General features: G+C 42.8%; 3 protein-coding genes across 3 annotated transcripts; 1 reads left to right on the plus strand and 2 right to left on the minus strand.

The window, feature by feature from the left end:
- Positions 1–13944: 13944 nt before the first annotated feature.
- On the minus strand, positions 13945–17109 carry KCNRG (potassium channel regulator). The gene is made up of 2 exons (XM_058824852.1): positions 16532–17109; positions 13945–14696 (listed from the first exon to the last, which is right to left on the minus strand). Exons 1-2 carry the CDS (start codon positions 17107–17109, stop codon positions 14444–14446), a joined length of 831 nt encoding a protein of 276 aa, XP_058680835.1. The 3' UTR covers positions 13945–14443.
- Positions 17110–18712: 1603 nt separating this feature from the next.
- Positions 18713–24811, minus strand: TRIM13 (tripartite motif containing 13). Its single transcript, XM_058824851.1, has 2 exons — positions 24705–24811; positions 18713–19947 (listed from the first exon to the last, which is right to left on the minus strand). The coding sequence occupies exons 1-2, from the start codon at positions 24705–24707 to the stop codon at positions 18715–18717; spliced, it is 1236 nt and encodes a 411-aa protein (XP_058680834.1). The 5' UTR covers positions 24708–24811; the 3' UTR covers positions 18713–18714.
- A 7478-nt stretch (positions 24812–32289) lies between these two features.
- Positions 32290–42266, plus strand: SPRYD7 (SPRY domain containing 7). The gene is made up of 5 exons (XM_058825226.1): positions 32290–32424; positions 33645–33761; positions 36674–36840; positions 38464–38566; positions 41041–42266. The coding sequence occupies exons 1-5, from the start codon at positions 32319–32321 to the stop codon at positions 41136–41138; spliced, it is 591 nt and encodes a 196-aa protein (XP_058681209.1). The 5' UTR covers positions 32290–32318; the 3' UTR covers positions 41139–42266.
- The last annotated feature ends 18682 nt before the right edge of the window (positions 42267–60948 follow it).

Consider the following 60948-nt stretch of genomic DNA (forward strand, 5'->3'; position numbering starts at 1 on the left):
AACATATGAAGCCAGCACAAAAATGCTCATATAGATAGAGCTTCTTAGCATCTGGAAGCAGCTGTGATATGCTTTTCCTATTATCAAAACAATGTGAGAGTCTCCCCCTTTTCCAACAAGCAATATCTTGTTGCGACACATCAGTAAATACATTAAAGCTATATTATCCATCTATAATGGAACTTCCAGATCAAAAATATGAAATTTCCAGTAGTATGAGACAAAGATGCACAAGAACTCAAATGTTTTGGAGGTGTGAAATGTGTTAAATTACTTGTTCTTCAACCAATTTTAGGAAATGTGCATGAATGGTAGGTTGTACAGTCAGGAAAAGGATTTCACTGCAGGTTTGATAACATCGTGTAGCCAGACAGCCCCCTGTTGGTTGTATTGCTGTGGAAGTTCTAGAAAGGAATTGTGCTTGAATTCAGCTGTTCATTGCACTCAGCAAGCAATTTTTTTCAATTCCATATCACAACTAGAGAAAGTGGAGGGAGAAGAAAAATGTGTGTGCTTGTAAAAACTGCCTTTGAATCAAGTTTTATCTCTTATGTATAAGAAATGTAAAGCTCAGTTAAATAGAGTGCCTGCACACATTTTCTTAATGCCTTTATAGAAATTTATTTCTAAATTGCTGTAGTAAAAATGTAGAACAGTACTTTGTCCTTGTGATTAAACTTAAGACTAGCATGCTTTAATATCACATTCACAGCCTGACTAAGGCAAAGTATTTAAATCAATTTCTGTCAAGAATGCAGGGGTTTAAAACACAGACGTTTGTAAGCTGGCAGTGAACTAACTAGGTACAGCCTTATTTAGTGACTAAAACTCTCTTGCAGACACATCTATGAGAGCTTCTATTTAACAAGGTACAGTTTTACCAAGAGTCTTGGGCGCTTTTTAATCTCGTTTACTTTGCTTAAGATGTTTTTTGTATGTGTTTCAAGTTGCTACCAATGCAACTAGCAGCATACTTCCAGTTTGTGTTTTCTCATATATTGAGAAACTGAATAAATTCTTATTCAAAATGAAGTTAATATTTCATGCTGACAACTGCAGGACACTTATTAGGCATTTTTGGCATTTTGGCTTTTTTTTTTTTTTTTCCCCAAAGAGTTTGTAAAGAGAACCTAAAATCTCCCTTGTAATGGTCACTGTATATCCCTGTAGTGAGGGAATGCTGTAGCTACTCTATGAAATATGGTACTGGGTGACACAAGGATTCTAGAAAAAACTGTCACAGAGGTACAGGATTTTCTGCTATAAGATAAAAAATACAGAAGTTCTCTCTGCACCAGGTATGGTCAAGGTTATAATGGCTCATCTTCATTTGAGGAATTGGATTTGTGGCTGAAAATCCATAACTGCCACAGTGCTAGAGAAACTGATGTGACAATTAGTTTTCTACTACAGTACAGAAGACTAGCATGATGCCAAGAAAGCCAGAGTGCTGGAGGACTTTTTCTCACTCTTGGAGCACATTAAAAAATCAGTGATCAGATATCTTGGAACAGCTGGCAGAAACAAGAGGGTAAGGCTGCATGCTCTGATTGAAATGGGGGAATGGGAAAGAATGGGGACAGAACAAAGAACTGGTTTAAAATTGTCACGACTTGCTAAAATCCCTCAGAAGAGTTTTAAGCTCAAACAATCTCAAGGCAAGGGGACTCTTCCACAGAACAGAAAACCTGGGTTTCAGAAACCTGAGGAGATTCAAGTTCATATCTCCTGCTTCTGAAAAAATACCCAGTGGAAGTTGCCCACAGATGTTCCCCATCTTTCCTGTTAAATCAAGGATATGTGCAAAAAAGTCACAAAACTGTTTTGTTCAAAAGTTGTTGGCAGTGGTAACTATTGCTGTTAGCAGATGAAAGCAAGCTGCAGGTTGGATTTCAAAGGGCAGTGGAATTTGCTTTTATTGGACTAACTGTGCAGTTTCTTGCATGTTCCATATTCTTTTCCTAAGATGTTTCCTGAAGTAATGGTAAAGTCAGCATACAATAAATGTAAGTAGCCATTAAAGCACACTAAAGGAATACCTTTTGTATCCAGTAGATGAACATTGAGATAATGAAGTATTTGTTAATCGCATCAAAGTCTTCTATTATGCCAAATTCTGTATTTTATTGCTGAAGAGAGCAGCAGTAAAGGTGGCTTTAAACTGCCTTATTCTCCTGCATTCTCTAAAGCTGCTGAAGATGAAAAGCAGGGAGCAGCATTAAAGAACTTCATGGCTGTTCAGCAACCAGCAAGGGGACTCATCTTCCCTCCTGCAATCTACCCTCAAACTGCTTGCTTTCTGTGTTTGAAGCAGCTTTTTGAGTCTTTGGGTTTCAGAGGTTTTTTGTTTTAGTTTGGGTTTTCCTTACAGGGGAGTTTACATTCCCCCCGATAAACTAGCAGCATAGGTAAGAGCCTGTTTTAGGTTGAAGAAGATTCGCATAACTTACCCTGTTCAGAAAAATTAAACTATTCTTCCTCTTCTGAGGAGTGGTTACTCCATTCCCAAATTAGGATTGAACTTCCTCATGGCTCTTGGAGTATCTTTAATTTTTTGTTTATTTAAGTAATTCTAGTAACTTGGAACATACAGATAACTTACAGAGCTGTTACATTGTGATCCCATTATTTTATGCTTTTTCAGGCATAAATTAAGTAGTCTGAGAAAAGCGCTACCTTTTGCTATGAATGTATCTCAGTTTCCTCTAAAATTGCAGGGTTTTTTTCTCTTTGGCTGTGAGCAATTGTCCACAGCAGTGGACATTTTCAATCGTAGCTGACAGAATCCTAATTTTATCTCTAGTTTTTTTCCTGTGTACTGCAGGATTCTTTTAAAAACAGCACCTGGTCCTGGTGATTTATGATTTGAGTTTCTCAGGCTTTCAATAGGCTGTTCTTTTGAGACATCTAGGCCTGGGAAATTACTGAGAATTCCCATAAGGCACATCCTTGAGATAGGAATTTCTCTGTCACCCTTTATGTTAAACCAAATTATTTATATTCAACTTCTTTACCTGTGACATGTTCTTTCATCTGGCTGTGGATATTACATAGAAAAAACTAAAAAATATCCTCCTGAATTCTAACACCTTTAAGAATACTTGAAGTTCTTTTGTGTGTGTATGTTGTGCATTGATATGGGGGTGCTTCAGGCAGCCATCAGTACCCATGAATACCAAGAGAGCAGAACATTTTTCAGCAGTACCTGTGAAAGCAATAACTGCATTTCTTTGTGCAAGAGTAGTGTTAAACCAAGCCCTCATTCTTCAGATTGCCATTGGCTACAGAGAGCTTTTCATTAGCCGGTGACAGTAGTAATTTTATTTTTCACTAATCTTCATTAGTTTTTTCTTACTTTACTTTCTTACTTGTTTATAGTAACATTTCAATAACTGTTAAGATGTGGTATAGTTAAGAAACTGTAGCATCTCTGGTTTGTTGGGTTTGGGTTTTTTCCACTTTGGTTGGAGAAATTGCTTCAGCCTAGGAAGAATTCCATGTCTACACATACCCCATGAATGAGCATGACCTCCCTAGCATTCAGACATTTGCTGTGTAATGTTGTGGTGTCATTAAAGACTGTCTACATAAGATACACTTTACTTGAGCTGATGAGCATCACATGTATCTTCTAAGAAGGCTGAGCAAGTGAAACATCTTGCCTCAAGATGTCACAAGTGATACAGGCACCTGGCCTCTGGTTCTAGTTTGCCTGAGCAGAAACACTTGAGAAAGACCAGAGCTCTTTTGCTTTTCTAACTTCTTGTCCTAGGCTGTCAGCAAGTCTCCTAACACGGCTAGACCTTGATTAGATGGAGACAAGGAACAGAACATTTGCAAAACAGATCCTGATTTTATCCTACATAAATTCTTCTGAAGCACAGTTCAGACCTAGGAACACCAGGCAGTCCCATCATACAGAGCTGGAATTTTCATAATACAGTGGTCTACAGTACTTTGATTCCTTGGCCATAATTCTAGAGAAATTATCAGTAGCAATGTAGCACCAAAATTATAGCAAGGTTGAATCACTTTTGAATACTTGAGTTTCATCAGAGAAATCAAGCTCCTCACTATCAAATCAGGCTCAGAATCACCTCTCAAACTTTAATGGGTGTCTGGCCTTCAGTATTGATTCAAACATTCTTTACTCTGCTGGTAGTCAGAGATCATTTTTTATAAGCTTTCAGCATCCTGTAGGACCAGTTCCATATAAAATACTCCTGTGCTTAGTTTAGGAGGAATTTCTTCTCAGAAAAGGAGGTTAGATATTGGAATGGGCTGCTCAGGGCAGTGGTGCAGTCACCATCCCTGGAGTGTTTAAGAAAAATTGGATGTGGCGCTTGGTGCCATGGTCCAGTTTCAAGGTGCTGTTCAGTTGGTCATAGGTTATATTTGATCTCAGAGGTCTTTCCCAAGCTAAGTGATTCTGTGAAAACTGCCTCCAATGACAGCAAATACTGACACATAGAGCAAAAAGGTGCTGAAGTTTTATCTCTGCTGCAGAAATAGTTACTTTTTGAAAATAAGGGTCTCTAGACTATTATTAATTTATATTGCAAATGCTAATTTGAAATGGTAAGCATTGCCACAGACATCTAGAGAGGAATTTAGATATGGTGCAGTAGAAAGCCTTTATGGCAGTAGTGACATTTCCAGAGACAGACATCTTGATAAGAAGTATTTCTTTATGCATTTTCTGAAGCACAATGACCTATTCAATGCTTTGCATTCTCTTTGTATAGACAGGGTTGTACACAGTCTTCTTAGATCCCTAAGACAAGTTGCCAACTACAGGCATCACAAGACCATAGGCTTTCCAACCCTGCAGGCCTACATGCCCTCCAGCAAAGAAGCACAAGACTAAAAGAGAAAAAAAACCAAAAAAAGACAACTTCTTTGTGTGTTGCAGTTCACCTGCTTCTCTCATCCACATGGCAGTCTCTGACTGTTTGCACCAGAACATTTGGAATGTTTTTGAAGTTGTACCACTTCCTTTCAAGCACTGAAATGGTTTTATAATATGTTAAAGCCTACCAACTGTCACAGAGATTTGTGTATTCTATTTTAGTCACTCATTGACTCCTTTTGGTCACAAGGTGTTTTATGAGATTATTGGTAGCACTACTTCTTTTCCTATGGAAAAGATATTCCCTTTTTATCTCTTAAAAAGGGATGGGGAAAGGTGGTAGTGAGCCAATTCCAGTACAGTATTCAATTTAGGCTGTCCCAGATCTCAAGAAATGTAAATATGTGCAGCTGAAAGATCAGATACAGAGAAATGTTTTCAGCCAGCAGTTTATCACTACCAGGTTAGAAAGCCCTGAGAGCTCTGAGCTTTCAAAACAGTTATTTCCACACTGTTACCCACCCTGCCTGAAGGAACTGTGTCGTCTTCCTAGCAGGCGTCATTGCCTCCAGTATAAGACCTGTGTGCTTGTCACTGCCTGTTTCAGAAGAACAAAAACCCACATATGCATGCATGTCCTGAACACTGCCTAAGTGATCTAAGAACTGTCATTACATCCTTCACTCATGGCTTTTCTTGGTCCTGAGGGTAGGCAAGAAGTCAGCATAGATCCCTGCACAGAACAGAGATGATCCAAACCATAGCAGTCTGATGTTCCATTAGCCTTCTGTGACTTCACATAACATTCAGCTTTTCTATTCAATCTCAGAGCCTACCTCAGAAGCTCATTGAGAGCATGAATCATGGGTCAGGGGGTGGTGAGGCACTGGCACAGGTTGCCCAGAGAAGCTGTGGAAGCCCCATCCCTGGAATTGTTCAAGAGCAGGTTGAATGGGGCTTGAAGCAACCTGGTGTAGTGAAAGGTGTCCCTGCCCATGGCAGAGGGGTTGGAATCAGATAATCTTTAAGGTTCCTTCCAACCCAAACTCTTCTGTGATTCCAGGGGTCAGACTTTCAATAGCTTAGCACAAGACACTCTTGTAGCACAGCTTATGAGGGCAAACTATAGCCAAAAGAGGAGTTGTTCAAGTGTTCCTGTGCCTGCCTGGGCGTTTTCCAGCAGGGAGTCTCCAAAAAAAGAATCTTGCAAAAAGATGATAGTTTTCTCATCATTTTTCCAACATGTATTTGTGGAGATTTGGAGGCTGTATATGGACAGTGAAGTCTAGATTGCACTATCACACTAAAATTGTCAAATCTTATAAAATAGGAACAGAAAGCAGTTTTAGCCTAACCAATGATGGAAGAAGCTTCTGTTACATCAGGGACCATAGAGATACAATGTTTCCCTTAAATTCTTGACATGGCCATATTTAAGCTATTAATGTGTTCTGGAAATCTATGGTTTACTGAGCCATCTTCAGAAGATAATGTTTTGAACAACTGTAGGTAGCAAATGAATATCATATGGCTTAAGGATAGATTTGCAAATGGAGAAAAAGTAAACCAGTCTGTTACAGGAAATACCTTTCCAGTTTATGGAAAACTAGGAACTTACTGACAGGGTTAATGCTCACCATAGTGCAACTGGCATTGAAACAAAGGCCACCAACAGGACATATCCAGGAAGTATTCAGTAGGCTTATCACCCCCTGCACTACCAAAACAGTGATGTTATTCTGATCTTCAAAGTTTATCTATTTGATCTCCAAAAGCTTAGCATTTGTTTCTAGGTGTGAGGTATCAACATGACTAATCCATCTGATGTCTGGATCCTGCAATGTTTCACTTCACAGCACATATGCAGAAATTTTCTTCTTCAGGTATGTGAATTATTACTGGAAGACATTCTATAGATGCATTAACCTAACATATTGGAAAAAAATAAAACATCCCTATAGTTTCATGAATGTCTAAGTCTCCTGTCCATGTTATTCTGTGCCATTTCCAGGTTTGTATAGCAGGTATTACCCACCTATTTGGTCACCCCTGTGAGATCTACTTTTTCTTGTCCTGTGGCATTGACATTTCTGGCAGCTCTGTCCTCTCCTCAATACAGTAAGCTGTGTCTCTTTGGTTCCACAAAGGCCATGACTCTTTCCAGCCTAATTTTATTCCTTTACTTCCTCTCTGTAATGGGAAGGAAGTGAGTTTGCCTCCTTCTGTGGATCTCTGCCTGCCCTTACCACATAGCCCCTTCTGTCCTACCAGGACCCAGCTGAGGAGCAAGCTGAAGACATAGTAAAACTACAAAGATTAAAGGATGGAAGGATCAGCATGCATTCTGTTTATTGTTGAATACGACATTGTAAATAAACTGGTATGTCAGCAATTATTTTATTACTCAGTTTAGATATCACTGGGGAACAAAAACAAAAATCATAAACCAGCCTTTTCAGAAGGGCCTCAATGAAAGCTACAAACTGCCTTTGAAATTCAAAGAAAACTCAGTTCTTGACTCCAAAGTACCAGTAAAACCCCAGACTTGATGTTTCCAATCTATTGCCTTTTTTTTTTTCCAATGGAGAATCAGGATGGAACAATGTTGCAATGTTTAATTCTTCACAGTTTCAGCAAGCACTCAGCTGACTGCTGTAACAGTAACTTGCTTAGAAAGCAAAGCCCTAAATTAATTTTCTACAGCAGACTTGTACACATTACAGTTTCCAACCTTTAGGGCTACATTCATCATCCTTCTGACCAGAAAAAAGACACCAATTACTGAACCATTCCATTAGATTGAAAACAGAGTAGAAATGGAGTAAAGATTATTGGAAAAATTTACACATCAGATCACACTTTAGGAAGTTATTTCAGCAGAAACTACATGATGGTCTAAAAAAATGACCTTTTTTAATAGAAGTCAGATTTATTTGTATTTTATATGATGACTAGTGATTTACTTCTCGCCCACCCATTTGAGAATATTCAGGACTCCAGGCATATCTTCAGCCAGAACCAGACTATTCAAATCATTGTTGGTCCATCCATGTACTAGTTACAATAAGGCCTTCTGTGACTAATTATGGTCTGACTGCAGCAGGAGAGGCAGCTTCAAAGAATGGGAATCTTCGGGCACACTAGCAGTTCCCTTGGTTCCCAAATTCGTTATTTATGTGGATTACATTGAGCTGACAGATTTAACTGGGCTGCTGAAGATATGGTCAAAGAAGCAGAGTCACTCCCTTCCCTTTTATTGTCTTCTGAAGACATAACAGTCATATGCATCTGTCACTAGAGAGAGGAAGTTCTCCATCATTGGACTTCATTTGGGGTTTTATAGGCTGTTTCAGTAGCATTTGGGAATAGATCAATATAATATGTGGTAGGGAGTTGTATTTCTTCACGATGCACTGTAAATCTTTTATTGAAGATACTCCCACCGTTTATTGTCGAAAATCAATAAAAATAACCCTTGTAAAGTTAAAGCCTGGCAATGGTTCAGCACAAATCAGAGAGAAGGAGTAAGAGGCACTGAGCCTCCCTCCTCTTCTTGGATAATTCCCAGATTGTTTCTCAATGAATATTTAGTAACATTTTTCAGCAATCTAGGAACAAATTTTAAAAATAAGAAATTATTCAAAGTTATGAACTCTTTGTGGTGAATTCAAACAGGACTTTTGATCCGCCCTGGTGGCTTTCTGGTACTGAATTCAGCTGTGGGTCAAAACAAAATATCACCCAGGATATGTTGGATGTACCTGAGACTTACCAACTCAAGAGACTGAAAAAAGCACATCAGACTTGCTCAGGTCAGATTAAGGGAGTTATTTATGAGCATTGGAAAGCTGGAAACCAGCCAAAATAGGTAGAAATTGAGAAGAGTTCACTGGGCAGAAAAGTTTCTCCAAAGTTAATAGAAGTTACTATCATTGGGCATGATGCAGTTACTGCAGCATCATTGTTTTGCCCTATGGCTATTAATTCCTCATATACAGCATTGTAGGGAGGATCTTCTGCTACTTCCATGAAATCCAGTTTTGAAGGTAAGTGGAAAATGGTTTGGAATTATTTGGTAAAGGGGAAAACTTCCCAGTACTATGGCCAGCACAGAGAGATCAGTCTTTGTATCTAAGATCCTACCTAAATAGTATCTTAGTCTATTGTATCAATTTATAGAGCTTTATTTAAGTACCTTAATCATTTATACAATCACATGAGTGCTGACTGCAGAACCTATAAGGATGCAGTGACTGCACTTCCCAAAGAAACAAAAACACTCATGAACTGTTATTGAAATCAATACCCAAAGAACAAGAAGGTATTTCTCAACTCTGTTCTTCCTGGTATCAGCAGGATACTGAACAATTCTAGTGGTAAATAAATGACGTGTCCCTGAAAGGGATAAGTACAACACAAGAGAGACTTCTCAGTGTGTGAAGAAGGAGACAAAAAGTTACTTAAAAGCACAAAAAATGTCACCCATTACTAGAAAAGGAAGCCAACACAGTTACATGGTGCAAAAACAGGGGGATGGAAGAAGTGTGTGGTACCTCTGTTCTGTTGGGACATTCAGCCAGCATCACAAGACTGTACTGGCAAAGCCCTTGACAGTCTTGAATATAGAAACACAGGATGACACCCAATTTTAAAGGAGGGAAAAGTGATTAAGATGAGGAAGTGTAAAGCAAATTGAGGCGTTGTTTTTCTGAATCATCTGCCTTTTGCAAATCCCGCAAGCTATCACAGAATCACAGAATTTTCAAGACTGGAAGAGACCAATAAGATCATCTAGTCCAGCCGATGTTCTAACTGTTCAGCTAGATCATGGCAGCAAGTGCCACATCCAGTCTTTTTTTAAATTCTTCAAGGGATGATGCCTCTACCACCTCACTGGGTAAATGATTCCAGTTTCTGACCACTCTTTCTGTGAAGTATTTCCTTCTTACTTCTAACTTACATCTAGCTTGACGCAACTTGAGACTGTGTCCTCTTGTTCTATCCGTTGTCGCCCGGAGAAAGAGGCCGACCCCCAGCTCACTACAGCCACCCTTCAGGAAGTTGTAGAGAGTGATGAGGTCACCCCTTAGTCTCCTTTTCTCCAGGCTGAACAACCCCAGCTCCCTCAGTCGCTCTTCATATGGCTTGTGTTCCAAGCCCCTTATTAGTTTTGTTGCTCTCCTCTGGACACGCTCAAGTAACTCAACGTCCCTCTTAAAGTGAGGGGCCCAGAACTGGATACAGTACTCCAAGTGAGGCCTCACCAGTGCCGAGTACAGGGGAAGAATGACCTCTCTGCTCCTGCTGGCCACTCCATTTCTGATACTGGCCAGGATGGCATTGGCCCTCTTGGCTACCTGGGCACATTGCTGGCTCATGTTCAGCCGACTGTCAACCAGCACCCCCAGGTCCCTTTCCACCTGGGCACTATCCAGCCACTCCATCCCCAGCTTGTATCGGTACAGGGGATTATTATGGCCGAAGTGCAATACTCGGCACTTGGACTTATTGAAGTTCATCCCATTTGATTCTGTCCATTTGTCCAGCCGTTCCAAGTCTCTATCACCTCATTTTGGATGATCTCCTTCTAGCATGTAAACTGCAGTCCCTGTGAGTGGGACAGGATGATGGTGCTGCCTCACCATTCAGTTTCTTTTTCCCCTATGGCTCTCTGTTTGCCTGTTACAAAGCCACAGAGAGCTCATTGTGAGTGAGCATGGGGGCTGCCTGCCCCAGCACTGTGACAGTTCCTTTCTAGCATTTACAGGAAGTGGAACACTGCACATTTCTGCTGAATCCAGGGAAAAATAAAAAGGCAAATACAGCAGTGAAGTTTACTGAAATCAGCAAATTTTGCACCTTCACAGGAAAAAAGGAATTCTCTTGAGAAAGTTGGCAATGAAAGAAGTGGATTATGTCAGGGATAGCAAATTACTTTTATTGGAAAATAAAAGTCTAAATTACTCAAAATCCCATTCCCATTTAATCAAAAAGAGAGCTAGATCTGAGCAATCAGAGCTTCTGGTTCTGTCACATGTAAAAGTACAACCAAGTCACCTACAACACACTGCTAGTCTAGCAAAGATTGTGTTGTGAGATACCAGAGCTGAATTGCCTGCCAAGGTTTGGGTGGAAGTACTCAGTTTAGCACATAATCTGGTTTTGACGAAGCAGCTTTTAAAATCACTCAGACTCGTAGTTCCTACCAGCCAAATTCACTTGTACAGCTGTTCCCTTCTGTGTGAATAACTCTGCTGAGCACACACCACACAGTCTGCTCTCTGCTGCATCCCTGCTTGTTTGGGGCTTCAGAAGGGAAGGAGCAGTAAAAACATTGGCCACTATTTCTAAATTCCTGCCTCGGTGCCTGCAGGTTACACTGCATACCACTTCAAAGAGGGCACAGAAAATATGCCATCCTGACTCAGCAACACTTTACAGTAGGATAAATAACCTCACAAGGTGGAGGCCAGCTGAAGATCCTCCTAGTAAATCAGTGCTATTTTTATATTAATTTGTCTGCAAATAAACATAATTTCACCTGTTCCTCCATAATTACTGCTATTTAGTTGTAGCTTGAAACTATACAACACCTGTAGCTCTATCATCACTGCTTCCTTTTTCTGTATAAGGAAACCCAGAAAGGAGTTTTCCTTGAAGAACCGGCTTAAATTCAATTAATTTATTCCATCAATCTTTCATTGAAGTCATGGGTATCCTACTGGTATCAGTTCAGAAGCTTTCAACAGATTTCTATCAGGTTGTCCACACACATGCTGTCAAACTTATTTAAGGACTATCAGTTAAAAAAACTAATAAAAAAATCCCAACAAAGTGAAAGCATTGTGTAAGAGCCTAATCATATTCTCTGCAGGAACACAAAATGACAGAAGGTGATACTTCTCAGTTCAGAGCTAAGTAAGAATAAATGCTGGAAGAACTCTGGGAGGACAAGCTTGTTGATGGTCATGTGCTTTGCTTCCAAAAGAAGCACACAGCCACAGCACACTGTTACCCAAGGGTAAAGCACATATGGTTCTTTACATGACAGCAACTTGCACTGGTATATTTTCCAGAGCCAAATACTGCATTCATAGAATGATGCTGTGCTAAATAAAAATTAACCCATGTGTTCAGCCCATCATAAAGTGTTACTAAAATGGTTGTATCAAATATTCATTTTGCCAAAGACATGGAACATAGATGATTGCATAGGTAAAAACTTTGGGGCTCTTTAAAAATTGAAGTATTTGTCTTTTCTTTCACTTCATAAAAAAAAAAATTAGAATCCAAACTTCAATTTTCAAAGAGGCTGCTGCAGCATGGAAAACAAAGTCCCTACTTTTGTGGTAGATGAAACAGTGTAATTGTTACTGTGAGGTGTTCTGAAACTTGTCTCAGCTTACATCACTGCTATTGGTGATCATCTAGGGCATAATGTCTAAATACAGCCTCAAGTCTATTTTTTAAACTTTCCTTGTAAGAATTTGCTTTTTTTTTGTCTCGTGCTTCACATTGGCTAGTCCCTCCACCTACAATATCCACAACCAGTAACTCACCCAATAATCAACATTATTGTTTCCAAACAAGGAGTGTTGTCTGCAGCGCAGCAACTTGTGGGGACAGGCACCCCACACAGCCTGTCTGTTCTGTCACCCAACAGTGGTCTGACCTCAAAGCCCACCATGATAGGTTTTCTGGCACAGACCTTCACAGAAGGGCTCCACAGAATCATAAAACAGACCAGGCTGGAAGGGAACTCAAAAGATCATCTGGTGCAGTCTTTCATGTGACACAGAGCCTTCATGAAATCATTTAGCATACTCTTCAAAATTTCTAACAAGGGAGACTCCACCACATCTGTGGGGAGGTTGTTCAGTGAATGATGGTTCTCACTGTAAGAAATATCTTACTTCAAGGCAAATATGAATGCATTGACATTACTGACCAAAAGAAACCCATTTGAAGTGGAAGCATTCACTCTTACATTCATTACATAACCTGTAAGCAGCTTGGGAGATGTAGTCCCATAATCATATTATTCTCAACTCTAACAGCTCTAGAACAAGCAAAGAAGACCTCATTGAGCTTCTGAACTTAGGTCAAGCTGAAATGCCCCAGAGCAGTAGCCAAAGAAAAGAGGTGTCCAATAGTGGCACTTCTTTCCAGTCTGGAAAGATCCATTTCACTGAAACTCCTTAAGGCAAGAAAGAGATGGCTGAGTCCCACCCCCATTATCAAGGGCTGCAAATAAAGTAATGCATTCACATTTTAAAACTAATGAAAAGCCAGATCTGACTGGTTAGCCAAGAAAGCCCAAAGTGGTTCTCCTGGGCTATTCTAAGCCTTGGGAAGATGGTGCCATCTCAAGCTGCAACAACGGAAATAGAGGTGGATAGCAGGAAAAAGTTTTTCATGGAGACTCATAACGTTCTGGAATGGTCTACCTGGGGAGATGGTGGAATCACCATCCCTGGATGTGTTTAAAAACAGACTGGATGTGACACTCGATGCCATGGTTTAGTTGAGGTGTTGGGGCATGGGTTGGACTCAATGATCTTTAAGGTCTCTTACAACCTAGTCTTTCTGTGAATTCTGTGTTCTACCAGCAACAAAACTGAGATGCAACTAATGAATCCCTGAAGTTATTGCTATCTTCTTTCTCTGCCTTGATGGAAGGACAAAAGATTCTTAATTTATAAAGCTTCATTAACTTACCTCTCTCAGTACCTGAGCTAATTTTGGCATCTTTACAAATCTTTGCACAGGACTAACAAGGCTCTTAAAGCCACCTCTGCTAAGCCTTCCAACAGTGCTGTACTTAACAAGTGCTAAAAAATTCTTTGCACTGCTTTGTTTGAAACTGTACAAATTCTTTCATCTGAAGGGCTGTTCATCACATTTTCATCCTTTTTATGGTGAAAGCACTAAAAATTAACTGACCCTCTGTTCACAAAGATCTTTATCATTTAATTCTCAGAACCAAAGGGCATCTTAATGCCACCAGAGTGGGAGGAGAGGACAAGACAGTCACACATTCTTTCACAGACTTCAGTGATGGCTTTCACAAAGCCACACAGCAGCACAGCTCGGGATGTTCCCCTCCCACTGCCCTCAACCTACTGCAAGAGAGTCAGTGAGTGGAAGCACTAATCAATCACTGGGGTTTGCATTCCTCCCCCAGCCACTTCTCCTGACTGTTGGGATGACAGTTGCATCATCTTCATGTGTTACCCTGTTTTTAAAATCTACTTGCAGATTAGCACAGAACATAAAAACAGTTTTCTGGAAGGGATGGCTGATGCTTTGTGAGTCTTCATGTAAATTTTAGCCACAGAGAAAAAACAAAAACAACTCTTGGAATTGCTGAAATCTGGTCCACAAACCCAGTACCGAATCTGGGCTTCTTTTACTTAAAGAAGGTACAGCGGTAAAAGGCAAGAAAACAATTTTTCCCCCTAAATACTTGAAAGAACATGTGTTTGTTACTTCCCTCAATAGCTGCAGTTTCAAACATGCCAAAACAACAAAAATAAAAGGTCACTAGTGCTGACACATCCCTCTTCTACATTCAGAAGATGGAAGGAAAAGCCCTTATTTCCCTTTCTGTACTTGGCTTCTCCTTGCCTGTGCTACCCCAGAGCTCCCTGGGGTTTGGTTCACCATGATGGCAAGGCCTGCTGCCCTCTTCGTCCTTTCAAAAGTGTAGCATTCAGCCTTCTCTTCACTGGGGACTGTCCTGGTGCTTATGAGGCGAAATCCATCTTTGAGCAAAGTGTCAAGCAGCAGGCCTAGCACGTTAGTACCATTAATCAGCTTTCTCTTATCAGGCTTTATGGAAACATACCTAAAATCAGAGAGAAAAACAAAAAGGAAAAAGCAGTTACAACACACTTTAACTACTTTACAGCACAGATCAGCCCAGCTGCACTGTGTTTACAGCAACCAAGGCTCCAGATTTTTTTTCCTTCTTTTAAGGATGACTTGACTCTTTCCTTCATTAAGAGTAATTCTCAGTTCATCCAGTTATGTGCTGGGGAATAAGCACTTCCCTTTCACACCCTCCTCCACCACAAAATTTACTTTCTTAAGAAACATCCGTGACAACCCCCATCTTGTCTCAACAGAGGAGAAGTAAGCAGCAGGCTCTGCAATGCTGCAAGTTTTTCAGGTAAGAGAAAACAATGGACAGCAGAGTCACATTCACCCCAAGAGCATCACTCTCCAACACACAGGATCTCTCTCTCTACAAACAGTGACATTTATTGCAAAGTTACCTTGTACAGCAGGTCGTGTGGTAACAAATATTAAAATCACTTTCACATGGCCTCAAATGATTTTATTTGATATAAAGTAGAGTGTAAGAATCTATCCGGACATTCTGAGGAGCAGAAGTCAGGTAAAAATTCTATTACAAAATGTATAAACTGACAGGTGAAACTGTTCCACAGTTCACAGGCAAGTACACCAAACATTCATGGAAAGCACAAGAAAGGCAAAAAAGTCCATGTCACCACAAAGACTAAGGAGATAGAAATTCAGCAAGGCAACATAATCAAATGTTACTTATTTCATTACTCAAGATCAGCTTTTCTATCGATCTGCAAAGGGAAATTTTTACTAATTCTGAAGAAATAAATGAAAAAATCAGAAATATTTTCCCCACTACTTAAGTTGCCATAACCTACTCAACCAATTGCTAGTCCATTAAAATTAGTAATATGTTATAAAGTTAAGGTTTGGCACACAAACATATATATTGCTTCACAAATGCAAAGTAGTTTTTATTTTAATTGTTTAGCTAGAGAAAGCTGGAAGAAAGATAAACTTTATTTTCTTTAAAAAACAATCAAAAGACTGCTGTATTGGTTCATATATTCAAATAGAATATTTTTTGAAATATTTCAATGAAATTTCCATAAAATTCCAGATGTTCTAACAGCCACAGAGGACAAATTAGGTTAACATTTTCTTATACAGTAAGAACATGTCTCCATACAATAGAGACATCCAGCAAAAGATAGTTTAAAAAAACCTAAGTAGCCATTAGAATACAATACTGCTATCACAAAAATTACTGATACACAGTTATCTTAATAAAAACAGAACCTGGGTCTGAATTCAAAGAAAATCCACTGTGAAGCATATAGTTAATAATCTGTCTTTTCTCCCTCCCCCTAATAAAAAGTTCTACAAAAGCTTTCCGATCCCCAAAATGCTGCCTCAGTTTCAATGAAGTTTTTAACCCTTCTTGCCATTCTCTGTTTCCTGTTTTCCATATGAAAGCCTTTTACGCCATAAGCTAGTGGAGATTTTAGGCTTCCACCCAGTAATTTACTTTACTTTGTTTCCTTACTGTGTTTTTCATGTTCTGTGGAAGGCGATACTGTGAAATCCTAAAGTGAGTGAGGAGGAAATTGCAGAGAGAGAGAAAAACCCAAGAGTACTTACAAACAAACATCAAGAACAGTACTTTAGGAAGCTGAGAACAGGCAAATCAGTGTAACAAATTAAACTGGGTGTTTCAGAGCTAGAAAACGATAACATTGAACAGAAAGAAAGAAACCTATTTCTTTTCTTTCAGTTTCTTTAAAATGAGCTTTGCTAGCACATAGTGTGCACTTCATGAACTGCAAGTCACAAAGACGTGTCTGTAATGAGAAGTCACTCTAGGGACAGTACCTGGCCACGAACTGGTCACCAGCAGAATACTCAGTCCCACACAGAAAAACCATATCATGATGAGAGGGTCTTTCCAAAGGAAGTGGAACAAGTGGTTTCTGGGAAGGAAAAGGGCTGTTCCAGCCCTGTCCTGACTGCTGTCCTGTAAACACAGTGATCTGCTCAGCTAGTGCCTCAATGGTGGTACTGCAGGAACCAAAGATCCGGAAAAAGGCCTGCATTTCTTGGAGAGAAAAACGCACTTCCAAGATCTCCAGCCTCGGTTTCAGCAAATGTTCTTGGCTCAGGAGGTTGGCCAGGGGGTAGAGTCCATAGAATTCTGCTTCTCTCTGCAGCCTCTGATAGTCTGAGAAATCAGTTGGTAAGGAAACCTGGAGAGTCCTCAAGAAGTCCATGATGTAACTAAACAAAGCTCCATCTCTGTCCACAAAAAACTCTCCATTCACCAGTTTAAATTCCTGGTCATCGTCACTCACCATGCGTGCCAGCCTGGACTCAGGGAACCGCTGCAAGGTGGAAGCCCGGGTTATAAACCTCACACCTCCCACACTCAGAACGACCACCTCTCGACTACTCATGGCTGCCTCAGCCACTCAGGAACTGCAGCTCTCTGATCTACACCTCTGTGACTCGATCCCTCCTAAACTGCAAGGCAGCTGCAAAAACCATTGCATTCTTTTAGCAAGTGTTTGGAGTGAGGTGTGGAGCAGCAACAGGATTCCCAGGCAACAAAGATGTAAATATCATGTACAATAGTTTTGTTTGCTGGGTTTGGTTGCTTGGAGACTTTGAACTCTTGGAATTTAATGTTTTATTTTTGAGATGAACAGCTTGCAAGGACTACCAGAATACAGTGAATTGACTGTTGCAATTTATGAGACCTTGAGAGAGGCCAACGAATATTCCTGACGGATGGCGCACATTATATTTGTTTTCTAGAAATGTTAGTTCAACATTTTCATTCCATACACTGCTGTTCACACAACCACTGCAAAAAGAGGTTAAATGTGCTTCAGGCAAGATATTTCAGTACCGTATGCTCTGGAAGAAGGGCACTTCAGAGAACTCAAGCTTAAGGTTCCCTTTAAATCACTGTATCTAAGGCCAGCGAAGTCAATACAAACAGAAAATGCAATTAGCTCCTCAAACGAGATACACAAAATTACAGCAACAGCACAAGAACCTATACAAGGTTCTTCAAACACCACCAACATCCATACACCTGCTGCATCACACAACCTGCTCCAGGAATCATCCAGTCATTTTTCCTGGCTTTTGGAATTGCAATCTGGAGAGGCAGAGAGGGACAGGAGAGCAGCTGTTTTACTTGCCACCTCTGCAGGGTTAGAGCCCAGGCTGCCTTCCTGTGGCAGACCTCTGCGTGCCTTTCACTGCACTAAGTTCTTTATGTTAAGGCCAGTCTTTAAGAAAGTGTGGCTCCAGAGAAACACGGATCTAACAAAACAGCCCAGCTACCCCAACAATTTGATGCTGGAAAAGTAAACTGCAAAGTATGAACTCTCTGCAAAGCACATACCATCCTGTAGCTTGTTCTTATTATCTCTAGAATTTATGCTTGTCCTGAAGAAATATTTTTGTATAGGACATGTAATCTGAATGCACAGGGTAATTACAGTATTTGGTTATACAAAAAGATACCCCACAAAACCAAACCAAAACATATAGCTATTTCAGAAAGAAGTAATATTGTCAGATTGAAGCTAGTTCCATAATATGAATGATGCACACTGCATTTTGCAGTGGAAGGGCAGTCCTCAGCAAACCTGTCAGCACAGTGCTCACCTCAGTCACAACTCTTCTTCCTCTTTCCAAACCATCTCCCAGTTAGAATTTTTTTAAAACTACAATCTTTTACCTTATTCTACAATTACATTAACATCAAACTAAAAATACAGTTTGGCCCTATATTTTGGTAAGGAAAATGATTTACAGTGAGTAATATTCCCATAATTGCCACTGAAAGAAGAATCCACAAAATGTTTTTCAAAGCTCCATTTCATTTTCTGCTTTAGCAGTACTCAAATTATGGGAACATTATGAATGTTTTGGAATCATTTTGAATCTTAGAATGTTTCACTGAAGTCTGAAAAGACCAATTAATTTAAGAAGTTCCATGTTTTCTGCCCCAGATCTCTCTTAGTTCTTTTATTCCAGCAGACACTTCACAACAGTTTATATTTGCACACAAACTGTGCGACGTTATCCAGTACAACCAACGTATAGTTTTTACACTTTTCTCTTAAGAGTGAAGCTCCATCTGTCATCTGTTCCCAGTAAAAGACTGCATGATCTGCTATCTCCACGGTATCTGCCAAATAGGACAAGCAAATTGTAAGGAACTGAGATTTCCAGCACTGGAGATTGTCAATGACCGACTCCACAAAGGACATTCTGGTGACAGCAAGAATGAGCAAGAAAATAAGAGAGTTCACTATAAATCTGCGTGAAAAGACCGAGGGAATCTTGAATTTAAAAGTGTTGCTTTCCTGAGGCAAGGAAAGTTTGTCCACATCAACAAGCTTTATTCCATTCCACTGGCTGGTATCAAAGCTCTTCATTGTGGGACTGATGTCCACAGTGGAACAAGGTAAAGGGGTTTCTTTGAGCACCTTGATTTTTTCCCTGAACTCCTGCATCTGCTGCAGAAATATAATGGGCTCGGACACATCTTTGAAGGCCTCTGCAATGTTAAAAGCCATCCGCTGCTCTTGCAGAATGGTGTTCAGTTTATTGATTTCCGGATCGTAGGCCTGCATCACCGCAAGCTTCATGGTCTCAAAGTCAGACAGAATCTCATTTCTCTTCTGCTCCAGCGTGTGCTGCAGCTTCTCAAAGAACTCCTTCACTTTGTCAGAATCTTTCGTCAGCATCTGCAGAGCTTTCCTCTTGCTGGTCTCTAAGGTATCCAGCCGTGAGAGGGCATCTCCACAACGCCAAGTTTCAAAGCCCTGGAACAAGGTTTCAAAAGCCCGCTTCTCCTGGGAATAAGCTTCTTCAATGGAACAGAAAACGTGCTTTGTGTGGTCACCACGGGTGGCACAAACCCCACAGATCAGCTGCATGTCTGTCCTGCAAAAAATGTTAAGGGGCTGCCCGCTGTGCACTTTGCACACAGGCATTTTTGGAGTTACTTTGATTTTGTTGTACTTCTCCACGATGCCTTTCAGGGAATAGTTGACCTGCAAGCTGTTGACTCCAGTGACAGGAGTCTCCTTTCTGCATGTGGGGCACTTGAAAGGGGATGGCCTCCAAAGCACATTCCGCACATTTCCCTCAAGAATTCCTTCCAGACACTTTCTGCAGAAATTGTGTGAACAGGGCAGGACACGAGGATCGTCAAACAGGCTACAGCAAATGGGACAGGTCAGATCTTCCTCTAAGAGCTCCATCATGTCCTAGGAAAGAGAAAAAAGATGGTAACAGAACTTTAAAAACTTATTTCTCCCTCAAGGAGACCATACAAAAACCAATTTCCATCTGAGACATGTTTCACTGAGAAAAGGATGTACTTTTTCTTCCAGAATCCTTAAGACAGAGCCTCAGCTGGGTTTTTGCAGCCAGTCCCCCTTAGCTCTGGTACCTGGCCAGCAAATGGCAGGCACAAGAATGGTGCAATGCTCAGGCAGAACCATTTTTTGGACTTTCAACTAGAAATGCTGGAAAAGAACACTTGCCAATCTCACCAAGGATTCTTAAAGAACATACCTCATGTACTCACAGTAACAGTGCAAGACTTACATCTTTCCTTGCTGATGCAATACACATAAATAGGATTTGCACAGAAGATACACAGCCAATATAGTCTGCTAAGATTTGATTACTTTCTACTTGCTCCACTCATCCAAAACTTCCAGTTTCAACCCCCACACACTGGTACTGTAGACAATACTAAAAGTGACTGAAAAAGCCCTGTTGCAGTGTTTCTGCTGCTACAGAATACATAATGTGTCTTTTTGCTCTACCTGCAAGGCCAAAGGAGAGTCACCACTCACTTTAAGAATTAGCGTTTCTCTTGCTCCTGCAGTACTTTTAAATAACCAACTGAATGTGCTACTATTGAGCCATTCAGCACCAAGTCAAAATACTTCAAATAACTTCAAACAACAGCCGCCCATAATCCTTGATAATTCATCATGAAACAAAACTGTGGAACATTTTTGCTCATCTGCAATCTCTATTTCCAATTCCATTCTCACAGCATTCACACCCCAGGAATTTTTTTCTGTGGAGAGAACCTACAGGAAGAATATTTATCATGTAATCCTTTCTACTGGAAAGTCTCAGTGAAAGGACCCAGTGCACTGCCCTCCCCCCACCTCTAACTAAAGCCAAGTTCTCAAATGCAGACACCTTGTAACTTACAGCATGCTCTAAGAAAACAAATACATAATAAAGACCAAAGCAGGTGACAGTCTGTATCATCCAAAGCTCTTATACACTTTGTTTTGAGCTATAATTAGAAAGATGCTTCCCTTGCATAAATTCTTTCCGTATTACACAACATTTATTCATATATATGTAATAAAATTCCTCTTATAAATTGAAAGACATCACAGAAAAGTGCATCAAAGTACTGCAAGTACTGCTGTGACATCAAGGCATGTGAATGAGCTCTTAATTAGTTTTGATGTAATTTCTAAGGTTTCTGTCTCCTCAAAGAAATATGAAGTGGAAAACATGGGAGCCAAGAACAGAGCTGCAAGGGAAGATCCACGCTGCACAGGAGACAAGAAGAGTAATAAAAACAATACTACTGACCCAAGGAAAGCAAAGTTCACTATCAGGAAGAAAAGTGAGGTCAGTCCTGACTTTCCTTCACAAAAGGACCAGTAGTCCCAGTAAGACTTACGGTAAAAGCTATTCTTGGGAAGTGTAAGCAAACCTCCCATGCTTTCCAAGTGAGGAGGAGGGATTGTCACAACCTGAAAATTCATTAGAACTTCTCAGTGGGCTGAACAAAGACAGCAGTCCAGTGTCAGGGAACTCTTATCCTTTATTATACAGCCACCTTAACTCCCACAGCCATCCTGCTGTTTAGTTGTAGAAGTGTTGGCTGACAAGCTCTTGACTTTTACAATGAACTTTACCAAGCTCCCGACTCTCCCAGCAAACTTCAGCACAGAGCAAGGGGTAAAATCCAATTGCTGGGATAAAACAAGAGAGGAGAGAGTAAAAAGGGAAAATAGAGAAAGTGAAGGAAAAAGACCACCAGTCCTTAGATCCCATATTGGTCCTGCCACTATGTACGGTCCAGATCTGGGATCAACAAAAGCCTGGGACCAATCCCTCCCTTTTACAGTTTCCCTAGGGCACATCCCTTCATTTTTTGTGCCATTTGCTGCTGCTGGCACATGCACAGTGAGCCCTTAGAGCCCTTCAGGAAATGAGTGGGAGGGCTGGGAGCCCCTTTAGTGAGGTGCCCAGGACTTGGCCCTTCTCTTGCAGCAGGCACACTAACCGTGAGCCTCCAGGCCGACTAACAAGCCCAGCAATGAAAGGGAAGCTGGCTCACAACAGCTCTTCCCTGCCTCAGCAGGACCCTCCCTCCCAATCCCAACTTTCCTGTGACAGCACAACAGTCAGAATGCTTGAGACAACCATGACTATGTACTTGTGCCCACCATATATTTTCTGTGCTTGCTGGAAAAAAGAGACTTTGGAAATGTTGCCAGCTTTTTTACTCAGAACTAAAGTCAGGAGGCAGAAGAAGCCACCACTACAACTGAGGAAAAAGTCCCAGAGAAAAGGTCTAACAACTCTGACTAATGGGTTTCCTGTAAGCCCATTCAAAAACCTCATTTTCTGTGAGGAGAATGTAGTTTTGAAGCACCTCTCATGCTCTCAAAGCAACGTTTCTCTTCCATCTTCTTCCTAGTGCTAAAAATAATAGGATGACAGGAAGATGGTAATTTCATCCCTCACTCTTGAATCTTCCTTTTTGTGAGCAGCTCTTTCTTTCCAACTTGTACTCATAGCTTTAAGCCACAGTAGCAACACAAAGACCAGTTCAGCTCATGTGCTAAGAGGATAATAACTACAAAACTAAAATGACAGTTTTCCATCTCTTAGTAAATGGAAATGCACAGGACAGAAAATATTTGCTCTGGTCCATCTCCTTTACCAGGGAGGATTTTACTTCCCAGTTAGGGAGCTGGAAAAGCAACTTTGCGTGCCTGACAGCAAGAACTGCAAACCAATGCAGAAAATGCTTACTGTAACACTTTCCATCAAAATTGCAGGACAAACACTGAAGATTTTCACACTCCTAAAAATACAAAAAACATACACAAAATGTCTTCATGATCCAACTAAAACTGTCCTGTTGCATTTCAACCACACTTACTGAATTACATAATTATGCTTCATAAATATAACAATTTCAAAACATTTATACAAGATCATTAAAACCACTGGATTTTTTAAAAATAAATGGGCAGGTCTATAAACTTCCCCCCCTCCCCCTCTTACAACACCAGAAATGCCAAACCAAAAATACTGAAGACCTGTATGACTGGTTGAACAGATTAACTTCTGTCTTCTTTAATTTCAGACAGTAAATTGTCTGTGGATTGAAACATCCCTTAGCAACCTGGTATTTGTGTGATGATTTAAACTTTTCCACTGGGAATTTCTATGTGTAACGTCTGACCCAGGTTTGGGTGGCCCTGGAATTCCCCACTTGTAGCACACAGACCAAAAGCATCTCTGGGTACAAACCCAATAGATGTCACCCATCAGAAATAGCAACTTGCACAGTTTTATCATTAGGAAGAAGAATGACAAGCAACATCAAACCATAAAAGCAAAAACAACCACACTCCAGACAAAAATTCATTTAGCATGCTTCTCAGCACAGAAGTTGGGTTTATCAGCCAGCAGCATGCTGAAAGCAAAACCAGAATTTCACCAGGCTTCAAAACAACCAAAAAGATTGCTGCAATGGCACGTAACTGTTCCAAATGAGACTTGACCAAGTGAAGCTACATTTCTACAAGCAGTTGAGCTAGTCAGGAGAGGTCACATCTCCCTTCCTTGGCAAGGACCCTGGTCTGTGTCAGGACCCCAATGAGCAATTGCAGCAGCCTTCCCACAGAGAGGGGAAGGGAGATGGAAGATCCTCCTTCCAGCAGCTATGATTAACCCTGTTCACTCCACTGAGAGAAACTGCAATCTAACGGAGGGTCATTGTATCCATTTTATTGGGGAACACCTGATCTCCATGAGCCGTAGGTAACATAGGATCATAGAATGTTAAGGGACTGAAAAGGACTTTGAAGATTATCTAGTCCCAACTCCCCCTGCCATGGGCAGGGACACTAACCACTAGACCAGGTTGCCAAAGGTCTTACCCAATCTGGCCTTGAACATTGCCAGGACTGGGGCATCCACAACCTCCCTGGGCAACCTGTTCCAGTGTCACTGCTCCCACAGTAAAGAATTTCTTCCCAATATCTAAACAAAATTTCCCCTCTTTCAGTTTGTACACATCACTCCTTGTTCTGTCACTATAGTTCCCGATGGAGAGTCCCTCTCTGGCTTCCCTGTACACCCCTTTCAGCTACTGGAAGGCTGCCATCCAGACAGCAAAAAACACCTGGGTAAATTGCCCATGCTTCAAAGCATGTATTCTTCAAAGTATTTCATAGCCAAAGGTTTTTCCAGGAGCACCCGGCAGATCCAACATGTCCAGACTCTCCAACGGCAGGAAGGCCGAAGAAATAAGCGATCTGTGCTCAGTGCATTCACAGCCCCGTGAACACCGTTTCACCCCCAGGGCTGGCCGGTCTGTCGAGCGCAGGGGCTGCCCCAACGCTGGCCCCGCGCTCACCCCCATTGTCCCTCGACCTGACAGAGGCTCCCTTGCCACTCCTGGTTACAACCTCCCTCTCCAATTCCAGCGGGGAATCGCCCCTAAACGACGGCACTGCAGCCAGCCGCCGGCCCTGGCTTCCGCGGGGGTCTCAGCGCTCTGCCGGGCACCGCAGCCCGGGGCAGGGAGGCCCTGCCGGTCCGCCGAGCACAGCGGGCATGGCGGCTGCCGGCGCTACCGGCGCTCCGGCCGCGGCGTCCACCGCCGCCTCTCACAAAGCCGCGGCCTGCGCTCGGCGGGCCGGGCCCGCCCGTCCTGCCGCCCCCTGGTCCCGCTACTCACCATGGCAGCCGGGGCCGCGGGGCTCCGGGCAGGCGGGGGCCCGGCCGCCTCGGTCACTCGCTCGGCCCGCCGCGCTCCCGCCCCGGCCGCCGCCCGCCTTCCGGGCCCGCCGCTCCCGCCCCGCCGCCCGGCCCTGGCCCGCCGGAGCCACCGGCCGGGAGCTGCTGTCCCGCCGTCCCACCCACCTTGGCCCGCGGCCGCCGATCCAGCCCCGGGGCAGGAGCTGCTGCGGCTCTTCCCTTCCTCCGTTTGCCTGCGAGCGGCCGGGAAGGCCTCCGGAGCTGCCGGGAGAGGGCCGGCGGTGGATGCTGCCTGCCTAAGGCGGCGGCCGAGGCTGCAGCCTGTGCCTCCGCCGAGATATATACGGGTTTCTGTTGTTTGTTAACTCTGTTAAATTACACTTGATCCTGCAGCTCACAGGCGCACGTTGCACAGCCTAAGGAGGGGCGCTGCTGGGTGACAATCCTGCTGGGGATCTGCCACCTTCCGAAAGCACTTATTAAAAGAAAACATAATTTGAGACAGATAGCCTTATGTGCTTCATAAAAGGAGAGTGATTCATTCTTATTTGCTTGAACACACTGGTTATACCGTTTCCAGCTGGTGAATCTCTTCGAGATTTAACGTGGCCTGTAAAACCAGTGCAGCTTTTCCATAAAACACTGACTGGTCCCAGGGAAATGGAGCAGAAGAGATCCCATGTCTACTTGAAAGAGCATTCTAGTTACAGGACTATGAAACTGAATCTGGAAGTGCTGAGATGTCAGAGGACCTTTGTGTTGGGTATCTCTTTTGCAGTTCTGATAGTTCTCAGTTAACAGAACAGGTCTCATATCAAAGTAAAACTGAACTTATTTTCAAGTTAGACTTTGTGAAATACTACATCAAAAGCTGTTCTCATATGTACATACTCTGCACCCACTCCCCTACTCTGTACCCACTGCAGTCCCGTGACTCATCAGCACAGGGGAGACTCTTCACCTCCAGGACTACTCACTCAAGGAACATCACAAATTGTATTTCTATCAAATGAAGCTCCCTTGCACATCTGACATATTTCTTCTCATTATTTAGGAATCTGGATCTTAAAAGCCATTCAATAACGTTACTGAACTATAAGGTTATGCTTCCCCAATTCACTGCAGTCAGTTGCTCCTCACCTTCTCTCCTTGCTGCCCCACACAAGCTGGCCTGCCTGCTCAGCTGAACTCAATAGGAACAGTTTGACCCGGGACAAGCATTTTTGAAAATCCCTTTGAGAGTGCTTACACACTGAGGCATTTCTTCCACTATCCACTGGAGAACAGCGCCAGCAGGTAGAGTTGCAGCACAAAAGCAACTGAGACCTTCAGATGTATTTCAACATCCTGCTTGTTTCTAATTGTCCATCATCTTGTTTGCTGTTTATTAAAAACAAGTAATTCCAGGCAGTTTCCCTCAGCCACCTAAGCTGCTTTCAATTGATATCCCAGTGCTTGTGCATTTACATTTGCTGAGTACTCCTTGTCTACACATACCCAACAGCCACTTTTATATCAAAAATTTCTGGGTCCTGTTAATCTTTGTAATTTTATGGTTAAAGATTAACAACAACATGGCATTTTAGATTTCTCACTCATTATTTCCATATATTTTTGGTATAACATTTGCCCCCCAATATATTTTTAGAGTGTGTTTTGTTTTCTATTTGTTCTTTGGGCTGGTCTCCTTATGAATGAAGAAGGAGCTGAATGGGTGGAAGAGTGGTTGCCTGCCCACCTGGGATAATGCCTCTTCATTAGGTCCACTTGAAAATGTTCTTGTCCCTCCTTGCCTTTGATTTCTTCTGTCAAAGAGGAAAGCTTAAACTTCTGGGCAAACATACAGCAGGGTTTCTGTGCTTGGTGCACAGAAACACTGCCCAGCCAGCACCCTACTTAAGTGTCTCACAGCTGTCCTGAGCATAATCAAATAGAATTTGGTCACTCTTCTATTTCTTATCTGAGTCACACACAACTGTAAGTCCATCTTTCTATACTTTTTAACTCAGCTTCAATAGCAGCACTTTCAGTAGCAGTTTGTTTATGAGCTTGCATCCCTGCATCCAAGAGCACAGTGTCTTCCCAAGGCAGCGTCAAAGGCTGGTTGTGGAAGCTTCAGAGAAAAGCTGTGGCTGATGGAAAAGAGCATTTGTAGATCTGTGGAGTAATACATAAACAAAGCCAAGGGAAATCTAGGCTCAAAGGAGAGGCACAGCTTGAAAGGAGGTGTTAGGATAAATGCCACTTAGTTATGGGAGGGTTGAAAATACAGGGGTAGAAATTTGGAAGGAATTATACAATAGTGGTAATTTCCAGATTTTCAAGACAAGCACCATATTTTTTGTAAGACAAAGGGCATTCATCTGCTGTCATCTTTAAACTACAGAGAGAACCCAGATCATGGCTCTTCTAATAAACACTATGCCAGGAAATTTCTGAGACTGAAACTCAGAGTTGTGGTTCAGTCGGCGACCTCAGAGCTGACAGCTCCTACTCCCCTTGTCTGTCCCAGCTCTGCCAGCCTTTGCAGATGCTCTACTGAGCTGATTCCACCCACTCAGTCAGCAGAACACTATTCCCTTCTCTTTGTTGAGGTGAGTTTTGTGCTGATTCAACAAGTTAAATCAGCCCAACGCAAGATTAGACAATCACCAGGTCTAACGTCAGAAGAGCGAGGAAAAGAGGAGTAAGATTTTCCTCATCCAGTGGCAGCAAGCCATTAACGTGACTCAGGTTGTAACAGGTAACTCTACCCTGACAGGCAGATTCTCAGGGGGTTAAGCCAAGACAAGACTGTGCTACTGGCAAAAGTCATCATTCCTTCCTTTCCCCTTTCCTTAGTCATGCTTTCCTGAGGCCTCCTCTCTGCTGGCTACAACACTCATGCAGCCACATGTTAAGCCAGATCAGCTTGCCAACAGAGCTGAAAACTAACAAAAAAAAAAAAAAAAAAAAAAAAAATAAAGAAGAAAAAGAAAAGAAGTTTCCAGCAGGATCAATTTTGGCAGCCAGCTGATCCTGCAGCCAAACAAACACCAGTGAGAGGGCCTGTTTCGGTGGCAGCCTGCACACACGTCAGCATAAACCAGAAGTGCCTCCACAGGCCATAATTTCACAAATGCTCCCAGCGAGCTGTTGCCAGCACTGCTGCCAAAAGTAACACAGCCTTGCCCTCGGCCACACCAGCTGCTCATTCCAGGCTCCAGGCACCCGCTGTGCTTTGCTGGAGGAGAACTGATTGATAAATATAGCTGGAGTTAAAAGCAGCATTTTTTTCCTCCCAAATTTGTATTCCACATCAGTGAAGCACCTCTGAACCAAAGACCTGTTGGATTTTAATTGTCTCCTGGGGTGAAGCTCCATGAAAAGAGGTGAGTTGAGGGCATTTTACAGTCTTAGCCTTGGCTGCAAACCTGCCTTCCCACTAAGGCTTCACGTCCCATTACAGAGGTGTCAGACACACAGAATACACTCCAGCTTCAGGACAGAGACTTCTTGAAGGACTCTCCTTTATTCAGCTGTGCTGGGGTAAGCATACTCTCAATCTGAGGTGGATAATGTAGTCACTGTGGGTACCTAAATATGGACATAAATCTGCAAGAGCCTAGAGCAGCTTGATAAGAAGCTACCACAAGGTAACGAAAATGAATAAATTATTCAAAACAGCTCCACATATCAAACACCTTACTGATATATAAATGTTTCACAACTATACTGTATCTAACTACATTTCTTTTCAACAGATACATCTGGACTATATTAAACATTCCAAACAAGGGATCAGAGAAAGCAGTTTCTTGTTATTGTTCCATAAAAGCTACTTTTAATATGGATTGTAGAAATACTAGGCATTAAAAATCCATGAAGGATCATCAGCAACTGAAATGATCAACTGCTGTTTTAAGGTCTGAATTTCAGAGTCTGCCTTGATATCTGCAGGGTCTCTGCTGACTATTTTAGCAGTCCTGAAAAGCTCTGTAGTTTTGCATACAGAACTTTGACCTACAGAGTTAACTAATATTCAGCACTTTGCCAGATTTTTCTGCAGAGGGACGTGGGGGGGAATCAATGATGAATTCAGTCAGCTCCTTAGCGAAATCCTATTTATTTACAAAGAATGTACAGCCACGTCCCATTTCCTTGCACGCAGAGGAAGCAAATGGGAGGGAGAACTGTACAGCAGTCCAAGTTTGCTGCTCCAGCCAGGATGCTTGCCCAGAAGAAGCTGTCCCTTGGCTTTTTCTCAGGGCCATACACCACTGCTTCTCCCACTGTCTGCTGGCTCTTGCGTGGTGTTTCCGGTCCCGGACATGCACACAGGCAAACACAGCTGCAACCAATCTGCTCTTGCTGCTGCACTCACAAGCAGTCCCTAGAAAAGTCTCCCTGACTTTCCCCAAATTAGTGCTTGCTCATACAAGTTAGCTCATCTTAGCACCACTTGGCCATGCACCCCTGTGCCATGGGCAGCAGTTTCTCGGTTTTAGCTATCTTATGCCATAAAAGTACTCAATTGCTCCTTCCTGAACAAAGCATGGCCAGCATCCCTGTCAGTTTTAATGAGGTTTGGGACTGCCTATAGATCAAAGCTCTGCTCCAGTGGGTTTTGCTTGTATTGCATAAAGAGGAAGGGAGAAATGACCTCCAAAACAAAGAGAACAACAAGGAACAAAATTAATTTCCATATGTAATTTCTTCTATGATTTGGCAAGCATCAGATTAACTGTGTAAAACAGAGGAGTTCCTACAGAAAGTTAATCCTCACAAGAACTACATTATGGTGAAGATTTCAAAAGTACAAGCACAACCTGTTTTTCATCTGAGACCTTGTCTGTATCATCTTCCAAACCACAGACCTGACCCTGGGAGTGGAAGGACTGCTTTCAATAAACAAACCTTGATTTTCCAGTTCTGCACCATCATTTACTTCTGTGCAAGTTGCATGGAGACATTACTAAATCCATTCCAACATACATAATAACTACTTTTTTACATTGGTTTTCACAGGTGTAAATGCCTCCACAAAGCACGCGGCAGCGGAGAAGCAAGTCCGATTGGTTTCTACTTGCAGGACAAAGAGGAATTATTTCTCTGAGAACAGATTAGTCATGTATTACACTGTTGTAATGTGTGCTGCCACAATGGGAGAGAGCTGCCCTCTCCTGCAAATTTGGCATATCAGGGAACCTTTCTGAAACATACTTGTCTGAAGCCAGTAGATGTACTTTGCAGGGCTAATGAGAGACAGTTGTATTTTGTGAATGAAGCTCTAAGCCAGAGAATGAAACAAATCAATGACCATCATTTTCCTTCAGCAGGTCCTCCAAATAAGTCTGCATTTGTGAAATGGATAGGAGTGGTTGTGTTCTACTAGCATGGTTCCCAGACAAAATGTTTCTGCTGCTACTGTTCAAGGAAATAAAGTTAAAACACTGCAAGCAGCAAACATGTTTAGGCATGCTGAGCATAATTTTGCATCCAGTGTGGGAGGGTCCAAAATACTTGGCCACCCCAAGTGAAAGAAATGAACATTCAAGTAAGGCAGAAGCTGAATTAACCCTTGATTAGCAAGCACAATTATACTTCTACATATTGAAGGCAAGATCTTCATTTCTTTGGGGCAGTTCTTTGTGCACTGTAAAGCTTTTGGTGCTCACACACTATAAACAGCCTGACAAGCACATTTACAAATACACTGCTATCCTGCTGCAACTGTTCACCTCATCCTTCAAGAAAGTCATTTAGAGCTTAAATCTCTAGCTAAGTTTTCTTTTTATTTTCTTTTTTTTTTCTTTTTAAAACTATATTAATGTTTATCTTTTAGCATTTACTGTAACAAACCCACAGGCAATAAAAATCCCACAGTGACTTAAATGAGACTAAATTTGTGAACAACAAGCTACCAGTAAGAATCCCGATGCCTTCCATATGAAATAAATAAACATCAGTTTCCACCTAATATTTACTTCTTGGAAGTTCAAGACTAATCCCATTTGGCATATTTTAAGGAAGTGAGCTCTTGACCCCAAATGTTTATGGGCTGTAACAGTAAGTCCAATAAAAAAAAGGAAGAACATTTTAGAGCTGCTCTTAAAATCAGATTGGTTTTAGGCACGATTTTGAGAAAGACAGCACTTCACCTCATGTTTCAAGTAAAAGGGGGTAAGTGTGACTGATACAGCCCATCCAGACCAGTAAGAGATTTGTGGCTATGAGAGTTTATTTTAACAAGGATTTCTGAATATCTGGATTAACCCCCTGGCCCCCACAAGACAGATAACATAGCACCACATGGGTCACATTACTTACATCATACTTCATACTGTAATAAAATGTTAAGGGAGCCTTCTTGGTGAAATGCCGCATAATAATACATTGAAATAATGAGAAACAACAATATCACTCCAAACTGGTTTGGAGATAAAGAAGCCTTCAGATGAAAATAATCAAATTACCTGCTATCTGCAAAACATTCTACGTCAGCAGCCCATGCCACATTTATTTGATATTTTTCTGTAGGTAAATAAAAATGTGAAGTGGGCACAGGTAGGCTTCCATAGCCATGTTATCAATATTTACTGTGTTTGTTGGAGCCCAGTTTGTGGGTCCTGCTCTGGATGCTGTGTGTGCAGTATGAATGCAGAAATAGACATAGAAATGCTCCTGTAACCCAGGGACCACAAATCATGTTACAGCGCTTTTATTAGGTGGTATGTATTCCACCTCTGTGAGAGGGACACAAAGCTGGCCTCAAAACAAAATAATAAGTGCAGTGATAGCACAATGTAGCAGTCATGGCAGTTGAATTTGAGTGAATTTAGGAGAGGTTTTGAGCACATTAAGAAGTACTCTAGGAGCAAAGTGTACTTCTTCAAACACTCGGGGTTAAGACTCGGAGATGGAAGGGCAAAGGTCTGGAAAAGGAGAGAGCGCAACTCACAGGTGCACCTGCAGGCCCGGTTGCGTGAACCTTTCATTTCAGTCAGCCACGTCTGAGTTTTCCAAAAATTAAAAAAGAGAAAGGTGGAGGGGGGAAAAAAATGAAAAAGGACATAAAACAAACGGGGTTCTTGTTACTTGGTGCCAGGAATAACTGAGCAGTAAATTTCCATGAAGGAGTCCCTTCCCACGTGTGAGATTCGCTGATGCCAATCAATGCCCTCTTTTTTTATATATGTATATATGCATAGATACATGAATGTATCTATGCATATATACATGTGCATAGATGTATATATACACATGTATATATGCACAGATACATTTATGCATGTACATTATGCATAGATACTTTATATGTATGTACATACGTACAATACGTCCTTTAGGAGGCTGCGCCGGCCGCCTCACGCCACGGCGACAGCTGCGGGAAAAAGAGATCAGCAGGGGCTGCACTCGTTGTCCACTAGATTTTAATTTCCAGAGGAAGGACGGGACGCTTATGTTGATTTTTATTTTTTTTCCTAATTTAATTTAATTTCACTTTAGCCCGCGCTCGGCCCGGCGCTCCCCGCCCGCCATGTCGCGGCGGGGCGGGGCGGGGCCGTGCGGCGGCGGCCGTTGGGCCTGCGCGGTGCGGGGGGTGCGGCCAGCCATGGCCGCCTCCGTGTTCTGCTGCTTCTCCTGGTGCCGGGATGGCGGCGCCGGGCACATTCCGCTCAAGGAGATGCCGGCCGTGCACCTGGACACGCAGCGCATGGGTGAGCGGGGCAGGGGCGCTGCCGCCGGCGGGCGGCTCCCTGGCGGGCAGGGCAGCAGCCCCGGAGCGCGGCACGGGGGGTAACCGCTGGAAAAGTCGCCTTGGGGCTGCTTCTATAGCAGGAATTGGCAGGTTTTTAAACCGAGGAAGCGTGGTTTGGGTGTGGTTTAAAGCAGTTCGTGTTTAACTGAAGTTGGTGGGCGCAGTGAGTGTGTGAGGAGGCTGAGGGCGGCAGGCTGCTCGGCGGGGCTGCCGTGGCAGGGTGGGCACGGCTGGTTCAGAGCCGAGGGGCTGAGCTCGCAGAACCGCGGAATCGGTGAGGCTGGAAAAGAGTTCTGAGGTCATCGAGTCCCACCTGTGCCCCAACGCCACCACGTCAGCCGGACCAGGGCACTTAATGCCACATCCAGCCTTTCCTTAAACATCTCCAGGGCCGGAGACTCCACCTCCAGTTACGGCAGTGGGGATGGAGAAGGAGCCAGGCCGTGCAGTGTCTTACCCGTAACTGCTGCTCTTTTGGGGATTACCCTTAGCATGAGCTGTCCACAGAACCGTGCCCGGGCTTTGCTGAGGACAGAGGGGATCTGGGCCAGCAGCAGCAGAGCCGGGAGAGAGCTGGGGAGGAATAGGTGCGGTCCGGTGCTCGGGCACAATTGTTAGCCACAGCCATGTGCTTGGCCATGAAGTGCTCCAATGGAGAAGGAAAGCTTAGCAGAGAATTTTTTCCTCTCTGTATTGGCAGGCACATTTCTAATATTTCAGAGACTAACTAAACACCTTGCAATTCCATCATCAATCATTTCTACCCGATATGCTTTTCCTTCTTGTTGCAGAATGCTTTTTGTCGGATGTTAGAGAACAGAGTACAGGGCTTTGGTCTCACAGTGAACCCTTTCTGACTAAATTGTAAGTTATGCTTTTGATGTGGCTAAAGCAAAGGTGGTAATCAGCATGGTGCCATAAAGCCCGAGAGGTGAAAATTAGATCAGCTGATAGTTTTAAAATAAATAAACCCTAGTGGAAAGATGAACTAGCCTGTAAACAACCTTCCTTCTCTTGCTTCAAAGTACAGCCCATCATCATATTTCTCACAGACTAATGAAGCTTTTACTTGGAGCAGAAGTAACAAAACCTGGTCTCAATATTTAGGGCTTTTGAGGGCTGCTTTCAGGTTTCTAAAATGTTTTGAAGTTCTGTGGGTTTCTTTTTTTCTATTTGCAGGAACGGATGTTGTCATTGTTAAAAATGGCAGAAGAATATGTGGCACGGGAGGATGCTTAGCAAATGCACCTTTGCATCAGAACAAGAGTTATTTTGAGTTTAAAATCCAGTCCACAGGTTAGTCAGCAAAAAATACACAACTTTAAACTTGGGAGGTGTGTTATATTGCCTGCTGGTGGCAGTATCTCAAAGGCTCAGCACATGCATCTTTCTAATTGCATCCTTGAACTTGTGAACTTTAGAGAGATTTATAAGTTACTGTGTGAAAGGAAATTTCTTTTTTTTTTCTTTTTTAATTCTGACTCTAAAATATTAAAAATAATAGTAAGGGTATTACTAAAGGAGTGCAAATTCTAAGCCCCCACATTGTTCTGTATGCTGTTATAGGCATGTTTTTCAGGTGGCATATTTTAGAAATTATTTTTCATCAATAAATGCTTATGACCACATAAAACACTGTAGCTATGGAGTATTTTTTAAGGAGTGCAGTTTATCCAGTGATATTTGTATCTATTTGTCTACCCTCATTTGCACTTAGCAGGCACAGTTAGCCCAAGCAAGGGTAACACTCCTTGTGCTACCCTTTGCTCTTCAGATCAAGTGTGTAGCACTTACTCTGACACTGCCTTATCCAGAGGAGCCTTTCAGCACCTTGTTCCTTTATTTGCTCCTACAAATACAGTCAGCTTCACTACTACAGAGAGCACTCCAGGCTTGCCTGCATTCTGGCATGAAAAGTCAGCCTGTATTTTTAAAAGCTGCTAGCAGACACTCTGAAAATAAAGCTGTGCTTTCCTGAAGTGTGTGTGGGGAGGGAAGAAGAAGGGAAGTGTTAGTCCTGAGGCAGGCCTTATGTACCAGCTGGAGCTTGATGCTGAAACTTTTTGGATAAGAATTGTTTGCCTTCAGGTGGGTCAGAGTGCAGGCAGCATGTACACAGATCTGCCCACAACACCTTGCAGTACAGCTAGCTGGTTAGTTTGAGCTACATGTAAGCCCATATCCAATTTAACTTGGCAATTTTATTGTCCTTTTTTTGGGAAAAATCCATTGCAGGTGTTGTTCATCTATGGTCATTATTCAGACAGTCTATCCATGTTCTTAACACTTGAGAAACATGAGAGATAAACTCTGCTGGTTTCTGTGTGCCTTTTTTCCTCTATTCCTGTGCCCCAAGGCAGGAGAACTGTGGAAGACTTACTTCTGGAAATCTAAGATTTACTTTATCCCTGCACAGTCAATTAGAGGTTATCTATGGGGTCACCCTGACTATTATAAAGTTTTTTGAAGTTGAATCAAACTCTTACCTTTTCATTCTTGCTGTTAGAATAAATTATTCTACAGTTTCATCTTTTGAAAATAAGTTTCTTACATATTTGCCTCATTTTAGTCTTCTCTAGACTAAAAAGTCCCAGTTTGTTGGGGTTTTTTTTCATTATCACCTTATAGATAAAATTTTTACACTTTTGATTGCTTTTGTTGTTTCTTCTACAATATCTTTAGTCAGCCTAATTTATCTTGAGGTACAGTGCTTAAAATGGATGTTCTGCTTCAGCTGCAGCAGCAGTAGATTACCTCATCTGTTTTATACATGCCACACATCCAGAAGTTTTCCACATCAGTAGAGCACACTCACACTCAGCAAGTGTTTGTGAGCTGGTTACCAAGCCACTACTGTATTTGTGCCACTTACTGTTCCTACTTACCTGCTCTTCTTCATATTTAAATAAAAACAGATGCACTTTCTTTATCTCTAACTAGTTAGTCACTTTAAACCTCTCAAGAGCTTGCAGTCCTGTCAAGCTGGGATTGGCAGCACGTTTAATCAACACATTGTCATGTTATGCAAGTAATTGATGGTAATACACAACAGTATCTGACCTTGTGCATTCAATGCAAAACCTCAAACCACACTTGAGTCATCTTTTTTGATTTGACAGGGTGCTGCTGATGAGTAATCCTGGAATAGTTTTCTAACCACTCGTGCCTTCATATTGCTGTAACTGTCTAGACCATGTTTTCATCATTTGACTATTTCAGTGTTGTATGAGTTTCAAAATTATTACCAAATCTAGGTCTGTAACATTAACACTTTCTTTTTTTCCATAAGACTAGTCCAACTAGCTGAAAAAGGAAAATTTGTTGTTTACAGATCCATGCTAGTTGGATTTAATTTTTGTGTCCACCTACAGCCTCAGAGTTTGTATTCAATGTTTTTCTGGGGATGAAAGTTAAGCTGAGTGGTTACAATTCGCTTTCTCAGAGAACCTTCATTTTCAAGATAGATGCTGTTTGTCTTCAGTCTCCTGTGGCTACTTGTGCTGGGTCTGCTCAGGATGGAGTTAATTATCTTCATAGCACCTCCTGTGGTTGTGTGTTTTAGATTTGTGATGAAAGCAATACTGATAACAAAACAATACTGATAACACACTAATACTTTAGCAGTTGCTGAGCAGAGCTTGCACAGCATCAAAACCTTGTCTGTTTCTCACTCTACCCCTCCAGTGAGTACGATTAGGGTTGCATAAGAGCTTGTGAGGGGATAAAATCACGTGGATGACCCAAAATAGCCAACAAGATATTCCATACCACATAGCACCTGTCTTGTTCAGGAATAAATGGGAGAGGAGGGGATTTAGGGAGATTAGCCATCTTTTACTTGGGAATTGGCTGGGCATCAGTCTACCCCTGGAAAGTGGTGAGTGATTGCCATTGCATCACTTTTTTCTTGTTGTCTCTTTCACTTCTGCTTTACTTACTAAACAATTTTTATCTTTAGCCACAAGCTTTCTTGGTTTTACTCTTCCTTTTCTCTTCCTCCATTCCACGAGGGCCTGAGTGGGCTGGGGAAAGAGAATGACTGGTTGGATGGTGCTTAGCTGCCAGAGCTAACCCACAATAGGAGATATCTACTGGTAGTGCCATCATGGCATTAGTTAGAAAACAAATTCTTTATGCTGTCCTGCTTCAGTCAGTCTTCAAAATAACATGGCTTTTTTTTTTCTTACTGTGTTAATATCACATTTTAGGGATTTGGGGTATAGGAGTTGCAACCCAGAAAGCAAACTTGAATCAAATACCACTTGGTCGAGATGTCCACAGTCTGGTGATAAGAAATGATGGAGCTCTCTACTATAACAATGAGGAGAAAAATAGGCTACCAGCAAACAGCCTTCCTCAGGAGGGTGATGTGGTGGTGAGTTTCTTAAGGCTTTCTTACTTCCTCACCTAAATGCCTCTTATTTACAGCTCTGTTTTAAGTCAAATTGTTCAGTTTGTATCTCTCAGTTTGGAAAGTGCTGGGATATAAATTCCTGTTATCTCTGAATGAATCAGCAGCCTGGACATGGGTGGACTTCATTCTTGGTATTGATAGGTTCCTAATTAGGGATGGACTTGACCAGGGTTTGAGAAATAGTTTCTGGTGCTGTATTTCAGTATCTACCTGACTGACAATTCCCATCACGAGGATCTTATGTTGTTTGACGTGGGATCTGCCTGAACAAATAATGTGCTGGAATGCATTACATGTCTATGCACCATGCCCAGCTGAACTCAAGAACCCTTAGCTAACTGGTTAATGATTAGAAAGACAGAGCAGGGCAGAGATGGGTCCTGGGTGATAAATTAATTGTATTTTTAGCTACACTTTTGTAGTTTGTGGGGGATATTGAGTGGGGAGGGGGGGTAATGTTCCCTGGAAAAATGATTGAGGGAAAATTTTAATTTTTTGTACCTTACTATTTCAGGTTTCTCAAAACATCCTTAAGTGACTTTGTTCAAAGTGCTGTTTTTTTAGTACTGTCATTTTCTCCATGTCCTCTTAGGTATTTTCAAAAATACATGAGAGCAATGCAATGAAATTGAGACCATTTATCCCCCCTACTTTTTCACACTGGGTAACTTGCTTCTCTTATAGCCATGGTTAGAAATGCCATCTTTAGAAGCTGCAAACAGCTAGGGGTGATAACTCCACCCTTAACCCTCAGATACAATACTGGTCTTTTAATCCCCTTCTGAAATTGTTTTTTGAAGGGTTGCAGTTTGTTTCAGGCTTTGGTGAACTAGTGTGATCTGAACAGCTTCAGCTAATCACAAAAAACACAACTGATGTGTTACTGTTAACTTCCTCATTTCCATAAGTATCAAGTTATTTTGTTCTGTCAGGAAAACAAATTTTTGAAGTCCTGCCTGAGCTCACAAATTGTCACGCTCAGACATACCAAAGCAGTGAGGGAAGCCCTTTAGCTAACAGATGAGTAAGTTACTATCTTGTTAGTGTTTGCTTTCTGCCCTGTGGTCAGCATATTTATAGCGTTGTGTGTGAAACCACGGTCTGCTGCTGCCAGCAGAGTAAATGAGCTTAGAGAGGTTCCCATATGGAGGTATGGAAGGGTGAACTTGGTTCCTAGCATCGTTATTTATTAAAGTTATTACAGGGAGAAGATACAAACAAGAAGACTGCAATACTCCTTCTCATACTCAAAATCACTGAACATCTTGTGTTTCTTTAACGTGGTGAAGTTTGGAAATTTGTTCTGTTAACTCAGTAAGATGTGGAATGTATTGTGCATTACTGTGCTGCATCCCAGTTGGAATGGGCATTAAGGAATCCTGAGTATTTGAAAATACATATGTTACTGGTCACTTATTAACTTCTAGTCTTTGGCAGGATATGTCAAGTGAGATTTTCTAGGATGCTGTGGTTTGCATAATGGTGTTAAAATCTGCCTATGGCTAAGAAAGCTAAGTAGCAGTCTTATGTGTATAAACTTGTTGATGCTTTTTTTTTTTTTTGTTAATTTTCTATACTTTCTAGGGCATTACATATGACCATGTAGAATTAAATGTATATTTAAATGGCAAGAACATGCATTGCCCAGCTTCAGGAATCAGGGGGACTGTATATCCAGTGGTCTATGGTAAGTCAGAGATTTTCAAACTGTTTCACATTATGGAAGATATTTTCATTTAGTTCTGTTTTGTGAGCTGTGTATTCTTCTGACTTAAATGTAACACACATCAATCATCTATTCTTGGCAACTACAACAATTAATTACCTGAAAATTTAAACCTAGGAAATGATAAAAGAATTTTTTTGACTCATTTTTAATGCTGCTTAATAGGGAAAAGAGCACTGCTTACTCACTGCTTATAGTGTCCACATCCAGCAAGCTGGGGAGTTGCTGCACTCAGTCTAAAAGTTGCCAGGTAAAAAAAAAAATTAAGCAGATGGCAGACTTGTGGGTTAATCTGATTTATCTGTGAAGCTTGATATTTATGCCTTTTAATTTCTCATACTTCATAAATGCCACCAGTGTTCCATAGCAATAGAATTGTTGTTTGTGTTTTCCTGAACTTCCTGTGCAGTTTCTGCTCTTTGCTGCTTGTCCTATTGCTCTGCACCACCGAGCAGTGCCTGGATCCACCCTTTTGGCACCCTCCCTTCAGATACTCACAGATATTGGTGAGGTCCCTTCTCAGTCATCTCCTATTGAGACTGAGCAGACCCAGCTCCCTCAGCCTTTTCTCATAGGAGAGGTGCTCCAGTCCCTTCATCATCTTCATCACCATCCTCTGGACCTGCTCCAGGAACTCCAGTTTATCTGAGCCTCATTTAAATAGTAGCCAAAATAATTTTGGTTGTAAGGATAACCCTTAGCTGCATGATAGGGATAATTTTTAATTCATGGTGGGCTCCTAACGAACTGTTGGCATGTTCCCATTTATATCTTGATACATTTTGATTGATACGGAGTTTTACGAACAGGAAGAAAACACACCAGTTGATTGTAGAGTCTTTGAAATCTGTGAATGTAGCTGGTGAATCCCTTGCTTCAAGCCCTGAGGGCGGAATGGTTGTACATGGCCAGGCTGTGATGTGTCCTTCAGCCACCTGATGGCGCCGCTAAAACGCTGTGGCGGCAGCTCCTCGTGCAAAACCTTCATCATCGTCAGCAGCAGCAGAGTTACTGTGAGGCTGCATCCTCCTGTCTTTTGGTAGGGGTCTTACACAGCATGAAGAATGAAGGTTGCTTTCAGAAAATACTCGGTGGCATGTTACCCTACTGTTAATCTTTTTTCTCTGACTCAAGAAGTTCCATGCCTGGAGAATGCAGTGACCTTTTATTGCCAGGCTCTTTGGGTCTTCTTCCACAAGTGGGCATAATTTCATTATAATTATCATGTCTCCTACATGTAGCTATAACTTGAAGCCTGCAGGTTGTTTTTTTACACTACTTACTTGGTATAAACTTCAAGTGTCCTTAATTTAATGTGAGCTTCTAGTCCTGTGGAAGGATTTGGCTATACAGAACAGAGTTTCTCAAACATTTACTCTATTCAGACTAGAACTAAAGATATCTTTTTAAGAGGAAGGTGGCAGATCAGGCAAACACAGTGTCAAGCTTGAGCAGATAAAACAAAAAAATGGACTTAAAGGTTATTCCGTACAGCAGCTGTACCTCAGGCACTTTAATGGAAGCAAGACATAAACACTGTGTAAGTACTAGAGAACTGTACAAACACACTGATAGGAGTTTTCACAAAGCCTAGGGGGGAAAAATTCCAGCCTTGTCTCTGAGATAGTTAAGTTCCAAAATACGGAGATGAACCTTTTCTTGTTTGAACTAATGTTGATGTTCTGCCAGGTTCATCTCAGAAGTTGTCTTTGAAACAGACCTTGCTTTTCTGACTAGGTGGGTGTTTCAGTTTGCTAGTGAAGTACACAAAAGTGTTGCTCTGAAAATACTCATCAGTTTCTTTTTTATATTCTACATTGAAAGTACTGTTGTAGGTGGGTAGATTATGCAGGGGGTCAAAACCAGGGAGAAGTTCTGTAAAAAAAACCACAATTATTTCCAGTTTCAAGAAGCAGTCAAAGAAGCTCTCTTTGCATCATTTGCCAAAACTGATGGTTTGATACCACTGCTGCAGACATGGTGAAACCTTGTAAACCTCCAGAAAGCCACTGTAGACAGGTGAAACTCCAACAGAATTAGGAACAGAAAAATATGCACGTGAAGAGGGGACATCCCTGCAAGGTTTATCTGGTAGGAGCCTTAGTCTGTAGATTTCTGGAGAAATGGAGTAGAAAATTTGGAATCAATAGCCTGAAGCTCTGCTAACACTCCTAGTGAAATTAGACATTCTCATTGATTTCACTGAGGAACCATTACCGAGTAAACAGCAGAAAAGAGAGATGGTTTGCTCTCCTGGCTTAAGGCCTTACCAAATTCATTGAAGAGATTTATTTTAATTGTGTATATGTAATGGGTATATTGAAGAAATTCTTTGTGGTTTAAGCACAGTCTACAGGTTATTAAGATGGTTTAAAAGAGGATCAAAACTGTTAGTGTTCCTTCTCTAATTCCTTATTTTTGATTCTCCTCTGCAGTTGATGACAGTGCCATTCTGGATTGTCAGTTCAGTGAATTTTATCATACACCTCCACCTGGGTTTGAAAAGATCCTCTTTGAGCAACAAATCTTCTGAATGTCTTCATACTGAGAATTTGTACCCTGCACTGTTACAAAAGCTTTGTCATCTTGAAGCCTCACTTTACTTTTAGGAAACATATCTGTATTTTTAGTAAGCACTTGTGACTGTTGTCTGCAGAATAAATACGTTAACTGCAAGACCAGGTAAATGTGTTGCTGTCCAAATAAGAGTTTTCTGGCATTGTTTTGTGGTTAAAAATGAGCATTTTGAGGCAGTGTTTTTCTCTGATTTGTACTTGATGCATAAGGAGACTAGGGATATTGCTGTTTTCAGTAGTATATTCAGTATTTTGGATAAACTGGAGCTCTGTAAGGCAAATAGTTCTTACACATATGATAGCTGTGGAGATGGATAGTTGTCATGATTTTTTTCCCCCAGCTGTTTTCTCACAGAAATTATGTAATTTTTTTAAAGGATGCATTGTGTTTGTAGTCTGTGATTTGGAATTGTGGTGTCCTCCCAGTTGTGCACAATGATTAACAATACAATGACATAACTAGCAGCTAGATACTTGCTAGATACTTGTTTTTTGGCAAGGTGTAGGTTAATCCATTCCTTCAATCTTAGGCCAGCAAATACAACTTAACTGTTTCTTTTAGCTTTTAATTTGCTTTTATTGTGACTAAAAAAATAATAGAATATTTTCTAGTAATACTTTTTTGTTGAACCTTAAAAAGTAAACCTGAACACTACCTGTGTGTTTGAGGACCACCATGCTCTGGTAAGAGAGTAAGTACAAGTCACTCAGGTTGGGTAAGCAAAGATCCAGGTGAAGGGTATGAGATGTTATGGTGAAGCCTTACATCTAAACTGTAAATTAGATTATTCTCTTATGGAATAGCATATTTAATTTCTTCATGAATCATTTATAAATGGCTAAGACATTGTTCTAAAATGTAATGCCCTTGAATATACATTGTGAGATGCTATTTTTCCCCCTCTTGTCATATTTAATATACTTCCTAGAAGAATTTTTATTGTAAAAAAAAATCTTCGTACTGAATGTTTGTGTTTTAGTTTTGGCTTTTCCTGGGTTAATGTGTTTGCATAAATGATTTTATTTAAATATTTTTAGAAATTAACCTTATTATGAAATTTTCAAATACAAACAGCTTTCTCAAAGTGTTTCACCTTAGAATTTACTACTTTTGTCTTAACTCTGTGGCCTGTGTCTTCCTTCCTTTTAGCCTTGCTGTCACGTGACAGTATTGGGTAGAACTTTTCAACCTTGTCAGCATTATGATGTAAACCTCAGGAAATTAGAATGAAATTTTATCATTTCCCTTTGAAGTCTCCTCAAATCAGAGTAGGATAATGATAAATAAAGTCTAAATCCTAAAACACCTTCCCCCCACACCTCCCTTCTTTCTGGGTTTAATTTTTTTCCCAATTTGCTCTACCTCGTTCCCCCAGCAGCGCAGAGGGACAAGGAATGGGGGCTGTGGTCAGTTCATCACATGTTGTCTCTGCTGCACCTTTTTCCTTGGGGGAGGACTCCTCACATTCTTTCCCTGCTCCAGTGTGGTTCCTTCCCTTGGGAGACAGTTCTCCAGAACTTCTCCACTGTGAGTCCTTTCCATAGGATGCAGTTCTTCATGGGCTGCTCCAGCATGGATCCCTTACACTGAGTGCAGTCCTTCAGGAACAGACAGCTCCAGCATGGGTCCCCTTGGGACCTGTTCTGGGTCACAGCCTTCATGTGCTCTGGGTGGGGCCCTTCACAGCCTGCAGGGAGATCTCTGCTCCCCCATGGATCCCCACAGGCTGCAGTGGCACAGCTGCCTCACCATGGGCTGCACCAGGGACTACAGGGGAATCTCTGCTCCAGTGCTAGGAGGACCTCCTGCCCCTCCACTGACCTTGGTGTCTGTGGGCTGTTTCTCTCATGTTCTCACTCCTCTCTCTGGCAGAAATGGTGCAGTTTTCCCCCCCACACACACCCCTTTTTAATCTGTTATTTTGGGGCTCTGCCACTGTCTCTGCTGGGCTTGATCTTGGCCAGCTGTAAGTCCATCTTGGACCCAGCTGCATCTGTCAGAAATGGGGGAAGCTTCTGGCATCTTCCCATGGAAGCCACTTCTGTAGCCCTCTGCTACCAGAACCTTGCCATGCCATCCCAATACAGCTTCCACACAGCCTGGCTTCAAATGTCTGATGCAGGTCTCCAAGTCCCAGGTTCCAGGGATTGCCTGTGACCTCTGAGGCCAAGAAAAATGGCCCTCTGTCCTTCCAGAGGTGTGCTGTCTTGGAGAAGCTGTGCTGCCAGCTGGATGAGTTCAGTGAGCAGGTGGCACACCAGAGAACATGAAAGGGAGATAGACAGGGTCTTCTCTGAGTCTGAACAGCTTGAAGAGCCTCAAACCCATCTGGAACAGGGGAGACAGCAGTGTCTGCCTTGCACTATCAAGGTAAGAAAAACCTCTGGAGAAAAGGATGGATGGAAGGTGATGACTTCTGGCACCAAGAGGAATGTTCTTGCCACACCTATGGGTTTACAGCTGCAAAACAGGTTAATTGCCCACTTAGCTGAAGAGAAGCTAGATAAGCATGGAGGCCCAGATGGTGAACAATACCTTGCTGATGAGAGGAAATGGAGTGAGAAGGAGCAGGCACTAATAGGACAAGTCAGTAGTTAACTACAGATCTAGTGTTGGGAACACGATAAGATCCTAATAGGTTGTGGTAAGAGCAGGCAGTGAGGTGGACTGAAAACTGGATGAATGGCCAGGCCCAGGGGGAGGTCAGTGACACAAAGTTTAGTTGGAGGCCAGTAACCAGCACTGTACTCCAGGGTCAATACTGGCTCAAATCCTCTTTAACATCCTCATTAACATTCTGGATGATGCAGAACAGTGCAGAGTGCACCTTAGGGAGTTTGCAGCTGACACAAACTTGAAAGGATTGGCTGATATGCCAGAGGGTTGTGTTGCTATCCAGAGGGACCACAACAAGTTGGAGAAATGAGCTGATGGGAAACTTATGAAGTTCAACAAGGAGAAGTGCAAAGTCCTGCAGTTGGGAAGAAACAACCCCATCTGTCTGAACAGGCTGGGGGCTATCCATCTAGGAAGCAGCTTGGCAGAAAGGAACCTGCAGGTCCTGGTGGACAAGGTGAACTGAGCCAACAAAGTGCCCTTGCAGGACAGAAAGTGAATGGTATCCATGTCTGCGTTAGCCAAAATACTGCCAGCAGGTTAAGGGAGGTGGTCCTTTGCCTTTACTCAGCCCTGGTGGGGCCACACTTGACTGCTGTGTCCTGTCCTGGACTCCTTGTACAAAAGACAGAGACACGCTGGAGAGAGGCTGAAGAAGGGCCACAAAGGCAATTAAGGGTGAAGCATTTTCCCTATGGGGCAGGGCTGAGAAAGAACAGACTGTTCAGCCTGGAGAAGGCTCAGGGGGAATTTGATCAGTGCATGTAAGACACATGGAAGGAGGGTGGAAGGAATGCAAAGCCGGGGTCTTTGCAGTGGATCACAGTGACAGGACTAAAGGCAATGGGCAGAAACATATGCAGGAGGCTCCCTCTGAACATCAGGAAATGTTTTTTACTGTCAGGATTGCTGAGCACTGGCATAGCTTGGCCAGGCTGGTTGTGGAGTCATCATCCTTGGAGGTATTCAAAAGCCAGCTGGATAGGGTTCTGGGTAACTGGGTCTGGGTGGCTTTGCATGAGCAGGAGGGTTGGACCAGGTGACATCTGGAAATCCCTTCCCAGCTCACCCATTCTGTGTTCATTCAAATGCTTCACCTAGAGTTGTATTTCTTATGTTCATGGGTAAAGGAGGAAGTATTTAAAGAAATTCTAATCACTGTATCTAACTGCATCCAGCAAACAACTCTCTCTGAAGACTGCTGTGGTTAAGAATATTTAACATTAGAAGCTGCTACCTTGAGCTTAATGTAGACTTGCTTTAAAACAGAGAGGAGGCTGTCTTCATCAAAGCTGGTGTTTGAAATGGAAAACATTTTGGTAAATATAAAATACTCAAATAGCTGCCACATTTACCAAAAATATGGACAGAGCCTGCTTTTGTGGCTTAAATTTGCTCATTTCTCATCTTAAACAGAATGAGATGCATTTGTAATACTGCACAATGTAACTGTATCTCTTCTGCAAAAGTAAAAAAAACTTCTTGTTTTATAATCAGTGACACAGGAGAACTCTAAAACAAAAAAATAAGTGAATAGAATCTTATTATAATCTATTCATCAAAATGGAAAGCAAGACCAATTTTCACCTGAAAATAAGTTTTGTGAGAGAGTTCTTAAAAGAAGCAAGGCTAGATTTAATTCCATTGGCCACAGAAATAGAATGTGAGTTAACCTGTGTCTCAGCCTGACATTTCAGCACCTGGCAATGAATCCAGATGTTTCCCCAGAACTGTTCCCAGTCCCAGCTTTGCCCAAAAGTTGCAATTCAGTAAAAAGTGAATTTCAGTTAAGATTAGCAATATATTTACTAGTAGCCAATTTATTTTAACAGGAATGAATCATACTTCCCAGTGAAATGGTTGAGGTATTTCCACTAATTGTTTACACCCAAAATATTTTCTTAATCTTTGAATGTTACAATTTTGACACCCTGTCTCTTTGAGTAAAAAACTTTGTATTAATAATGTTTCCTGTGTCCTTCTGACATTATACTGTGGCAGCAAGATATGAAGTCTGAAAAAGACTTCATTTTCACATCCACAAATCAATAGAAGTGAAGGACACATGATACAAGTTACATATAGATCAGAGGAGTTGTAATTTTTATAATACTGGGACTGCCTGTGGTACTTTGGGGGTAGATGAAATCAGGTGGTGCTATTCCAATAAGATAAAAGTCCTAATTAGATACTAGAAGGCTAGAAACACCTGGCAAGGATTTCCTGAAAAGGTGCTCTTCCACAAAAAAATCAGGATCCAGTACCATGGATTCTCTGCAGAGAGAAACTTCATGCTGTGCATTGGGTCTCTTAAATGCCATTCAGCACAATTCTAATCCCACGATAGAAAAGAGCTTTCAGAGATGGCAGGACATGGTATTCAGGTGCAAATGCTCATGAGAATACAGACTGTCATGAATATTCAGGATGTTTTTCCTTTCCTCAGGCTTTCTTGGGAGTGCACTGCCATTCATACAGCTGTGTGCAAAAACCGCAGAAGGAACCAGGTTCTATAGTGGGAATTTCTTTACTTCATCTGAGTTCTTAGATTATTTTTGTGTACTCACTCATCTTTCTTATCAGTTTGTGTTGACGTTGCCTTGCATACTGACAACCAGTTGAGCTCATGGCTGAGATAAGGTTCCACAAAAGTCCACAAGTAAATCAGTAAAACATTGTTTCATACCTTTCTCTCTGAATCCAGGCTTTAAGGCCCGAGGATCCAGCCCCCCAAGGAACCTAAGGTGTTGAAAACCACTGTTGCTTCTGGAAATGGAATACTTCTTGCTTAGTGAAGAACTGCTTGCATAAATGTGTCCAATACAAAGCTGCTAAGGTACTTTCAGGAAGGCTGTTATGGAAGATTTGGAAAAAAATTAAGCGCTTCTTCACTCCTCTTCACTGTTCCTTCCCTTGCCCAGTTCTGCAATAAAATAGTTTTCAGTATAAATATCTTGGACTTCATAGAAATATAGAAGCACTTAGGTTGGAAGAGACTTCTAAGACACTCAAGCCCAGCCATTAACCCAGGACTGCCAAGTCCACCACTAAACCTTGTCCTCACGTGCCACATCTACCTGTTCTATCTGCAGGAATGAGGACTCCACCACTTCCCTAGGCAGTCTGTTCCAACGCCTGACAACCTTTTCAGGGAAGAAATTTTTGCTAGTATCCAATCTAAACCTCCCCTGGTACAGCTGGGGGGCATTTCCTCTTTTCCTGTCACTTGTTACATAGGAGAAGAGACTGACCCCTAGATGACTTCACCCTCCTCTCAAGCAGTTGTAGAGAGTCAAGATCCCCCCTGAGCCTCCTTTTCTCAGCTAAACATCCCCAGCTCCCTCAGACACTGCTCAAAAGACTTGTGCTCCAGACCCTGCAACAGCCATGTTGCCCTTCTTTGGATACGCTGCAGCATTTCAGTGATACAGATTTCCAGACAAAAGTGCACAGGATTAGGGAGAGCTCTCAGGTGTACCTTTGTACCTTTGCTTTTCTTGAGTGCTTCATGTATAAGCTCTCTGTTGAGGCAAATCTTGGTGGCTTGAATGTTGAATTTTTGTCTGTTGAATATTTGTAAGAACAAAGAGGTGGAAGTACCATTTCCCACCTCACCTGGCTTGTGTAAGAGCCCTTTAATATTTTCCTTATTTTAGTTTCCCCATCCAGACATTTCAGCTTTTCCTGGCTCCTTTTCTAGCTCTGTGTTGGAGCTAAGAAAGCTGACCTGATCTGGCTGCCAAGATGAGTCAGCAGAAGAGCTCTTTGTCCCTCCACATAGTCCTAATGTCTGACACTTCCTGGGAAGAGGAATGATTTCTTAGACACTGGAATTTCCTTTGCTGCAATCAAGAGAGATGGGCTGGGGATTAAATGAGATTGAAAAAACATTCTTATGGGGAGTCAACTGCTAAAATGCCAGAAATTCAATGTGAAGTGAGTAAATAAAACTAAGATCACTATTCCTTCATTCCAGAGCATGCCAAGAAAAGAGTTTATATCTTTGTGTGTATGTATTTAGGTTGCATTGTGCCTGCAATTTAATTTAACATAATATAGGGAGAGCAAAAATTGAAGCCAAGTCACTCCATAGAAAACTCTGGCATGTTAGTAGACAAGACACTTCCTAGTTTCAAACATGAAAACTTGAGTCATTTTTGTTGGATGTCCTCATTATATTGGCAAGCAGTACATGTTAAAATCCCCATTGTTGAGAAATCTAAATTCTCTTTTCCCTTAAAATATCTGTACTCAGTATAGGAGGGCTTATGACCTTTTTGTATGTGAACAAATTTTATAGTGAATAATGGTTGCAGTAGTTTGGTGAGGATTTTGTGTGGGAAAAGTGCTGCTCTTGGCCAAAGTAAATGCTGGCAAAATCAAGATAAGCTGGTTGAAGAGACATTTTTCATGCAAGTTGGTAGCTTGCTCCAGACAAAGTCATCTTTTCCTGTGTGTAGGATGGAAATAGCGCTTCCCTCTTCAGAGGGATGTCAGAACACATCGAAGGAAGGTGAGGCAGCCAAGGCCATGTTCAGACTGCTTGTACCCTAATGCCTGTCACAACTCCATCTCTCCATTGTCTGAGGAATCAAGTCTGAACAGTCTGAGTCACTCATGACTAATTTGAATGTAGTAGTTATAATTCCTAAATTAAGCTCCCTGAGTAGGGAGTGTGAACATACCTTCAGATGTTACAGTAAAGGGAGGGCCATCTAATTATCCTAAGAGTCTGTACTTTCCCAGAGATTTCTTTACTAAAGGATTGGGTTGCTTTAGTCCATTTCTTCAGCTCTCTCTCAATTCATAATCTTTTTTCCATTTGCTCTAAAAAACCCATTTCCCCACTAATGTTAAAATAAGTGATACAACAGCCATTTATTTGTTGCAGGCTGACAGTTCCCAAAATCTGGGAAATTTTGTATCTATTCAAAAAGCGATGGTCAACATAATTCTGTCAGCTAAAATCCCTGTAGGAGATGCATGTCACACAGCAAAAGATCTCTGCTGAAGCTACTTGAAGCTACTTGAATTATTTCCTCAGACAGAGTGAGCAGTAGTGACAGATGGCCTTTTTTCCTATTCTCCATGTATTGCTGGAGGTTTGCCTTGCAGAGCCATGCTGGTTGGGATAAGAAAGCAAACAGAGCTGCCTTGAGGCTTCACAACAGCATAAACACATTGAAAGTTGGGGCTCTGGGGAGAGGAGCCAGAGCTGGACCAAATGGTGAGGACAAAACCAAAATCCTTTGCATTTTCTATTTGCTGGTGGTGCTGCTGCTGTCACGGTGGGGTGGGAAAGAAGGAGGTGGTGACTGTAGCTGGTACAAAATCACATGTTGCCCATGCCAGCAAGACTCTGGTAAAACTCTACCCTAAGTATTTTGTCCCAGGTCACACAAAGTCTCAATCAGGTGAAGCAGGCCGGCTATGTCAGTGAGGAGAGGGAAGGGCTGATATTCCCAGCTAACACAGCCATGCAAGTGGGAAGGAGCTTCTGAGCTAGTGAGTGTTAAACTGTCAAAAACATTGCTTGTAGCTGCATCACTGCTCACTGCATTCAGGAGGGTGTTACACTGCTAAAAAAAAAAAAAACAAACCCCAGTTTTACTGAAATAGCTGTGTCCTCGCTAGACGTGCTTTTCAGGATAGCACTCTGCTATTCCCAAGCTGATAAGGCTGGCCTGCCGTGCAAATAGCCTTGACAGTGCTGCTATTCGTTCTCCTCTGTGGAATGGCAATCATAATATTTCACCCTTTGTCTTCATCCTAAGAGCCAGGGATGTCAGATCCATCCTGGGGAAACAGCCAGATCCCCCAGGTTTGGCTGTCAACTCGGCTCTGCATCCGTCGCTCCACAATGAGCCTCCCACTGCGGGCAGTGGTGGGGGAAGATAAACTGTGACCTTGTGTGGCAATGAACTGCATAGCTGTGCCTTATTGTCAGACCTGATTGCTGCTTTCAGGATTGGTCTATAAGAAAGTTCCCTTTTAGAGCTTTCTCTGTTTCTGCCCTTTGTTTCTCTTCCTTTCTCATTTTCCTGTGTCTGAATCTAGCGATGCACATGATTTATACCAGTGCAAACCCAGTTGCATTGATGTGGAAGGATCTGCAGCTGCTGGTGTTAGCTTGACTGGTGAATTGCTCAGTGGCTTTGACTCCTCCTAGAGCCTGGAGTCATTCTGCAACTCGACTAAGTTAAGCTTCAATGATCGCTGCCCAGTTCCTCTCTTGGGCTGCATGATCTTGTCCTCGTATGGAGTTGTGCTGGCCTGCAGCCAGGCTGCACTTCTTTGTGTCCATGTGCTCCAGAAAACATATCTAACACATTCCCTTAGTTAGCTGGATGCCCTACCAAGGCCCAGTGCTTGCTTTCACCTGGCTCTCTTTCCTTTATCCTCTGAGGAGAGGAATAAGCACAAATCCTGATCTCTCACTGAGTTGCCTTGGCCATCTACAAAGACATCCAGACCAGTCCCAGTAAAATCATGGAAAAGATTATTCTGAGAGGTATTGAAAACACCTGGATGACACAGACATTGGTTATAGCCAGCATGGCTTCATGAGGGGAAAGTCCTGCTTATCAAACCTAACATCCTTCTACAACAGTTATCTCCAAAAGCCAGTAGGTGTAATCTTGGACTTCAGCAAAGCTTTCAATACTGTCTCACAATGTCCTTTTGGATAAAATATCCAGCACACAGCTGGATAAACGCGCCATGGATTGCTGAGCAGCTGGCTCATGGATCAGGTACACTGGATTATAGTGGATGGGTGACATCAGAGTGGGAACCTGTCACTAGTGGGGTTCCACAGGGCTCCATCCTCAGCCATGTGCTCTTGGTCATCTTCATTAATTACTTGGACGCAGGACTGGAAGAGAAACTAAGTTCACTGACAACACTAATTTGGGAGGAGCTATTGACTCCCTTGAGGATTGAGAGGCCCAGAAGAGAGACCTTGACAAATCTGAGGTCTGGGCAGTCACCAACTGTGCTAGATTCTGCACTTGGGATGGGGCAACCCTGGATGTGTGGACAGACTGGAGAATGAGAGGTTGGAGAGCAGCACTGAGGAAAGGGATCTGGGAGTCCTGGTCAATGGCAAGTTGAAAAAGAATCAGGAGTGCCCTGGCAGCCAGGAGGGCCAACTCTGTCCTGAGGTGCATCAGGCACAGAATGGCCAGCCAGGAAAGGGGGGCGATTGTCCCTCTCTGCTCTGAGTTAGGGCAGCCTCACCTCGAGTGCTGGGGGCAGTGTTGGGTGCCACAGTATAAGACAGACATGAAGCTGTTAGGGAGTGTCCAAAAGAGGTCTATGAATGTAGTGAAGGTCCTTGAGAAGAAGCCACATGAGGAGTGGCTGAGGTCACTTCACCTACTTAGTTTGGAGGAGACTGAGGGGAGACCTCATTGCAGTCTGCAGCTTCCTCATGAGGGAAAGAGGAGGGGCAGGCACTGATCTCTTCACTCTCATGACCAGTGACAGGACCCGAGGCAATGGCCTGAGGTTGTGTCAGGGGAGGTTTAGCCTGGAGATTAGAGAAACGTTCTTCACCCAGAGGGTGGTTGGGTACTGGAACAGGCTCTCCAGGGAAGTGGTCACAGCACCAGCCTGACAGAGTACAAGAAGCATTAGGACAGTGCTCTCAGGCACCTGGTGTGACTCTTGGGGTGGTCTGTGCAGGGCTTGGGGATCCTTGTGGGTGCCTTCCAACTCCCTATTCTGTGATTCTATGATTCTATTATTAGAAGTGATGTAGCTAAAAGCTTGTTAAAACTTGGAAGCAAAACTGATTATAATATGTTTTTCAGTACAATCTGAACACTAGAGCTGTGCAGGATATGTGATGATTGGACCATCTTCAGTCCTGTAGCTAGAAAGGAGCTGATCTTGGTAATGATTTTCAGGAGCAAACAGTCACCTGTACAATGCCACCAAGCCTTTTGCCTGAAGTGCAGGCAGAGGCCACCTTGGGAGTTATCTGGAAGTATGATTCTTCATGCCAGCTTCACAAGGGGATGGTGAGTGACAGCAACAAGCAGGGACTTGCTTCTTCTCCAACACTTTGCTACTACACGAGGCTGAAGCAGCCAAATAGCATCAGGCCCAAGGTTCATCTGTTCTCCAGGCAGTGCTCCTCCCAGGCACACCTTCCTCTGTGACATCTCCTTGTGGGGCCACAGCAACATGCCCTACCCATAATAAAGGCATTACGCTAAATAATATTTTACAGTCAAAAGTGTTATTGCATATGGGTACTTTGTGCCATTTGGATATGTCACTGTTTAAATATTTTCTAATGCCCTTAATGATATTAATGAAGAAAAACCCCCTCTTTTTGGTTTTTTTCTTTTCTTTTTAATTGCAGGAAACAAATAGCAATCTTGCTGCTTTTAGGTAGGTTGTAAGTCCAACAAAATTAGCTACTAGAAACACTCTTTGCATTTGCAAAAGGCAAAAGACAAAATCCTGCTTTTTTCCCCCCCAGTATATCCTAGTGCATTTTTAAAATAATTGTAACCCCTTCGTAAGTATCCCACAGTGTGGTAGCAACATTTTAGTCAGCAAGCTTTGGTGGGAGGTATTCTGGAGAATAGGATGTTTTGGAACTGGATGACCTTCACAACCACATTTTAGATGACCCTTGTGAAAACCATTTTTAAAACCAGTGTAAATTAAATGAGCTAATGTAGCAGTCTGCAGGAGATGCTGGACTCACAGTCAGATGGGAACAAAGGACCCACCAGAGGAAATTCAACTTAGAGGATGCTAATTCACACCTATAAACTACTGTGCACAAAACCAGCTGAGAATGAATTCCCTGCTCCTCTTTGGATGTTAATGAGAAAAAATGTGTAGCAATAATGGGTTAATCACCCTTCAAGAAAGGCTTTTGGGTGAAACTGAACAGGGGACAGAGAGAGGAGAGTCAGGTTTAAGTTCAGCAACAGCACCAAGAAATCTGGCTATAGATGCCCAGAAAGGTGCTAATGCATCTGCTTCTGCTTCCACCAGTGTTACAGTGGTGTGGCGAAGTCTGCTTCTGCTCTAGCAGTGAAATGGAACCTAATCAGTGAGGAATCTTGCTAAAATTCCAGACTATTATTGTTATTATTATTATTGCTCTCCAATAAACCATAAGCATGCCGGGCTCTCCAGTGAGCAAGCCCAGTGAATGCAGTTGATGTTAACCTGAAGTGATAGATTCCTGGGTGTTCCTCACTCTCCACAGCAGCATTTTGTTTGGAAAGGAGCAGGATGCTTGAGAGAGGGTCAAGCTGCAGCCTGTCCCAACCCCTCACAAAGTTCAGAGACTTGTGGTGCAGGGGTGCTTACCAGTGACCTGTAGGTTGGCACAACAACTCCTCATCCCTCCTAAAATCTCACTCATCCCATGCATCCTTTCTATTTTTCCTTCAGAGATTCCCTGTAACTGCTTCAGAGCTTCAATGCAAACACCTTTGTTTGAAATACAAAATGACATCAGCAGATGCCTTCATAGACAGCAAAAGGCTTGGAGAAGGGCAGAGTAAATAAACAGTGAAAATTAAATATATATTATTGCCACACAGAGAGGAGCTTTCTGTTCGAAATGAAGCAATTAACATGTAGGGACTCATTCTGCTGGGCTGGGAGGAAGCAGAAGGCACGTTATTTAAACAAATTGCCATGTAGCCCGTGATTATCATTAGGATTCATTCAAGCCCAGGCATTCAGTAAAGCTTCTGCTCTGCGGCTGGCTCTGTGCTGCCTCTCTATCAGTACCTATTGTTTCATAATCTCGCCATACTCGACGCTTTTTTTATCCCAACCAAGTCTGCCTTGTTTGTTACCCTCCCCACTGACTAAGCCAGAGCACATTAACAATGCAGGGTTTCATTCAGCTCTTTTTCTCGGGTTAGCTGAAAGAGGGATGTCTTCTCCCCTAATTGCAGAGGATCTCTTCAGCTTTGCAATTTCTGCACTGAAGCTTTTTTAGGGGAAGGCGCGGGGCTATACATAAACCCAAGAACTCACTGGCAGGGCAGATAATTGCTCTTTCCCTCCAAGCAGAGCAGAGCCCCCCTAAACAGCTCTGCAGAGCCAAGCTTCTGCATGGCAGTCGGGAACCTCACACGTGGCACAGCAGCCACAGGCTCTCTCCCTCTGTCCCAGCCAGATGGCTTCCCTCTGCTCACAGCAGCACAGCTCAGGTGGGCTGTCTAGGACCTGATCTGGCCTTTCCCAGCCATGCTCTGCCCAGGGGCAGACCCCATCTGGGGTGTGAAGCTGAGCAGGACAAGGATGTGCTGCCAAGTGTGCCTCTTGCACAGGCACCACCACCACATGCTCCCCACTGGGAAGAGAATCACTTTCCTTGCAAGAACAGGGGGATTGTCACAAATATTTCCAGGTTTTTAAATTTTTTCCTCCCTCTGTTCTGATCTAGAACAAAGCCAACACCTTTTTGTTGCTTTAGGAGTATTGACCTGACTGAGGAGCAATCTTGCTTCCTAGATGCTGGGAGGAGCAGCCTGGTCATCTCCAAGGAGCCCCAAACTTTGCATGGTCACTTTCCCCTTGGCACATCTGCCAAGTCCCCAGTGCCCACAGTGTCCTGTGGCAGATCAGAGCTGTAGCGCAGGAATCCATCCCTGACAAGTCTCAGCATGGTCAAACCTCCCTTGGCATCTTCCCTCACCCTTTCTCCTCTTCCTGAGTGTCTGTATCTCCCAGTGTGGGTCGAGCACATCCAGCATCCAGGACCCCACTGCACAGACACGCAGACTCACCGTCGCTCCCTTCTCTCCTGCCAGGAGCACATTGCAAAAACACCTTTCCCCTCTGCAGCAAAGTGGCCTCCTCTGCTTCTTTCCTATCGAAACCTCAAAGTGATGTTTTTGGAGCATCACTCAGGGTGGATTAATCCAATCAGAACTGGGCTGTGTTTCCCTTTTGCATGCTGTGTTTCAGAGATGCACCCAGCACAGCATCAAAGCCTCTCCACCCACAACTGAAGGGAAAGTGCAACCTTAAGTACATAAAATGCAAAACTACCATAGACAAATACATATTTTGCATATAATGTGTCCATATAAACAAAGTTTATAATCCATATAAACACATGTAGAGCATTTATATATGAAACAGATATTAATACTACATAATGAACACAAATTTATATTTCTCTGCTATATGCACTTATTTACATTTATAAATATATATTGTGGCTATACAATGTACTTGAGCCACTGGTTGTAGCTTAAATAAGACATTTTCAGACTAACATTTTCACATATGTCCAAGAAGAGAAGGCTGTGCCCAGAGGCAGATGCCTGTGGTTCAGGTACTGCAGATAGGGATGGAGAGGGGGTCTTGGAGAAGCTTCAGCACAATGAGCCAGGAGATTTTTAGCAAACACAGGCTCAGGGCTTTGCTTTAAATTGTGCCTCTTATGTGAGGGGAGAAGGTGCTTCCTCAGCTCAGGCCCCTTGCTGCTGTCTGAATCTGTTCCTCTGCAGTTTAGGGTAGCCCGCTGGTCACCCAGGCCTGGCCATGACAGGAGGACAACCACATTCCATGGGACAAGAAGCTGTGCTCAGCACGATGAACCATCTCCCAAAGCAGGTCTCCAGCAGCATCCCTGCAGGGTGGCCTCGGCTGGGCTGCAGCTCCTGATCCCTCTGCTAGGGGGGATAGCCCATAGCCCCAAATCTGAACCCTCTCCAAGTGTCAGCAGCAGCTTGCACAGGATTTTGAGGTTCACATTTCTGGATTTAGGCTCAGGAGATGTGGGCTGAGCTAACCATAGCCACTAAATCCCCTTCTGGATCAGGAGCTTGGTGTGGTGCAGCCTAGCAGTACCTTTGCACTGCAAAACAATGACTGGCTGCTATGGGACCCAGAAGGGACCTGGGACTGTGCCTGGCATGGTGCCTGGAGAAAAGGAGGCTCAGGGGGCACCTTATCACTCTCTACAACTGCCTGAAAGTATGGTGTAGCCAGGTGGGGGTCCGTCTCTTCTCCCAAGCAACTAGTGGCCTCCAGTTGCACCAGGGGAGGTTTAGACTGGATACTAGGAAAAATTTATTTCCCAAAAAGGTTGTCAGGCATTGGAACAGGCTGCCTAGGGAAGTGTTAGAGTCCCTATTCCTGGAGGTATTTAAAAGGTGTGCAGATGTGGCAAGTGGGGACATGGTTTAGTGGTGTACTTGGTAGTACTGGATTAACAGTTGATCTTAGAGCCTTTTCCAAGACAAACAATTCTGTGATTCTATATGCTAAATCAGCAAAAATGCTGAGCTGTAAGAAGCAAGACTAAATCCAGGTATCTAAGAAGTTCTAGCTTCAGTTTGAGCTTTGAGCAGGCAAGGAGCTGTGCCAACCTAACCTTCCTGTCCTAAGGCTGCTCGAGATAGTACAGGCAGATGAAGCCCCTAAATAAAGTGAGAGAGGAAAACATAAGAATCAAAACAGAAATGTTTCACAATTTCTGCTTTCTGAAGCATACAGGCATATTAACAAGGACATCTGAAGTCGATACTCTATCCAGAATGGAAAGTCACTATAAAATACTAACAAAAGTGTCTTATCATCACCAAATATTGATTTGCCCACTTCACATTTTCTTATCTTTGTGCCTTGTTAATATTGAAGTTATTTTCCATATTTTCTGAAATTTCTGTGCATCATCTGCAACTAAATTTCATAGCAATTAACTCCTCAGGACCTATCAATTGTATAAGAGAAGACTGGGAAATAAGCTCAGGGAATTCCTGAAGATGAACATTGAACTGCTAATGATTAATCATAATATGCACAATAATGAGGATGGTGATGGCCATTTGAAGACCAACATATGACAAATGATAGTGTAAATATTCTTCACTCTGCCTTGTTGTCTTGATACTTGTTTTGCTTCTTGGAATGTTAATATTGAGAAAGAATTAACTAGTGGTTTAAATTACAACTCCGTCAGTGCAAAAAAAATTGTGTTCCTGCAATTTGGATATGAAAAAGATATAAGTAACTTCCTAGCTAGTTATTTTAAAATATTAAAAGTAAAAATAGTAAGCAGGTATTAATTCAAACACTCCAGTACTGATTGATGCTAGGTTATCCAGGCTCAAAGGGATTTTTCTTCCTCAGATGAAATGAGCACTGCAGTGTGGTGTTGCTGAAATGAGGGCTGGCTACAGTTCCTTTGGCCCTACTGATTCCATCTGAGTTAGCTTTCAGTTTCCCAAATATCTTGTGCAATCTCAGCTCCCACAAGGGATTAACCTGCCACTCTACAGCTCAACATCTTGCTTGGAGCTGGCTCTTGGTGTGAAACACACAGCCCTACATGAGCAGTGATGCTCCTCAACCTGCACAAACCTGTCAGAGCTCACCTGTCGGGACCTGGCATGACCCATGCCATCATTTCAGGAATTCATGTTTTTCCATGAGACTTGAGCTCTGCCCGTCATCTCCCTTTGCAGCAGGCCACAGCAGTGCCCTTTGGGGACAGCTGTGTGACACCTTGCAGCCAACATGACACATCCCAGGCTACCATGCTGGCCCAAAACTGGCTGCCCCAGAGGGTTGGCCCTCCTCCCTGGCACACTGGAGAGGACAAGACAGCACTGTAAATCCTTGGGGTGGAGTTTGCCAGCTCTGGGGCAATGTTCTAGCAGGTCCAAATAACTGTGATTGGGGCAAGACGGGGATTGGCCATGGGAGCCAGCAAGGCAGTGCAGGGCAGTAGCTGCCACCCCAGCAAGTGCTGGGTGTCTGCTGTAAACATCAGCCAGGCAGGAATTGCTCCAGGCTTCCTGTGATGGCAGAGACTTTGGAAACCCTCCTCCAGCTTAAACCAGATTTGCTTTCTTCAGCGCAAGCCTAATGGGATTGTAAGCAGTTAAATCTCTGTGACTTTCTCAGACAGTGTAATTTTACACAGCCTTGCCCTCTTCTCCTCCTTTCTATACCACAGCCTTAAGATTGGACAGTTTTCTTTTGTTTCAACTTAGGTTTACTCAAAAGAAAAACAATTACTCTCTAACCAGTTTAAACAAATGTAAAATAACCTGCTGTGACCAGGCAGAGAGAAAAGTGTGAGGGAAAAATACTCTGCCTTCCCCTAAATACCCTGCCTTCCCCTGCCAAGTCACCTTCCAAAGCAGCATCTGCTCCTCCAACCAATTACAGGTGTCAGGCTGCCTCAGGATCTCTTGGTGTTTTATAGTGATCCATTAAGGAAACACATTACACAACTCTGAGCTGATAGGCTTATCCAGGCAGCTGGGAGATGCATCACCCTCCCTTCTGACAGCAGGGTGACTTTGCTGGGTCCTGGGATGGGCTCCATGATCCATGTCCTGCCTGGTGACTGGGCAGTTGGAGCCATTGCCTGGGCAGAGGCTCCAGTGCTCATAGGGAGAAAGCTTAAGATGAGAAAGCTTAAGATGAGATGCTGCTAGGGCAGCATCTGAAGAAGGATGTTAATCCATGGCAGTGTGGAAACCTGGAGAAGATCCTTTTCTTCTGGATAAACCACAAGTTCTCAGCTTATTGAAGATAAGAGATAGCATATTGCTACCAAATTAGGGAAAACTGGTGTGATTTTTGTATTACTTCAGTTTTTGTCATCCAAAGAAGAAGTGCAAACATACTGTAGCTCCTCCTGCTTTCTGTCCCAGACCTGCTGGTGTTTGCTGTGCACCAGAAACCTGCTTCCCAATGTCTTCCCTGAGATGAGCTCAGCTGGTTGAATCATGGCACTAATAACTCCAAGGTAGTGGGTTTGACCCAAGTGATGGGTCACTCTCTTAAGAGCTGGACTGGATGATCCTTGTGGGCCCTTTCCAGCTCAGAATATTCTGTGATTCTGCAGCTCTGTTTGCTGTGTCTGCCACCAGGAGAGCCTGGTGTGTAACCCAGCGAGCGTCGCCGCTCCTCTCACCTTTCCATTCTGTGTTGTGCCAAGAGCCACGGAGAATTTTAAGAGGATGATCTGCATCCCTCAGCAATTTCCAAGGACACTTGTCTTTCAAATGATGGATTTGTGATTCATGGCTAATAATTTCATGGTTTATGTGCGCTTTTCTGCTGGGCCAAGGATGTTTAAAAAGTCTTTTGTGGGATCTCAGCACCTCAGGATGGAGGTGCAGAGAGGCCGAGACCACCCTTGGGGGGCTCGGGAATTCTGGAATGTTGCCAGAAGTGTCTGGTGGCAGGATTTTGATCCTACACAGGAGATGAGACCTGTATGAGGACTGGGAGGAATTCACTGGGTGAATGGTGAAGGGATAAGTTAGTTAAAGTGTAAAACACAGGGTTTAGGATTTTGGAACAGGGGGGTCTAAAGAAGTAAGATGGAGGAATTGGGGCGTGTCCTGTCCTTCTTCTTCTTCTTCGTGGCCTCCATCTTCTGTGGTGGTGGTGGCACTTTGGGATTGGTCATTACTAAAAGTGCACCGGTTAATAAGGGTAGAAGGTATTGGGGAGAAATGATAAATATTGTACACGTAACTTCGGGTATAAAGATAAGTGACCGCCCCGGGGGCTCGCAGTGTGCCCATGGCTGACTTGCTGTGCAGACCTCTGTCGGGCTGAAAGAAAATCTTTTAGATAAACAATTAATAAACACCAAGACCGAGACAAGATCAGAAGTCTCTCCTCGTCCTTTGAAGCGTCGGCTCTTCAAGGCCATCCCTGGGCCTTTCCAGGCCACCTAAACAGCTCACAGAAAACCTTACAGTCTTTGAGCCCAGAGTGTGTGCATCTGTGTTAAGAGGCTGAAGGTGATGGGTGCAGCCCATACCACCCATGCTCCTTGCTCAGGCAGGCTGGCAGTGGCTAAGAGAGACCATTTAATCTTAAATCTTCCTACTTTCTCCCCAGTTTCTATCAATACCAAAAGCAGAGGGGATACTCTTGTGATTTGGCTTAAATTTGCTTCTGATCTGGGTAAGCTGAGTTGAGATCAGGTGTTTTTATGCCAAAACATGTGATTTCTTACAAATAGTCCCCATCATTTCAGGGAGAACTTGGAGAAAGGAAAGGTACACAAGGAAAAGGAATCCACCGGTGACAAAGCTAGTCCTGTATTTCCTGGGGAAAATTACTATGGGGACTCATCAGAGTGGTCCATAAAAAAAACACCACACCAGCCAAACTCACCCTGAAGAGACCCAAGTGCAACTGAACTGTCTGCCCCTGCCCTTTACAAGGCCTGGTAAATCAAAAGACAAAAGAAGATACTTGGAAAATTAATTACTTGTTCCCTAATTGGGTTCTTTGCACTTCCCTGTGTTGGCTGCCTGCTCCTCGAGAAGCAATTTGTAGGACCAGGGCATGAGTTTGCTGAATCCTGCAAATATCCCCGCTGTAGATGAGAATGGTGAGTGTGTGGGGTCTGCCAAGGTGACAAAAAAGGGTCCCTGGTGCCACCAAGCTCACAGCAGATCAAGGAGCAGAGCAGGCGCTGTGCCGTCAGAGACAAACTGTAATTAAACCTGTGGGGCAGTGTTCAGACAGGGACTGACACAGCACTACCCATTATTTTGAAGGGTATGTAGGAAAGAAAAGGTGGCAGCCAATTTAGGTCTGAAGCAGTCCAACTTGTGGCCCCCTGCTTTGTTAACAGCAGGCATCTACTGTGGGTCTCCTCCCCATATTTTAGCTTCTCACAGGTGAGTTAAAAAGCTGTTCCTTGGGCCATGGGCATGGCTGGCACTTTGAAAAATCTCTGCTGCAATAGACTGGTTTGGACCTGTGCCTGTGACAGCTACCCAGGTTGTTGCTGGTGTTTCACATGCCCATCACTGTGGCATCTTTCATCAATATGAGTGCCCTTTGCAGAGGTCTCCAGCCCATCTGCCAGAAATGCAACCTGGGTAGCAATTAAGGACGCTTGATAAAAAGCATCTGCCCTCTAATTCATTGTTTCATTTCTTGGCATCCTTTTGTGGAGCAAACTGAAATAATATAGATGCTAAATAATACTCACTATGAGGGATTTATTAATTTTTTTATGCTATAAGTAACATCCAAAAGCTATAGCTCGAAATAACGTATATTATCAAATATGTTTAAGAGGTGAAGTTTTATTAACTGCATTTGCTGTCCTGCACTGCATTTCCACTAGATTTTAAAATTGTAGTCATGTTTTACTCTGGTCC

This window comes from Ammospiza caudacuta, chromosome 2, assembly GCF_027887145.1.
Source record: "Ammospiza caudacuta isolate bAmmCau1 chromosome 2, bAmmCau1.pri, whole genome shotgun sequence".
Classification (NCBI taxonomy): Eukaryota; Metazoa; Chordata; class Aves; order Passeriformes; family Passerellidae; genus Ammospiza; species Ammospiza caudacuta.

Coding starts and splice junctions, on each gene's coding strand:
- KCNRG (XM_058824852.1), bottom strand. CDS start 17,109: ATGAGTAGTCGAGAGGTGGTCGTTCTGAGTGTGGGAGGTGTGAGGTTT. Junction 14,697..16,531: donor GGTGACCAGTTCGTGGCCAG/GTACTGTCCCTA, acceptor CTCTGATTTTAG/GTATGTTTCCATAAAGCCTG.
- SPRYD7 (XM_058825226.1), top strand. CDS start 32,319: ATGGCCGCCTCCGTGTTCTGCTGCTTCTCCTGGTGCCGGGATGGCGGC. Junction 32,425..33,644: donor CCTGGACACGCAGCGCATGG/GTGAGCGGGGCA, acceptor TTCTATTTGCAG/GAACGGATGTTGTCATTGTT. Junction 33,762..36,673: donor GTTTAAAATCCAGTCCACAG/GTTAGTCAGCAA, acceptor ATCACATTTTAG/GGATTTGGGGTATAGGAGTT.